The following is a 72,089-nucleotide window of genomic DNA, read 5'->3' as shown; positions in this document are numbered from 1 at the left end:
TCTCCTGGTTCAGTATCCTGCTTTTCCCTAGTTTGTCCACCATCTTCTCAAAACCTCCAGAATGCCTACCACCGCAGTCCATTTCTTGGTGTTGCAGTGGATCCATACCTTCCACATTGCCTGCAATCCTGGCATTTATGGAACCCTCATGTTACTCAAGAGACATTTGTGGTGAGCAATTATGGCACTAGAAAAACTTAGTATTGGTATTGTTTCAGATAGAGGACCTCAGTTCATTTCACAACTCTTGCCATGCTTTGGGAGCTTCTGTGAGTCCAGGTTTCCACCCTCAAAACTGACTGCAAGGGCAAATAAGGATTTTAAACCTGCACTAGAGTTTTAATTTTCTGGACCGACTTTGGGCCAGGATAGTTCCCCCCTCCACTTGGCCAGGGTTGGGCCAGTTTTGAGGTCAGATAAAGCAGGAGCAGCAGAGAGCAGGCAGAGCACATAACTGGAGAGCGGCTCTGAAAGTGAAACCTGCCACTGTGATTACAATCTTGTTTTTGCATGGCACAGATAGTTGTGTCAGCAGCAGCAATAGTGGTAGTAGTAGTAGTAGTAGTAGTACTGTATAGCGATTAGAATGCTACAGTACTACCACCAATGGTTTACTGTTTATTTCCATGTTTTCCACATTCTGTGTTTTTTTCTTTTCTTTTTTCTTGTCTGTATACAACGTCTATTGCACGTCTGCCCGTCCTGGGTGAGGGATCCCTCCTCTGTTGCTGAACCTGAGGTTTCTCCAAGGATGTGAGGGTCTAAGGCAAGGCAAGGCAATTTTATTTGTATAGCCCGTTTTTATAAACAGTTTGTCTCAAAGGGCTTTACATGGCTTCATAACAACATCCTCTGTCCTTAGACCCTCACATCCACTGAAGAAAAACTCCATGGAAAACCCTTTTAACAGGGAAAAATTGGACAGAGGATGTTGTTATGATGCCATGTAAAGCCCTTTGAGACAAACTGTCCATAAAAACGGGCTATACAAATAAAATTGCCTTGCCTTGCCTTTACTCACCCTCAATACCTATTCATTTTAAATCTGATTTTCCGGTCCAGTCTTTCTTTAAAAAATATTGTTTTGTTCCCTGAACACTGCCTCCACATTCAATAAACTTGTAATTGTCCTCTACTTGCACATGATCACAAAGACCCGATGCTTTCCTGTGATGTAAACTGGGCTGTTCAGGTTGTATAATGAAAATCTGATAATATGTTCATTCACCAGCCAATTTATAAACCCACTCAGCTATGGTGAACCTAATAATTGGGTGAGGCAGCTAATCTTTACTCTGCCTAAAAACAAGTTGTTAACAACAACATTGAAAATAATTAATTAATTAAAAAACTCCAACAGGATTATATTGTCAGAGTTTGGACAGTAACTCTTTCTACATCAAACTCTCGAAGGAAGAGAAAGATCATTCAACCTAAATCTATGTGGCAATTTATGTGTAGAAACATTTGTATGTTATGCTATGCATTTAGCAGATCATTCCTTCAAACTCCAGATTTCCTGTTATAATCCAATTTTAGAGGATAAATCAAGATTATTTTTCCTCCAGAGCCACAAAAAGTAATGATTGATTAATGTAAAAATATAGTAGATATAGCCTTCAGTGACAACAAAATACTGGTAGCTACTCATACAAGGAGAAGAGTAAAGACAGTGTGACGTACTGCTGCCTTTCCTTGTGTGGATGGACAGTGATGACCTGAGACCTGCCGTCAGCATGGAGCCTGAGCTGGAGGTGGAGCCACGGAGGAAGACGCTTGAGAGGCGGTTGGTATGGCGACGGATACTGCTCTTGCTGGGCAATTTGATGGATGATCCCTCAGCTGACCTGATGGAGGACGAACTGCCAGTGGATGAAGCTGATCTGATCAAAGAAGGAGAGTCCTCCATCAAGACCTGTCCTCCAGAAGACACAGAATCCCTATACAGATCTCAATCCTCAAATAAGCTCAGAAGGAGAATTAAACTCAACGACTGGTGCAAGAGCAGAGGATGAAGTGAACTTTAGCGGAAGGAAAAAAGCTTAAACAGCACTAAACTGTAAGATGTTTTGTACATGTATGTGTCAGTAATCAAAGATCTCTCACTATACTACAGTGCAGTGTATACATACATACATATCTGTCCCCAACAGAGAGCTGTCCAGTCTGACTCAGTTTCCCTCAGTGCATAAGTGAAATAATGAAGTCTTGTTAACCGAGACCAAGCTGCTGTAAGCTTCTTATCATTGGTTCAAAGGTTCTTTGCAGTGACGCCACCACATCCATGTAAAAGGTCTAAACATTTTTGATTAAGGATATTAATGAAAATATTGAACCTTTATGATGTAATGATGAGGATGGTGGTCATAGTATGAAGCTGCCAGTGGTGTAGCAGCATTAATGTTGATATTTTTCACATGCATTTCCTCAGACTGGACTTATTCTTATTTTTCCAATTCATCTAAGAGCATGAAAAGAGAGTTAACACCTCGAAATACAAAAGTTCTATTTCCCAGTTAGTCATCCTATCTCTCACAGAACTCATGTGTTAATCATCCAGCTGTTGACACTCACTGCTGAGAACCATCACTGATCTTCCTCCCCAGCTTCACAAAGCGTCTCCTCGGTGAAGCTGTAGGTAAGCCCGGTGGTCTCGGAGGAAGAGAAGTCAACTCCTTCATCTGGTTCATTCCTGCCTGCTGCTCCACCTGGATGTGCCCGGCGCTCAGAGTTAGTTAGAGTTCCTGTAAATGGAGACAGGGCGCTCCTACGTGTCCCATCTGCAAGTCATACACTCCAAATCGCTTTGCTTCATTCCTGGGATGTTTCATCCAGGACAGGCGAGCGGACAGAGCCGTCCAGCTGCTGCTCGATTTTATGCAGTCCGGAACAGGCGCGGCAGATGTTTACAGCCCCCATCCAGCTGCTGCATGCATGCACACACTGCTCTGCCCAGCTATGCTCCCCGCAGCTCACACTGGGTTTGACAGATCGGATGGGATAAATAACGTTGACTGACAAGTGTGTAGCGACATCTAGGCCGAACTTCCATCACATGTAGGCGTGAGTTTCCAATTCATAACGGACGCGCTCTCCAAATATGAGAGGGCTGCACAGCGCCACTGCGCATACCCCGCCCAACCAAACTACAACTTGTAACTTTTTTTTTGAACTAGTCATTCATTGATTCGACGGGGATCGAGAGAAGGGGGTAAAGGGGGTGGGAGGGGGGCAGAGAAACGGTCCTCTATGAACCGAGTGAACCTCAGGGCCGGACAATGGTGTGTTCAGGACTCCATCTTCTGGCTGCGCACAGATCGCATGTGAGAAAGAGAGACTCCCACTAGCGTTATGTCTGTTGGGATGATGGAAATTTTATGATCACACCCTTTATGAATCACTCCGCAGTGTTTTCATTATAACCTTCGGGTTCATTTATCTAGCAGCTGCATCCAATGTTTTCCTAATTCAAGGAAGATGTTTTCTTCTGTTCGTTATAATTAATGCTAACTCATTATAAGAACATTATAATTACCGTTTTTTTTTTTTTACAATCTGGACCTTATTTCTAGCATAAAATATGATCATTTACTCACCCAGATAACTTTGGTGTCATTAGCTACAAGTGGTTCCGACGAAATTAGATCCAGCTGAGAGCCACATAATACGAGAACACGGGCACGCAATGCAGCCATAGCTAACACATCATCACCGCGAAACTCGTTCATTTCACCAATATTTTGTTATGATACACTAGTGCTAGTCCCTGGGCTGACCTGTTATCAGCATCCAGGGTCTGTAGGTTGACCTACTAACCTCTGACCTGGATATCAACCTACCAAAAAATATAATCCCAATTGGCCAGATGGTGGTGCTGTGGGGTAATTAAGACTCAAAATGCAATTTTGAGAAGGCCACGCCCCTCAAACGTGAGTCCGATTGACTTGTAATTTAACACACAAGTTCAGCTCAATGTGCTCTACAAAAAAACTTCCTGGACCATAGAAGTCCGCCGTGATGGATTTTGTTTTGCTACTTTGTGAAATGTGAAAAACAGTTGAACATTTGAGATTTTAACTCTATCAATACCAAATTTGGTTATGCAGCCATAGGGGACTAAATTCTATATTTCTATTAAATGAGTCAGATCAGCCAAAAAACAGACCAACCAAAACTTGGTAGGTCCCTTCACCTGTGTAGCCTGTCTGAAGCCCATTGGACGGAATTTTCCCAAAACTGGTGTGCATTGTCTGGACCTGGGGGCAATTTATCCAATATCTTGAGTGCCGTGGTGATTGGTGTAAGTGGGCGTGGCCTATTTATCAATATCTGCCATTGTATGCCTTTTCTTAATTTGTCACAAGCTGGAATGACCTAGACACATGAAACGTGGTACCACAACAACAAATGATGTCCAGATACTTCACAAAAAATATGATCCCATTCGGCCAGATGGTGGGGCTATAACACACATCTGTTGCCGTGTCTCCTAATTGATACTGATGCCATGTCCATAGCTTCCACTTGACCACTAGGTGTCAGGCTTTCTCCCTGGAAATACCAGGTGTGACATACTGAACCTCTTACAGATCAGCTTCCATCCTGCTCTTGTCAAAGAACAGTGAAATAAATTAACAATGTAATACATAATTTTGCTGTAGTAGCAGCGATACTGTCCTGTTTTGTCTCATTTACAAATTAAGTGTTTGTTAAATTAAATTATCCTCAGGGATTTTGATAAATTCATTTCTCAGTTTTTTGTCTCCTGTGTAAACCTGTAAGCAGTGAGTGAGCCACAGAGCTGCCCTGGTCCAGCATGGTAAGATAAATGGGTTTACAGGTAATGGGGCGGAGTTTTTCTGTACAGTATCCACTTGCATAATGTGACACTGCTGATGAGGATCCTGCTGTGTACTGTAAATACATCACAGGTCTTCCCTCACATGGCACCAGCTCACTCTGCAGGTCCTCCGCTTCATTTATCTCCACTGCAGCAGAGAGGATATCCAAACTAATTGTGAAGCGTCAATCTGTAGGCCAAGGTCAGCTCTTCCTGGAATGTATGGAGAACAGAAGAGCTTAGGGTGTGGTAATCAGATTCCCCATTGTAAGATCCTCTACAAGAGGAGGAGTGGAGACTTAACGAAACCTCACAGCTGGCTGAGTGCCCGTGCAGCCTATAGGCAAGGCAAGGCAAAACACAGCCTTAGTTGTATTGCACAATTCACACACTGGGGAAATTCATAGTGCTTTACAGAGCAATAGAAAATAAGACATAATAAAAGATAGAGCTTTACAAGAAGAGAAAACAATTTTACAATAAAAATAAATAAATCACCATCAAAATAGCAATATATGAATAATGTGTATGTGGTCTTGTCACACTTTTGAAAATGAAGCCATGCCAATCTCAATGCAACACATTTATTTCCTGTTAGAAATGTGGTTATGCAGTTCAGAGCAGGAGTGCTCTCTGTAATGTGTCCACATGAATGTGTTCATGATGTACTACTGCTTCTGCTAAACAATATCCCATACCCCATATTCTTGTACCATATAACCAAGTAACATAAATATACACATGTGTGGTGTATTTTCTACCTCCTAAGTTGTTAAGTAATTGTGAGACTGGACGTTATAACACAGGCTGGACATCTACTGTTAGAATGATTGAGCCTTGAGTGCATGACAGTTATAGATAGATAAACAGTTCAAGGTACATAAAATACCATTGTCTGAAAAGGAGGTCCAAGGTAACTGGTGATATCAGCTATTGTACCACTCAGTGTGGCAGCTGACTCTTATTGATTAAATACTCATTCCTTATGTTTAGAGAGGTGGAGTTTTAGAACATACTACAGTATATAAGGTCAGAACTTTTGGCTAAGAGCCAGAGGTCTCGTAATTGGCTATAGAGGCTTCTCAAGGATTCGGTTTTTGACACTACATCTTTTTTGTAATAAACTATTTTTTACCATCTACAAAGAAGACGTGTCAGAGTGGTCATCTTTTCATCAGCATCAACATCAAAATATACCACAAGTTGGCGTCACGAACTTTGGACGTGTTGTGACCTTCTGGCTTCAGCTGGCTGCTTGGAGGAGCAAGCTCCCGCATTGCGTGTACACAATTAAAGGGTGAGTTTTTCACAAATCCATGCGCTGGTTTGCTTTTTGGAGCTGCTGTCTGTTAACTAGGTTGCACCGTTAAAGAACCTTTGTGGGTTTAATTTGTTTTGCTGATGATTTGGCCATCTCCTAAATTTCTAAATTTATTTTAGGTATTTTATTACTATTTATTGTTTTCTTGGTAGGTTTGTCGTTATAGTTTAACTATAATTTGAGTTGTTGTGGAGAAGTTAGGACTTTTTCCTGTTTCGGGCAGACATATTTTGAATTGTCCCATTCAAAAAGGGGGGACGTAGTATAACTACATGAGGAATGTCTAAATGGTTTAACCATATATAGTCTAACTATAATGTGAGTAGGTGAAGAGTGAAAGTCTCTAAAAGTCCTTCGTAAAGTAGACATCTGATTGACCTAGTCAAAGTTTTTTTTTAGGCCTAAATAAGAAAGAAAGAGAATTTAAGAGATACCGGTAATCACTACTTGTAAAGTAGTAGAGAATAAAGTTAAAGAATAGTAAAACTATTTTAGAGTAAGGAATGACCTCGAGAAGATAGTGAAACTATCTTTGCGCTGTTAAAAAGAAAGAGTGATCACAAAGTTTGAATGTTTTGTGTTGGGATCCTTGTGTGTGTGTGTATCTAAAAAAAAAAAAAAAAAAAAAAAAAAAAAAAAAAAGTTTTATAAAGAACTATGAGCCTGAGGAGGATGTGCTTATAAACCTTCGAAGGACGTTTGGTTAAATATATAAGCCTTCATAAGGGACCTTTTGGGTAAAAGAAATTATGAGCTTCTGTTCAGAGGACATTTGGATAAATAAATAAAGGAGCCCTAAAAGAAGGATTTTTGTAAAAATAATAGATAGAAAAACTAGGAAAAGAAAAAGAATTGAATGATTAAGAATGATGTGTTTAAATATAAAATGTCATTAAAATGGTTGTTCTTCTTCTCTACATGATTCGAGAGTAAAAGACAAGAGGATTGGAGGCGGATTAGAAAACAACTGGTCTATGTCACGTGGATTGTGGATGGCAGACGACAACGCCTGCGTCTGAATCCAGCTGATAAGGCCAGTGCGATTTGTACACAAACTCTTTTCACACATCTGCTTTTAGATCTTTATGTACACATGATTGATAATACATATTGAAAGACCGTAGAGAAAGAGATTTGACAACTGACTGATCAATTGATTGAGTATTGGTGCTTTGTTTTGGACTTTGCTTTTGGAATCGGTTTATCTGATAAAGGCCAAGGGATTCTAGTTCTTGTAGATTGACTAATGTCTGTGATGGGTTTGAGTTTGGCATTCTGATCTTTGTCTTTAAGAGCCTTTAATCTTTTGGAGTTGGCAAATTCATTTTGGTTTATTATATTATTTGTAAGTATTAGAGTGGCAAAAACAGAATAAATTTATGAATTGATTTGGTAAACTTTTTTAGTAAATCGTGTTAATAAATAAACACAATTTAGATGCTTTTTCAATTAGATTTTGCTCGAGAAAGATATAGAAATGTCGAGGGTGGAAGATCGAAAAGTAGTAACTCCTGTTGAGGTTGTTCAGAAGAACAATCCTTTAGTTAAAGGTATCGTGGAAATGTCAAGAAAGTGGCAAAAGCGTTGGTCAGGAATTGATCGACCATGGCCAGTAGAAGGGACTTTTAATCCCGATGTCATTAAGACCATGCAAGTGCTTGTGTCTACTTATAAGATGGATGAGAAAAAAGGAAGAAAGAATGACAAATGTAAAGAAAAAAGACAAATGGAGTTGGATATGCTCCAGTTGTTTGAAAAAGAGAGTCATAAGTGGGCAAAGGCCAATAAGGAGCAGCAAGAAAAGGTTGAAGAGGAAGTAAAGATGAGTGAGAGAAAGACAGAAAAGCTAATGATAGAAATAGAGGCTCCCTTTTCACATGTGATGCCAACACAGAAGCTCCCACCTTATAAGAAGGATATTTATCCTCAGCTCCCTGTAATTAGTCAAGAGGGTAGCTACTCTATTACAGATGATAAAGAGAGAATAATAGAGACAGGAAGAGCAGAAACAACTTTGAAAATGTATCCCAGTTCTAAAAGTAAAAGTAAAACTGTGCATTTTAAAGCTAAAGATAAAATGAGAGTCAGAAAGATTGATTTTGGCGATGACGATAATGATCAGATTGATCTGGAAGGAGCCATGGGAGGATATGATCCTGCTGTAAGAAGGATATTAGCCAGTGCAGAGAGGAAAGGAGCCAAGATAGGAAAGAAAAGGTATCCCAAAGATCACAGTGAAAGCGAAGTGGAGGACAGCGATGAAGAGTTTGAAGGTGAGAGTCCATCATACATGGAGTATCTAAAAAATAAATTCCTTGCCAAACAGGAAGAAGAAGATAGACAGCAGTGTATAAAACTCATCGCTGATGAAATGGATAGTTGCCTTTCACGCCTATCTACGACATCCACACCAATGGTGAAAGATTTTTTGGAGGACAAGTTAGGGGAATTACAGTCTAAGAAAAATGAACTAGAAGCACAGAGTGCTACGAAACCAGACGCGAGATATTCACTCCGTCATAAGAAAGACAAGAGTTCCAGTTCAATGTATCCAGTAATCATAAGGGGACAAAGTATGGAATATAAACCCTGGCAGAGTACAGACATGTCAGATATCCTTGAGAAACTACCCATTCTCCAGAATGGGGCGCATCCCTGGATATCTAAATTAGAAGAAATTATGATTGGGACGCAACCTGCCATGGGTGATATTAAAAGATTATTAGCAAACATCCTAGGAGTCCCAGCTATGGAAGAGATTTTGCAGCGAGCGGGACTTAGTCGTTATATGGGAACATCTGTAAATGATTCAGAGCTGTTTGCTGCAAACAGAGGCAGGATGTGGAGATCTTTGAAGGACACATTTTATACAAATGTGCATCCTGATAATATTTTGATCGAGCCATTGGGATGCGATGAAAATCCTCGTGCTTATGTGTCAAGAGCGCATCAGATGTGGAGAAACACTACAGGGTATGATCCAGACGACAGGCAAATGGAGCAGTCAATCCTACGGGCGAAAATAGAGAAGGGTTTACCCACACCTGTGAGGAGCAAATTAGCAGAGGTTGTTGGTTTGGGAAGTATGATCAAAAGTGTTTATACAGACCATATTGCACACCAGGTTGAGCTGTATAGGAAGAAGGAGCGTGATTTGAGAGAGCAGGATCAAGAGGCTCTTAGGAAGCTCACACAACTGCAGTTGTCAGACAATAAAAAGAAGGAGAAGAAGCAGGCGGTAGTGATGCAAGAACAGCCTGTTGGAAGTCAACCTCCACCACAATTTTCCCCAGGTCAGGTCGGGTTTCAGGAGCTTTGTCCAGTGCTTCCACCTGCTCAACCACAGTTCTGGAGAGGACGTGGTAGAGGCAATTTAGGACGAGGAAGAAGAAACTTTAATCAGCGGATGCAAGATGTGTGCTATAACTGTGGTCTGGCTGGACATATAGCTAGGAATTGTAGAAGAGCTGGAAATAGTGGAGGAAATTATAGAGGTGGATTCCAAAGTCAACAGATGATACCACAGGGACCGGTGAACCCAAACAGGGGCCCGGAGCCAGGATTTTAGGGATGCCCAGAGAACCCGAAAGGGGGGTGTCAGCTGGTAGTGTCAGGGCCTGAGCAAGATCCAACGATAATGGTGGAAGTAAACAATAAACCATTGGAAGTGATGGTAGATAGTGGAGCTGCTTTCACCTGCATTCGGCCTGAGGACGCTATACACCTCCCTATGTCTGGTAAATTTATTCGGACAATCAGGTTTGAGGAAATAAAACAACTGGTTCCCCTGACCAAACCAATTGAGCTCTGCTATAAAAATCAGAAAACCAAAATACCGATATTGGTATCAGAACATACACCAATTGCTCTTTTAGGTAGAGATGCTTTGTGTCAACTGAATTGTACGATTAAATGTACACCAGACGGCTGTCTGGTGGAAATGCCTAGTGATGCTCTTTATCAATCACTGTTAGCAACTGATGTTGATGCTTCTTCGGTGTTTTGGCTTGGTGATTTCACTCCAGGATTTTTGGAACCTTATAAGTTGTGGGAGAAATTTGTTGTTGCAAACATGCCTAATGCACGATTTCCAGAATATCCATTACATTGTACATTGAAGTATTTTAAAGATACTGTTCCATCATGCTTTGAAGGTTGGTTGGATAAACAGCCTAAACAGGTTGAGCTTAAATCATGCAGTATTGTTTTGGGACCACAAGGGGCAGCAATGATAATTGATGTGAATGATTATATCAATAAGGAATATAGCATTGAAAAGAGTGTGCCACATGTAACTTTGATGGTATCTGAAGATTATGAACAGAAACATGTTGGTGAAATGGTGGCAGAAGCAAGAAAAGCTGTTTTCATACCCACAAAAGAAAATCTTTCTATTTGGAGAAGTGAAGATCAACAGTTTCTTAAGATTATGATCTCAGCACAGGGTCTTGGGCGACCTCAAGTCATACAAACGACACATGAATCCATGTGCAGTGTAAAGTCGGATACAGATACTGTAAAAGAACAAATGTTACAGCAGGTGCCTGAATGTTTGTGGTCCCGACACAGTACAGATATTGGTTTTGTAAAATCGGCTCAACCAGTTAAAATACAGCTTAGACCAGGGACTACACCCCCGTGGAAAAATCAGTATCCATTAAAAGAGGAAGCGGTTCAGGGAATTGAACCACAGATTGAGGGGCTTTTGAAAGCGGATGTTTTAAAGATAACTCATAATCCGATAAGTAATACTCCGTTGTTACCTGTAAGAAAACCAGATGGTTCCTACCGTTTGGTGCATGATTTGAGATTTGTAAATGATGTGGTTGCTGATTTTCCAGCAGAAGTACCAGATCCACACACTTTACTAGCTCAAATCCCTCCTACTGCGACACATTTTACGGTATTGGATTTGTGTGGTGCATTTTTTAGTGTTCCACTTAGTGTAGAAAGCCGAGGTTTGTTTGGATTTACATATAAAGGACAATCTTATGAGTATAAACGATTACCACAGGGTTTCAAACATAGCCCTCACATTTTCAATAAGGTATTGAAAGATGATCTGACAGGGATAGATCAGAAATTGAAAAGTGTAGTGGTACAGTATGTGGATGATATTATCGTTTGCTCACCAGATATGAAAACTTGTCATGAAGATTCTGTTAAACTATTGCAAATACTGGCAGAGAATGGTCATAAAGTTTCTCAGAAGAAGTTACAGTATTGCCAGGAGAAGGTAGTTTATTTGGGACAGACTATAACTCAGGGACATAGGAGTATTTCTGATGTTCATTTAGAAGCCATTCGAAAGGCTCCCAAGCCCAGAACAGTGAGAGAAATGATGACGTTTTTGGGAATTACTGGCTATTCTTCTGCATGGATAGAGGATTATGCTAGTTTAACAGGACCTTTAAGAGCTATGATAAAAGATACTGGAAATGCCAAATTGCATGGCAATCTTTCTTGGACGCAGGATGGCCTCATGGCGTTTGAAACAATTAAACAGAGATTGCAGGAGGCTCCAGCATTGGCACTTCCAGATTACTCTAAGAACTTTTTGTTGTATGTCTCCACTTCAGTTGGCGGCAAATATGCATGTGCAGTTCTTTGTCAAGCAACAGGAACAGGGATAAATCCTCAACCCATTTCATACTATTCAACTGCTTATTCAGAGGTGGAGCTAGGGCTACCACTGTGTTATAGAGCAATGGTGGGAGTTTCCTTGATGTATTATAAAGCTTCATCTGTGACAATGGGATACCCAGTGACAATTCTCACTCATCATAGTCTTAGGAATCTTTTAAACTATGGTAAATACACCTTGACTATGCCTAGGCTTAGAGACTATCATAGGCTTTTGGAACAAGAAGATGTCACTTTGGTAAGATGCGATACCGTTAATCCAGCTGAGAATTTGCCAACCCCAGAAGATGGTGAACCGCATGATTGTGTGCGGGAAGCAGAACGTTATTCAAGGCTCAGATCAGACCTGCAGGCTCTTCCATTACTTAATGCAGACTTAGAATATTGGACTGATGGGTCTTGTTATCGTGTGGGAGATAAATTGAGTGCTGGTTATGCTGTGGTTAAAGCTCAGGGAACAGAGTTTGTAGTTGAGAAGGCAGAAGTGATACCACAGCCAGCATCGGCACAGCTTGCTGAACTTGTGGGATTAACTGAAGCATGCTTGTTAGCGGAAGGAAAGCGAGTGACAATTTATACAGATTCTGCATATGCACATAATGTATGTCATTTGTTTGGGTCAGTATGGAAGAACCGTGGGTTTAAGAAAACAGATGGTTCTCCTATACAACATCATGATCAAATAATGAAACTTTTGCATGCTATGATGAAACCAACGGAAATAGCTATAGCAAAATGTGCAGCACATAAGACAGATACGTCAAGAGTCACGCTGGGCAATAAAGCAGCTGATGAAGCTGCAAAAACTGTAACAGGGGCGACTAAATCAGGCAAAGTTTTTCTGGTTACACATGAAGTGGAGTTGGAAGATAAAGTTACACTCAAGGATGTAAAGTTGATGCAGAATGCGGCCTCTGATTTAGATAAACAGCTATGGATGGATCGAGGTGCCACACAGGATTCCACAGGTCTCTGGAGGAATCATGAAGGACTAGTGATAGCACCTCCTGACCTGTTGGGTCTGATGATCCAGGAAGCACATGGGTTAGCCCATGTTGCAAGGGGGGAGGTAAAGAGGAAAATCACTAAAGAATATGGATTTTGGGCACCATATTTATTGGAACAGATTGATCATGTTATAGGCAAGTGTATCATTTGTCTAAAAAACAATGCTCGTAGAGGTGTGATCATTCCACCAGGCCATATTCCGACTCCAAGGGGTCCGATGCGAGAGTTAGTTATGGATTTTGTGGATATGATAAAGCCAATTGGAGGTAAGAGATATATGTTGGTTGTTGTGGACAGATTTTCCAGGTGGCCGGAAGCTTGTCCAACCAAGCGCAAGGATGCTCAGTCAGTTGCCAAGTTTCTGTGTAGGGAGGTCATAAGCAGGTGGGGACTTCCTGATCGAATATCTTCAGATAACGGGAAGGAGTTTGTGGATAAAACGGTCAAATTGATTTTGCAAAAATTAGGAATCAAACAGCGCCTCGGAGCGGTTTATCATCCTCAAAGTCAGGGAATCTGTGAGAGAATGAATGGTGTTTTGAAAAATCGTATTACGAAAATATGTCAGCACACGGGCTTAAACTGGGTTGCAGCACTTCCATTAGCATTAATGGCATGCCGTTCCAGTGAGCTGCGTGATTTACATATGACTCCTCATGAGCTGGCTACAGGTAGACAAATGCCAGCACCTTGTTTACGTACAAGTGGAAAAGGTCCAAGTTTGGCTCTTTTGGAAGGTGAAATGCAAGCATATGTAAAATATATGACTAATCTTCATAAAAGAATATCTACATATGTCTCTGACAGACAGGAGCAAGAGGAGGTGCGGGAGAGACTTGAGGAACAAAACAGACCAACCGTGCAACCTGGAGATAAGGTGTTTGTGAAGGTTTTTAGGAGAAAATGGTATAATGCACGTCGCGAAGGACCATTTGAGGTAGTTCGCAGCACAGGAACTGCGGTTCAGGTCAAAGGGTCTCCAACTTGGTACCACTTGTCACATTGTGTTAAAGCACCAACAGACGAAACGTTACCTTTGCAGGACCAGGATGTTGAAGGTCTGCAGGAACAAGCTAATGATGAGAATGATGAGCTTGTTGTTCCTCCTGATGATGGTGGGGGAGACCTACCAGTTGACAACCAAGAAGGAGGATTCGAGAAAATTGATTTTCAATATGTCCCAGAGACAACAGGGCCAGAGTGTTCCCTGGATACTAGGGAACAGGAGACTGCAGAGAGTTGTAAGGCAGTTGCAGGAACATCAAGAGATACAGAAAGACAGAGGAGCCCAAGGCCAGTCAGAAAAAGAGTTAAACCAAAACGGTACGACGACTGAAGTAGATGCGGCTTTAGGGAAAGTAGTTCAGCTCCCATGTAGGTGTGATAAAGATAGCTCTGGAAAAGATAATACACTGAGATGGAAGGATAACAAAGGCAAAGACATAATATTACAGGGGCCTGAAATTGACAAGGTGACCCTTGATAAGAGAAAGTATGTCTTGGGAAATGATATGTGGTGGATAAAAGTGAAAGGAGATTGTTCACTTTTATTACGAGATGCTACTTTGGAAGATCAAGGTGAATACACATGTCTTTTTCCAGATTCAGACTTGGAAAATGTTCCATCCCTTGAGCATGGGACTGAGAGATTTGTAATCCATAAGGTTATGTTAACTATAAGAGATCCAAAGATTGATGATGTTTCTACAGTGGTAAATGAAGGTCAGACATTGACCACCGTGTCAGCTTTCACAGAAGTAAATAATATATCAGCAGGACTTACCACTGTAGATCCAAAAATAACGACAAAAGTTGACAGTTTAACAGCAATAACTCCTGTTTTAACGTCAGAAAAGGTGATAGAAGCATCCCATATAATTGATAATGATGAAGTTATGCCAGACACAACTTTGTCTATTAAAGTAATAACAGAATTTGCGATACCTCAAGAGTCTGAAGAAACAACACAGACAACAGAAGTGATGACTTTTGACTCTGAAGATGGAAGTGATGACTGGTTGGACTTTGAAGGAACAAAAGAGGAATCAGTAGGTCAGGTTCGTGCTTTGCAGAAGAGGGAATCAAAATGGAGAGCATATGGGTTTGATGCTGAAGCATTGCAAATTTCAGACCCAGTAGCGGGTAGGAACTTGTGGTTCCAGCAGCTGACACATTCTGTTAGATCAATTAAGAGAATTGAAGGTCCATGTGTGGTGAAAATTCCACCGCCAGGAACATGGCGATCAATTTTAGAACCAGTGCCGGAACAATTGGCTCCTATTTGCCAATTTTATGCTTTGTCTTGGTTACTCTATCAACAAAAATCAGGAGGAGATGCCTTTATGGCTATGTCAGTAAATCTGTTTAAGCCTAAACGAGAATGTTCTTGGTTGCTGAACTTACCTTATTTGAACTTATTTGGTGAAAATGAGGTAGTAACGGCGTCACGACCTGAGGCAATGACGATAACATCTGCTAAGGCAGAAACCTGTTTTTGTTCAAATAACACATACAGTGGACCTGGGATGTTCATGGGGATATCCACGTGCAAAAATTATGTAATGCAATTTGCCAAGAGTAGTCATAGAACCATTGATGATTGGTATGAGGTGACTTTTCATGCTCCGGCTAAAGAAAATAGCAGGACTTTGACTGTGAAGAATCAGACTTTGCCAGTTAATGTGACAATAGGCAATTTTAAAGACCTCTGGTGGGTCTGTGGTGATAAAGCCTATATCTTTCTTCCATATGGGTGGACAGGTTGTTGCTATCTGGCAACCTTGAAACTCCCTTATGAAGTCTATGCTATTCAGTCAAATATTACTTCCGGACATAGGGTAAAAAGGGAAATGGCACAGTTCCATGAAATGGAGGCCTATCACTTCAGAGTAAGTTTGGCAGAAAAGTGGGGCATAGGGCTATTCCCATGGTATGGTGTGACATATCTAGCAGATCATATTGATAATATCACCTATACGCTACAAGGTTTTGCTGATCAATCTATTAAAGGGTTTACAACTTTGACGAATACACAAAAGAGTCATAGATTGACATTGCTAAAACATGATATGGCCCTTGATTACATCTTGGCTAAACAAGGAGGTCTATGTGTGGCTTTGAATTTAACCGGTGATGCCTGTTATACTCTGATTCCTGATAGTTCCGATAATATGACGAGTGTAATAGATGCACTAAAAAGCATCAGGGATGCATTTGGTGCTTCTGAGGGAGCAGGACGTTCAGCAAATACTTGGTTACAGGAACAGTTTGGACCAATGGGAGCAGTGTTGGCCCAAATTATGGTAGCCGTTGTGATAACACTATGTTTATTGTTCTGTTTCTGTACTGTATTGCTGACTTTTGCAAAAGCCATGATTTTGAGATGGGTTGGCGTAGTAATGCCTGGGGATCAAGCTCAGATGTCACTGCTGCCTGCACCCAATAACGACAACGAAGATGGAATAGACTTAGGACAGTTGAGGGACACATACCCATATTAGATGCTGTATTCTATTGTAGGATGTTTATTGCAATCTTTGATTGTATGTCATTTTGCAAGGATACTGGTGTCTTTTCTCTCTCTCCTTATTAGGACAAGTTGGGAAAGGAGAGGTTTATAATTGAAGTGGACTGTCCAAGGATCCTGATGGTCTGGGATGAATCAGATGCCCCAGCATCCTGGATGAACTTGGACTGAAAATCTGAGAAATACTATTTATTGACATTTGACATGATTTTTGTATGAGTTATTATTTTGCTTTTTTTATGTGTTTTTGTACGATGAATATGTAATTTGATTTTCATGATGTTATGTATTGTTTTTACAGGTGAATGTGTTGGAACCTCAGGTGTTTTCTTTTTGCGGTAGAGAAATGGTAGGCAGGGACCTGATTAAATGAGGCGAGGGGTTGACCCGCTCATTTAATTAGAACTTTAATTTATTTATAATTTCCTGAGGTATTCATATGTTCCCTGAAGTTGTTTTTCTTTAAAATCATGTTTTGTGAATTATTCTCTGACTTGTTTGGAGTGCCGAAGAGTGGTCGCCATGGGTAGTTGGGGCCGTAGGAGAATTTCCTGTCTTGTTTTAAGATAACCGCCTGACAGGTTTTCGCTCCTACACTCCGTCAATAGTCATTTCATTATCTTTATATTTTAAGTAATTGGGTGTTGCTTTTTGTTATGTCGAGACTTTTTGGCCTCGAAGGGGGGAATATGTGGTGTATTTTCTACCTCCTAAGTTGTTAAGTAATTGTGAGACTGGACGTTATAACACAGGCTGGACATCTACTGTTAGAATGATTGAGCCTTGAGTGCATGACAGTTATAGATAGATAAACAGTTCAAGGTACATAAAATACCATTGTCTGAAAAGGAGGTCCAAGGTAACTGGTGATATCAGCTATTGTACCACTCAGTGTGGCAGCTGACTCTTATTGATTAAATACTCATTCCTTATGTTTAGAGAGGTGGAGTTTTAGAACATACTACAGTATATAAGGTCAGAACTTTTGGCTAAGAGCCAGAGGTCTCGTAATTGGCTATAGAGGCTTCTCAAGGATTCGGTTTTTGACACTACATCTTTTTTGTAATAAACTATTTTTTACCATCTACAAAGAAGACGTGTCAGAGTGGTCATCTTTTCATCAGCATCGACATCAAAATATACCACACATGTACACACAAAACATAAACATATCACATTTTGGTATTCCCACAGGTTACGTAAATACTCTGTTTCATACCTACAGGTAACATTGACTATGGAACTGCTCTCCTTTACTGTGTCTAATCACAAATATAACAGTTAAGTAATGCACCAACTCAAAGAACATATAAACCATGAAAATAACCATTGGTTATCCCCATTTCATCCCAATATGAATAACTGTATAAAATGGTCCTACTACTCTGACTACTGTTTTTAACCAGTATTTTTGAAGTGTTTTACTGTATTACTCTCTCCACCAAAAGAACAACAAAAGCTTTCAAACACGAGTCCACCAACTCAGAAATACTTCAATGAAATCCAAACACTGAGTATCACGTCTATGACTGCATGGTCAGAGAAATACAATGTTAACTTCAGTCAGTGCTGCTAAGGTTTGCAGATGTTCCCATAAACAGGAGACAGATCACATCTACCCGTTTATAAAGCACCCAAAGCAATGTAAAACACTGTAGGCTACATACATTTCTTATTTAGTCCCATCCCATGCGTTTCATTGGTCTGAGTTGACTTTTGCACACCGCAGTATGTAATCTTGGTATTTTAAGTTTTATCTCACAGAGATTACAGAACATTTTGAAGCTTGGTATCTGAGAGCTCTTTATCTCGGTCAGATACGACCTTACAGAAACACAGGCTCCACCAGAAGAACAGAGGAAGGAAATGGTAAGCGAGGATATTCACATGTAAGCTGCATTAGTCAGCAATCTGACAATGTATCAGTGAAGCAGTTCATTTGAGGTGTCAGTTCACACAAAACAAAAAGTTTTTTGGTCAGGTTATTTGACCGCATCATAGGACAGTGCTTTTTGTCTTATGTCATCATAGAAAACACCAAACACATAAAGGAACACTCATGAAATATTTCTGTGACAAATGAAACAATCCCACCTACAGTATAATTATCTCACAGGCTGCTGCTTGGACTTATACACTCGACCTACCAATGACTGTTCAGCCAAACATCAGAGTTGTATTGTGAAGTTTGCAGATGACACAGCCATGGTGATTAATTTCCCACAATGACAAGTTTGAGTATAGACTCGTTGGACTGGTGCGTGTTTGTTACACTTTATTGTGCTTCTCATGTGAAAACATGTTTAGAAATGAACCTTAAACCATAAAACTTCATTCGTAAAATATCAGAGTTGTTATAAACTTGAATTTCCAAATTAGAGTAAAAACAACCCTTCCAGTTAGTTGTAGAATGGACTTTAAGATTTTATGAAAGCTCACAGTGGACTGGCTGCAAGGTAGCAAATTTGAAGTGACTTCTTAAAACCCACTGTTACAGACTTGCCTATGTGATGTCCTCTAATTACTTTCTTTCTATTTCTATCTCTTGTTTGTTTTAGTTCCCTGGAACAGTTGTCTGACACTGGCATATCCCAGCAGGAAATCAGTCCTGACTAAATCCCAATGCAGAGCAGTTACTGTAATATACAGACATGCTCCAACCTGTAGATGCACTTTGCTGCTATGTGATCCGCACAGTGAACCTGAGAGGATTCAATCAGCTGTTAAAGTGTTATGGTATTCAAACTTGAGGAACTCAGCATCTGCATGTGGGTCATTCATTGTACCTCAGACAGTGATTGTTTGTTCTCCATTTTTTCCTTGGGAGGTTTTCCTCAGTCAATGTGAGGGTCTAAGGGCAGAGGATGTTGTAATGATGTTAAAAGCCCTTTGAGACAAACTGTTTGTAAAATGGGCTATACAAATAAAATGCCTTGCCTTGTGTTGATCTCTCCCCAGCTGGAACAGTCCTCTGTTTTAAAAACCTGGGAGTGAAGTAGACAGATGAGTGTTTAGCTACTTATAGTTACAGTTACAGACTTTAAAGATGAAGATGTGTGAGTGTTGAGAACTCTCAAATTTAACATTGTTTAACCTGGTTTAATCATCCAGATTGCATTGTGATTTGTTGTGTGATTAGCCTACCGGTATTTCATTTTTATAAATTATTTGTTAAGGTGGTCTGAAACCTCACCTGTTACTGATGTTAATGTATTCACCTCATTCTAATTAACAGACTAGTGCATGGGGTGGTTGTAACCTTTATTATTAGGCTAATTTGCACATTTTTGCAATATGGCCTATGTTGTTTAACAATGGAAATAGATGGCAACATTAATAGGCTATTAATATTTTAGAAAGATTTTCTAAAATAATAGGCTACTGGGCCTAATGAAGGCAATGAAAAAGAGTAGGGAATATATAGAAAGTGAGAAATAAAATAAAAACACTGTAGAACGACAGGGAGGAGTCCGGAAGTCCGGATGGGTTGGATGAAGTGACATAAAAATGTTTAAGATATTAATATTGACACCACCACGTTTACCTGTGAAGTGACTGTGACTCAGCATGACAGGGTTATATGTTATGTTAGTTGAGTCATGTTACGTGTATCATGAGAGAGAGGAAGAGAGGAAGAGGGAGAGGGAGGGGGCGGGTCCAATCAGCCTCAGTCCTGCCTCCTTCACTATAATCTATAATCCTCCGCAGGCTCCGGGTGACTGCTCCTGCGCTTCGCCCCAGAACAGAGAGGAAGAAGCGGACTCTTTTCCCCCCCGAGTAGGTCGGTCGGTCCTCGCTGTCCCGAGCGTGAGGGGGAGGGCGCCGGCGTCGAAACCAAGGCGACTTCGCTACTACAACTCAGGGCCTATAGCTACTACTACTGCCGGTTGGGCATGTGACTGTAAAAGAGCGTCTTTTCACGGCGAAGTGCTGCTGCTCAGGAGGAGGAAAGCTGCTGTGAACCGGACGGCTCCACCTTCAGAGGAGGGACAGCGCTCCGCCTGCTCCGGGGCTCCCTCCCTCCCGCCGCCGCCACACGGATGGAGTGGCTGTGCGGACCGCAGCTGCCCTTCTGGGTGAGTAGCCTACGAGCTTGCCCCCCCTCGTCGACGATATGTCATACTTTGTGTTTGTGTGTGTGTGGGTCACACGATACTACAACTGTCCCCGTGTGAACTTCGCGTGCTGCTCTGACAAAAAAAATGTGCAAAAAAAGTTGTGACACCTTCTTCTGGCTCCTGCTGCTGCTGCTACGTTCACGGTTCACCGTAAATACGCCGCTTCGTCCCAGGTTCGTTGTGTAAAAAGACAACACACAGCAAGGTTAGTTCCAGGTGCATTTACATCCAGTTATGTAGTTTTATAAAAAACAATGAGATGTTTACACAAAGAGAATATGTGAAACTGAAGTGAATGTATAGGCTACATGTCCGTGAACTCACCTCAGTCAGCAGCTGCTCCTCTTCACGGTGACAGACACGAGCAAGTTCATGTTTGAATGGAGGAGCAGTCACCATGCAAAACCACAGGACACAATTAGCTACTCTTTATCTCTGTACTACTGTTTATAGTTTTTACCCTCACTTTAACTCCTTTCTTGAAACCTCCTGTGCTAAACACAAAACTCATTAGTCAGACGACTATCACTAAACTCACAACTCTTATAAAACCAAAATTTGAGCAACTGTAATAGACCATGATCTCGTTGATGACAGGACAGTGAGTCGGCTGTTGTATGTATGTAGCTATATGCAAATACAGTGCATGTATGAACAAGAACTTAGATTATAGTTGTGCATTTTTCTTCCCCCTGAAATGACTTGGTCTTGATCTTCCTCCTCCTCCACCTCTCAGATCATTCTTTCTTAAAAACCTTCAACCTGTAACGACCTGGGACCTTTAATGCTTGTGTCACCACTTCATCAGCAAAAAAGTATTAACAGTTTTGAGTTGTTGAGTTCAGAGTTTGAACCTTTACTGTTATGCACCAGGAGTGCATGACGGTGCACAATGTGTTTCTCAAATGAAATTGTGTTTAGACATTTTCAATAGGAAATCTGGAACGTGTTTCAGTAGCCTAACTTTGTTCAGGCCACCGAGGATTTGGTTCAAACACTGGGATTTAGTGTTTTGGCATTTCAGAAAAGCTGTAACACAACACACACACCCTCTATAAGTGTGAGCATCATGAATATCACAGGAGACTACGGCACAACACACAAACACATTAAATCCCAGTGGGATTATTATGGAGGCTTTTATTTTTCCACAGCAGTGTTGATGGCAGCAGCACTGTTAATACAAGCATAAATAATGATTTCACAATGTATAATTATTAGCTACATGTGTTACTTATTTCATACACAAATGAATGAAGGATGGTAATATGTAATATAGATTGTCCTTTTTAAAGGGTACATATGGGCATGCTCATTTTTGAAATAATAATGTGGAAACCTGAAGTGTCTGTTTTTGGTGCTGTTTGGGGTTAGTTGTGTGTTTTTCCACAACAATTAAACACAACAGCAGCACCTGAAGCAGACCCAGACGTGTTTTATCTTGAACCCGGACGGTGATGATTATTTGACATTTGAGTCAATGTGGAAGTCATGTGTATGATGAATAGCCTACAGTGCTGTCTTAGTGCAGCACTGATAAAGCCTCCTCAGTTTTCACTTTTTCATATGATGATATGAAACTCAGAGAAACATGAAGTTGTGTGTGTCGTTATGGTGAATTTGAAGCTCTGTTCTGGATCCCACTGTCTCCTGAGCCAGATGTGTCTGCCTTGCTCTGTTTTTAGCAGCTTGACTCTCCTCCAGAGTCTGTCTCCATCAGGAGAGTGTAAGATGAGGTGAGAGCAATGTGACTGGATCCGACCAGTAAACTACATCAGGGTCTAGGCCTGCCACACAAACCGGCCTTGCAGGTTGGCTTGTCATGATACCAGAATTTCAGTAGTCGATACCAATAGTAAATATACATGATTCTTGATACTTATTCGATACCACAAATACTCATGGTATCAAAAGAAGCAGGTTTTTGGTGAAATACAAAACCTTTGTCAGCATTGTCTAGAGATTCTGCCTGACAGGTTGTGCACCAACTGGACTTAGGGCCCAGGTTTCTGTCTGAGGTCCATGCAGCCGTCTGTATCAGCCCTCAGAGTTGTACTGCATCATCTCTTACTATATATACATACATACATACATACCGGTATATACAGTTTACGCTGCTCTTTGACTTTGACTGTCGAAAAAAGGGAATAATAATCAACATCTGAATGGAATCAGTTAGGGGTGTAATGGTACACACAAGTCACGGTTCGGTACGGGTTCGGTACAACAGACACTAATTGAATGTAAAACTAAAATCTGTCTGTTGTGTTCTGTATTAGGAGTGTTGTAATACCATTCATGGAGGAAAAAAACTTGCACTTGACAACTGGCAACTATTATTAAAAAAAACAACAAGAAACTAACATCAATGTTGGTTTACACAGTTAATTTAGACTAGATGCCAGTTGCTTTGGTGATGTTTGTGGTGTCTGTGTTCATGTCAATAGGCTTTAAAACAGTGGGGATAAGTTGTTGCACACAACTTGTCTTTTTCCTTGCACCAGTGATTGACATCAAATGTGTTTGATGCATTTCTAGCAATGCGCCGCACATCTGTGAAATATCACACTTTGTCCGGTCAACCAGTCGCGAGCGGTGACATGAATGAGGCAGGCAGCTCCTCTAACTTCACACTCTCATCACTTCTTTTCTTCGTCTGTTATGACGGTTGCTGGCAGCTTTGAGGCTCATTACCAAGAGTGAGGACTTTTTTTATTCATCGTGTGACTGTGTGCACCGAACCGTGACACACCCCCAGAATCAATAAGAATCTAAGTTCCTGCAGGGTGCCTTGTAACCGTGGTCCCCAGCCCCATCGGGCTCGGACTCCCTAATTCACAGGATGTAACATGTCCTAAAAATCTGCATCCATTTCATGGGTTGCAAATAAACACAACCAATTACACAAACATGCTACAAAGCACGCACAACTACAGGAAAGTTTCCTGTGAGTGATGAACCAGGCTGGGACAGACCTGTTGTTCGAGGCTTTGTGAGGTTTGTGGTTTACATGTATTATTGATGTAATAGCAATGCATGTGGTGAAAACACTTCCTCTGTGTTGTAAGCATACATAGGCTGAAATAACCTATGCTAACTGTCACTGTGTTGAAGTCATATAATAGTTACAATGCTTTTGTTTTGAAAGCTGTCAATGCAAAACAGTCCTTATTAAAGTTTCAACAGATCCCCCCCCCCCCCGGATCAATGGTTTGCTCCACTGCCTGCTGTTCTGCTCCTGGACTCGCACTGGCTTTTTTACTGATAGTACTCTCAGGAAAAGGAGACAGAGGACAGAGCAGGACATGGAGAGACATACAGCAGGGGACAGCCAGACCAGGACTCTCAGGTTAAGCCTGTTAAAGATCAGCTGCCTGACCTGAGGCTCAGATATGCAGCTGTGGAGCCTGTACCGCCGGCTCCAAGTCTCTGGAACCCATGTGACACGTTCACGCATTGATGGAGATATTTCATGAATTTGTCTCATTTCTGAAGTTGCAGTAAACTGAGCCTTCAGGGCCACTGTAGGTTCATCACTTTTGACCTTCATTTTTATCTGTTCATCAAATTTAGACCAGTGCAGCTTTAAATGTGTCATAACAAAGTCTGAAGCTGGAGAGATTGTCATCAGTGTTACATGACAAGCTTCCACTGCTGCAGCATTGTACCTCTGGAGCTGTGTATGTATGTGTGTGTGTGTGTGTGTGTGTGTGTGGGGTATGGGTGTACACACCAGCAGCTCTGCAGCAGTGTGTTGGCTCATGAAGGGTTAAGTCTGGAGCAGCCTGACATTACTCTGAGGCCTGGTTGTTTTCCAGGTCGGCTGAGGTGACCTGCACTGTTTGCTGCTGTTTACGTCCACTTCAAACAAACTCCAGCCAGTTGTAGGCTAATCCCCCAGAATTCAACAGGGCCTGCTCACTGAGTCAGGTTCAACACCGAGGCTTGGCCACAGACTTAGTTTGTAGCCTCAGTGGTTGTGAAAGGTGAGAAACGCAGAGGCAGACAAAGCCCACAGCTCCATTATTTGAGTCAAACATGATGGCCATACAAGAGAAAGTTGTTGAGGCAGATCTTAAAGTGTATCAGTCAAGTCAGGCCGAGCTTAGACAGTTAGGCTGCCGCTACACACAGTGTTTTCAAGATGGACGCTCCATGCTCCAGACGTGGCTGTAGAGAGCTGGGTTTACATGGAGCCAAATTTTCCCATTAGAATCGGTTCAGAGTCCAAACCGAATGAAAATGCTCTATATAAACAGCTCAATCAGAATAAACAAGTCCAGAGTGAATGGAATTTAATTTGGTTGCAGAGAGGTAGAATAAACCTTTTCTTAAACCGAAGGAAATGAAAATGATATCATGTAGAGCAGAATGTTGGTTCCGTTCTTTCTGCGAATGCATAGTGACGTTTCCTCACTTGCAAATGCTTGAATGAAACAACTACTGTTCTAATCAGACCATAGATCTCCATCTCTGATCAGTCGCAGGATGTTTTGATTACAAGAGTTCCCAAAAGGCCTGAAAATTAAAATTCAACCACACCCAATGTGTCTCATTAGCATTAATTCTTGGCCTGAACCCAGCCAGACCAAAACGAAGAGGAAAAATTACCAGAGTCATTTGTAGATATAATTTCGGCCCGAACACGTCTGAACCAGCTTCGTCCTGTGTAAACAGTTGACCAGAAAGACTCGATAGGAATGAGTTCAATCAGAAAGAGGAAAAAGTCTCCATGTAAACCCACCAAGAGAGTAGTGCAGTTTTGTAAGTGGAAAAAATCAACCTGTTCTCTAAATGTAGAAATATGTTGTTGAGGTGAAACTCTTTGAAGCTTTCCTGTTTCAAATATTAAAGCAAAGGAGGTCCGAACAGGAGCAGTGGATCTGAAGATCTCATACAACATGAGTCATGACCTTATGTTGCACAAGATGAAACAGACTGCATCATTAAAAGCTGCTGATATTTAATTGGATGTAAATGACTGCTGAGGAGAGCCAGGTCAGCTGCCTTTGTTCTCTGAGGCGTCTGTGAGCAGCATAGTGGAACATCTTCACTGTGGGTCGTCAGCTGCAATCCAAGACACTGGAGTTACAGTGGAGATCTGGCCTCATCTCCCACCTCCAGTTCTAACCATACATACAGTTGTTACTAGGGGTGGGAGAAATAATCGATTCACATAAGTATTGATATTTTATTAAAACTTAAAAAAAATATATATATATATTGTGCAATGTGCATTTGTTAGCCTTTTTTACATACAGAGAGTCCAGGTTTTGAAAAGGGTTTAAGTTCACTTTATAATGGAGTATGTTAATTTATAGGCTCCAGATAAATGTTAAAATGTAGCAGTTTACCTCAGTCTATATCTCATTTTGTCAGAAAGGTTTCAGAAGCCTGTTTTTTCTATACTCTTTTATTTTTGCCTCTTTTATGCAGTCCAGGCTTTTGAAAAGAGAGTAAGCATATATATTGCTGCTGAATAAATCTTAAAAACTGACTTACATGTGATGTGTATTTTTGGGAGAAATATGGTTCCTGGAATAGTCTGTAGACAATCATTCAACTGTTTCACTAGTGTTAAAAATGCAGACTAAAAATCGGCAATATCGTAGAATTGCGATTCAAATCGACTTGGCATCCAAAAAATCGTAGAAGAATCGAATCGGGAGAAAAGCATATCTTCCCAGCCCTAGTTGTTACAGTATTGTGACACACACAGAAGCAAACATGTAGTAGGCCCATGATGTATGGATGGATGGATGGACGGATGGATGGATATGATTTGCATGAACAGGGTGGCGGGCCGGGCTTAGAGCGGACAGCCAGTACAGCAGCAGGCTGGTGTAAAGCCTGTCTATCAGGAGCATTATAAAGCAGCTGGGTGCGTCAGCGGCAGCTTGAATTACAGCTGTGAATGGAGAGAAAGAGCAGGAGGAGGGACAGAGTGTAATCTGGGAACTACTGTACAAGAAAGAGGAAGTAGTGGTGATTTAGGAAGTCGTACATGAGAAGACCAGGGCGTGTGTGGGGGGGATCTCCAGCGCTTCACAATAGTTGTGTTAGTCGAGGTGTGTTATCATTAACTGAGCTGTGTGTGCAGAGATGTGACTTGAAAGATATTTGTTCAGCTTTTACTGACTTTATTATGAAGGAGTATGACATGCAGCAAAGGCCAGCCAATTGTTTGTTTTTCTTTTTAATGAACTTTTAAACACACATTACCAGACAGTTACAAGACGGTTAGACATGTACAAAACCGTATGGGACAAAGGGCGATTACAGAACAAACAAACAAACTGAGACAAGACAAACCAGAGATTGGAGGGTGGAGTTGCAGGAGGGGGTGTTGAGCAGGCATATTGGAAATAAAAACAGAGAATAGGGAGGTTAAAGAAGAAGGGATAAGAAAGGGAGGGGGGAGGGTGAATGATGTAAAGTAGTGTTTCAGGGGATCAGCTCTGGACAGGGCAGCCAGTTGTGTGGTTAAGAGTAATGCCTACATGCTGGACATTGTTTGAGCCCCTGTCTCAGAGTGTATTAGTGTTCCTGTAAGAGTGGAGTGCGTTTCCTGATCTGAACTGTTGACGCAGCAGAAAATCAGGAATTGAGAAGTTGTGAAACGGTAGTTGTGACCCCAGGATGTCGGGACGCTGCCTTGTGATGCCTTGTGAACTGGTGACTGAGGAGGACCTACCAACTTCTCAAAAAAGGAAAGTTGAATTTTAGAAAGAGTGAAAAGTTTGCCAGACCCGTGTATGTGTATATAGGCTAGTTGTTGCGTGTTGGCTTTGATTTATCACCTTCAGTCTGCACAGTCTCACTCACTTCCTGTCTGCGTTTTTATCACGCTCTTCAAAGTTCGCCCTATAAACATGCATTTTTTTCACACTGACGGGCTCAGATAGTTACAAATGAGTGTCCGACAACATGCTACGTAGAAAGGAGAAACGAACTTATGTCTCTTCCTTTAGCACGTCTCTTCTTTGACTGGCAGTAGTCATCCCGGTCAAAGTGGTCACAGCAGACCCTGTGGTCGGCATGGCGACGGCGCAGTGCATCGACAGGAGTGTCGGCATCCATTTGTAGCACAGCCAGTCCTAACTTGTGAAAGCTCTGTGAAAGCAGCGCGAAGAGTGGCCCAACATTTTGTTGCTACAATTTGTAAATTCTCCGGTCGTTTCTCTTCACCTCAGTCAGGTAACAGTATTCCCCACCTGTGTTTTGCCGCAAGTTATCGCGAGATTTCAGAACGAGATTTCTAGCGTGGTGAGATTTGGACACAGATCACAACAAACAGCGACCTCCAGCTAAAGGTAGAGACTATTACGTTCGTTTATCCTTTATAGTATGTTGTCGGACACTCATTGTAACTATCTGAGCCTGTCAGTGTGAAAAAAATGCACGTTTATAGGGCGAACTTTGACAGGAGCCACTTGCCCGGTTGAAGAGCGTTAGCTGGGCTGCAGGCTGCCTGCCCTGCTCAATACTGGAGCCACCTCAATAATTGTATTATCCATCACTCACATATACAGAAAAACATATGAAAACAGGGCCCAGGTTGAAAAAAAACGAAGTTTCCCTTTAAGTAAAATGCTGAACTCCGTCTGAATCAACATTCCGCATAATCCGCTGAAATGTGCGGTTGAGGAATCTGCTGATCCGCTCTATCTACTGTACATGAATCACACATGTTTCCCACGCCAGTGTGAGCAAACATGACGGCAGGAGTTCCTGTCCTCCTGCCGTCTCTACTGTCGTCATCCTTCCATCCGCACCGGCCTGCTGCAGAAAGAACTGGAAGTGGAAGTGAAGTCAGACCCGGTCCAGGTTCATCTGATCCCAGTGCAGACACAGATGGAGCGTTTTTTAAAACCAGACTCTTTTGATATCTCAACAGCACCTTCTCTTTAGCTGTGTCTCCGGTCTGGGGGGAGGATGAGGTCATTCATAGTGGTGTAGGAAAATGTTGATACACTTAAATACTGTGATAATGTTCTGTCAATAGTTTACATGGTGACGGACGTTGGTTTTGTGTTTAATCTTTGTGTGATGGTGATCCCTTTGTTAAGATTGCAGAAATAAAAGTGCTATTTTTTTCTAACTTAAGCAGATGTTAATTTACTCTGTTCAGTTTACACAGAAAAGTATTTATTGATACAGGAACTGAGAAATGAGTCAAATGACCTGTATTTGTTTGTGCATATAATATTTTGTGCTCCTTATACTAAGAGATGTTTTTATTTATTTTTAAATACACTATCATAGCCTTGCTTACAGTATCCACATATACTGCAACATCTCATATCATCCATATGGACTGTATCTCCACATTCTGTCCAATACACAGCTCTAGTCCTCTGAAGATGTTATAGAGCAGAAAGGCCAAACTGATAGCAGCTGCTGCTTTGAAACGCAGCACTAAGATTCAACAGTGACTCTGTCAGTGATTGCTTTCATTACTGGCAGGCAGTGAACTTTATGTATGTTGGAAAAGAAAAACACAATTGAAGCGGGACATTCAGTCTTCAGATGCAGCCTCTGAGGGATGTGGTCCATGAACTGTCACGCAGCTTTTGACAGAAGGATGGACTGATTTTAGAATTCAAAGATCAAGGTCATTGTGACCTCACAAAAACATTTTTGGCTACAGCAAGATGTTGATGACATGATGATACAACTGTCTTCACAAATAAAGCGAGTTGTATGGAAAGGTCGGGTTCACTGTGATGTCAGGATGTGCAGCAGCTCTGTTGGAGCTGAAGGTCACAGTGTTTGAAGAAATGCTGACCTAAACTGAATTTATCTGAGGTGGTGATGAGACAATGTGGGATTGAAGTTCAGTGTGCTGAATGAGTCAGGAAAACAGACAAACAAAATCTGGCTGTGTTGATCTGTAACTCCAGTGTGTGTGTGTGTGTGTGTGTGTGTGTGTGTGTGTGGTTATTTCACTGAGTCACACTGTTTTGTTTTCTCATCTTCTCTGTTCACACCAGCAGGTCCCTGCTGATGCCAAGTTGCACTAACCAACCATTCAGAGATGAATTGATTAGATTAGTGTTTTCATGACCATGGTCGTAAAATGCAGAATAAAAATCATTTTGCTCATCCCAGCTGCAGCTGCAGCTCGGCTGCTGTGTGTTCGCTCAGGGACCTCTGACTGAAAAACAGACACACACTGACCCCCATCTGACATTGTGGATGACCAACACTAATCTAATCTAATGATATGATGATGTAATAGTAACACTTACAGGTTAGATTCATTCAACACTTAATTCTATATGTACATCTTCCTGACAATACTCACATACTTGACATCTTAAAGGGATAGTTCAACATTTTGGCAAATTGGCCCATTGCCATAATCCCTATAGTTGTAGGAGTAGGTTCGTTACCTTTATTTGTCGGTGCAAATTATTTTTAGAACGGCGGAGCAGAGCCGTGAGCTGCTCAGAGCTACACTACGGAGGCTAATGGGTTTTCTTGGTTTCCCTCATCAAACTCATCAAATACACAATCCAACAACTCCAAAACGCTCTGCTGGACAAGTTGTGACCTGCACATTCATCACGCTATGAGATAATAATGGAACGTTACGGGACAGAGTTGTTTTAGAGGAGTTTGATGAGGGAAACCAAGAAATCCCATTAGTTTCCGTAGCATAGCTCAGAGCAGCTCAGCTCGGCTGTTCTAAAAATAGCTTACACCGACAATTAAAGGTAACAAACTTACTGCTATGACTATAGGGGTTATGGCAATGGGCCAATTTGCCAAAAGGATAGGACTGTGATGAAGATTTTTCTCCATTGAAAGTACGCTTTCAATTCAGTTCAGTTTTATTTGTATTGCACCAAATCATCAGGCAATTTGCAGGGTGGGGTAATAGTGTATTAATGAGAGAGATCCAGCAGTTCCCACAAAGAGGAACACTTGTGACAGGGGAGGGAAGAGGAGAAAGAGAGAGGGAGGATAGAGCAAGAGTGAGACCATAACCAGCTATATAAACTATGTTAATGGTGTTGTCATATGTGCTGCTCCAGACAGAACTGATACGTCCTGAGAGCTGAGGGCTCAGCCTCCTATCTCAGCAACTGGCAGGAGAACAAATTCATTTAAAGAAGTGGAGAGTTCTGTTGGATGGTCAGTGGTGTCACCGTGATTGGCCTTGTAGGTAAAGGAGAGGATTTGCAGAACACAGGAGAGGAGAGGTGTGATCTCTTTCCCCAGGTCCTGTCTGTGATTGTGCTGCAGCATTTTCAGTCAGCTGGAGGTTTTTCTCTGACAGCATGTTTCTCATTTCCCTAATGTTGGCAGAGACTTGTTGTATGTGTGATGTAAAGGTCATGTCCTGAAAATGGCACTGGAGGCCACCGAGAATACTTATATCATCAGCTAATGTGTTTCTAAGGTGTTTAGGGAGAAGTTCAATAATTGAACGTTAGTTAATTTCAATGTTTGAGTTAATTAGTAAATTGCTGGTCTTTCAGGTATTAATGCCTTGAAGACAACTGGTTAGTCTGAGCTGGCTCTATAGCAGAGTGTCATCTGCATAACAGTTTTGCCATGTTTGATGAGTATCCAGAGCCAGTAACTGGTTCACTGCCGACTGCCGAGCCAGACACAGATTTGAAACCAGTTTTGTATTAGCTGTTGTAAAACCAGCAGCTGCTGATTGGATCTGACGCAGGTTGCGTGAACAGTGATCGTTGTCTCATGGAGCTCTGATGATGATGATAACAAGCGTTGGGACTTGCTGATGTCTCTCCGACTCTGTTCTTTCAGGTTTTTGCCCGGTTGAGTGGAGCCTCCTCCTTTTCTTCGTCCTCCTCCTCCTCCTCCTCCTACCATTTGTCCTGGCTGCACCCCACCCTGTTAATCTCTGCTTTTGTTGGAGTCTCAGGTTTCAGGTCTTAAGTGGACTGATAACTGCACTGAAAGTCTGTGAAATGGAATAAAGGGTTTGTAATCTGCGAGGGCTTCTACAGGCTCAGAGCTCCTGAGGTCACACAGAAAGCAGGTTTGAAGTGGAAGCTACCCACAGGTTGGATGGAGTCATTTTGACAAGCAGAGACGTTTAGTAGCAGCCACAGAGATTTTTATTTATTTATTTATTTTTGTAATGGATGTATTTCGAAAGAACGTGTCTAAAATTATGGGGAAAAAAATAAATAATAATATATACAGTGTGTATATATATATATTTTTAAAAAATTTAATAATCTGTGCAATGTAATATGATATGTGATATTATCACTGTTATACTCCTGTTTCATGTGGAGTTTTTGAATGACTTTCAAATAAGCCTCTAACTTATACTAATGTAACAAGCCATATTGCTTTATCCAGGCTGTCAGGAAGAGTGATGGAGTTCATCATCTTACACACACACACACACACACACACACACACACCAGCACTTACCCCTCACCTATTTCCCATCACACACCTCTTCAACAGGTGGGTGTGGTGATGTATGGAGAGGCTGGCAGCTGTGTTTATCTTGCTCCATCTGTGGGTGGGCCTTGTCAGTTTGTGCAGGGGAACACTAAAAAACTGCTGAGTCATGTTTACTGAAACTTCCTCCTCCGCTGTCCTCAATCAGTTAAATAATGAATCACACACTTTTATCTTTTGGTATGATGAATGGGAAAAAAACAATTTCAAACAAACTTTTCATTCAAGCTGCTGACATCAGCTTGAGCTGGTCCAGTGTGTGGTGACGGTCAAAATATTCCAACGCATAGTTAGTTTTCAATGACTGACAGCATCATGAGTCATGACACATATTAACTTATATTAACTAGAAAAACTCTGTCTCTATGACGACAGCTCCTTTGACGGTCACATCGGCTTCTCTGCTTCGATGGACAGTTTCGACTGGTGAAGCTGAAAAACTGAAAGTTTGCAGTTGTTATGTTTCTGAGGTTTCCTCCCCCTCAGGGCAATGGTCTCAAAGTGTTTACAGACTTCAGTTCAAGGATAAACATCTGGTGTGTGTGTGTGTGTTTGTGTTTGTGGGTGGAGGTTGTGTAAACGCATTGTTTAGACTCTGCTGTCAGCGGCAGGGCTTGATGCTACGTGTCTGGTCAGTGTGCAGGGCTGCAGGCTCAGATAGAGCTGCATGGACCTCTCTGATAACAAGTGTAATGTTATTCAGTCAACCGAAGCTCCGCTCCACTTCCTGTGTGTGTGTCTCTGCAGGTAGCCAATCAGACGTTCTACGCAGACCGGCCCGACCTCCCCGAGTGTTTCCAGCTGACGGTCCTGTCATGGCTGCCGTGCATCTTCCTGTGGGCCGTCTTCCCCATCTACTTGTTTTATCTGAAGAAGAACAACAAAGGTTACATCATGGTGTCCATTCTCAACCGGTTCAAAACGGTGAGACTTCATTCACTCATTCATTTACTCAGCAATTTTGTGGACTTGCACGTTTGTCTAGTCTCCAGGACCAACTCAAGGCTGTTTGTCACATTCACCCATCCACTCACATTAGTTAGTTATAGTTAGTTGCTTTTTATTGTCTCCCTTAGGAGAAATTAGTTTTGGACACAAGAGAATATCACAATACAAAACACACACAAAGGAGAGAAGCAAAAAAAAAAAGGTCACCGACCTTCTGGTTAGTGAACAACCCGTTCTTCTGCTACAAAACAGAGCACACCTGTGACACATCAAAACGTGCAGCTAAGTAACATCAGATAATAGCGGAGATGTGGTGAACTGTAATTACCATAGGACTAAACAGCAGGTGAACGTTTGTGTTCTGAATTATTAAATTGTCATGTTGAGTTGAATAAATGAAGCTATTGGAAACATCACTTCAAAGGAGAAACTCCACTGCAGTCGGAGGTGAAGCTAAGCTCCAGTTAAGCAGCACAAGCTGTGGTAGCGTAACACACTGGCTCTGTCATGTTGCTGTCTGAATGGAGGATGTCAGTAACCTCAGTTTGTCCATTCCATGTGGGTTTTGGAGCTTTCTCACATGACTTAAAGACTCACAAAAATCAAGGTTCAGGTTTTTTTTTTCTTTTCTTTTCTTTCACACATTGTAACATTGTTTATGATAAATAACGTTATCCACCGCCACTCCATGGATTGATTTCTCTGCGACTTCATTAAAAACAACTGCACATGGCCAGGAGGAGGGTTAGCAACACAGAGGAGGAGAGACTGGACTGACATAGTTCCCCTTTAAGATCTACAGTATGTAACTGACTGTCAGTTAGTTAAATAAAATCTTTTCTCTATCCCTTTTCTCAGCTGGCTGTCAGCATGTGCCTGCATGGTGGTGATGGCAGTATGTGCTACAGTAGTTTAAAATATGATCAACTCATCTGTGGTCAGGTTCACTCTCCTGCTATGATCTGCAACCAACGAACACTTTAAATGTACATAATGCAGATTTACTAGCTGAAACAATCTCCAGTTTTCTCTGTTATCCATGTGGTTTGATCAGTACTTTATAATAATGATGTTGAAGGTGCTCCAGACCAGCAGTGGACAGGACTTCCCTTCCTTTCCTGTGTTTTTCATGTGTCCTCTGTCTCTCTGTCTCCCAGGTGTTCGGCCTGTTGTTGTGGGTCGTGTGTTGGACGGATCTCTTCTACACATTCCACGAGCTGCGGCAGGGACATAACCAGCCGCCCATCTACTTCATCACCCCGCTGGTTCTGGGCATGACCATGGTGAGAGCTTTTTAAACTGTCCATCATCAGTCCACAACGAGACAGTGTGTGACTCTGCGGTTTCATCTCACACTCATCAGCAGCTCTCCGAGGTCCAAAGACTGAGTTTGTGGTCGACACGTTCACCAGTCATACCTGCAACTAATACATGATTTTGAATAACTGTTTGAAAGCAGCATTGTCCCTCCGTGCAAATTTTACTCTGGAATTATACAAACAAATTTTACATGCAAATACAGAGATGTCATCACAGGACACGGCCAACAAATCTGCATTGTAAAAAACAAACCCTGTTAGTAAAGCCCTATTCGCACGGGATTAGTATTACCTGGGGACCTCTGGTGATTTGTAAATTACCCCCCCATGTCTGTGTTTCTTGCGGTGCATTGGCATGGGATAAATGAAGTCTGTATTTTACTCGAATTTACTGACATTACTGACATTTACGGCCCGGATGTGACGTCAAAACCGCGCGCACGTCGCAATCCATTGTCGCGTGTGCAGTGCGAAAGCGAGATGGCGGCAAGGAAACCCTGCAACGGATAGCTGTGTGGGGCGAGCCATGGTTCGAATGGGTCTCCAGCACCGATACGAGCCCGTGTTTGCAAAAATAATGCCGCTCATAATTTCCACCGCAACCTCCAGTTGCCCGTACAGTATGGTTTCAACCCGGGGAAGAAGTAGAAAAGGCGCGCAATAAAAACAACAAAAACAAAAAATGCCCCTCAATTACTGAGATGCAGATTCGCACGGGACTAGTTTTACCACGGGACGTCGGTCTTTGGTGAAATATATAGGTAATTTGCGGAATTTTTACTTCACAAATTACTGACATGGCACATTCGCATGGGATTAAGATCACAGACGTCCTCCGCAATTATTACAAATTACCAGAGGTCCCCAGGTAATACTAATCCCGTGCGAATAGGGCTTAAGACAAGTTTAATTCTGTTGACAAACTAGTTGTAAAATGATTTTTATGAAAGCGGAGCTCCTTCTTGGATCTATGTTGGAAAAGCTGAGGTGAAATGTCTCCGTCGACCAAATCTCTTCAGTTTGTGATGAACAAACAAATATATATATATATATAAATATATATATATATATAAACTACTCAGTCTTACAAGTAACAAATTCAGCTTTGTTTGTTTGTTCATTTCACAAACAAATTCATCTTCCTCTTTCCAAAATTTGCACATGTAAATGAAAATTCTAGCTCACTGTGTGTTCTCTGTGTTTGTGACCTGGAGGCTACAGGTCTCCACATCACTGCTTCTGGTTTTTATACTGGTTCCAGACTGACTGTGATGAGTTGGGACAAACTTGGCTGCTTGAGCAGATAAAAGCTCTTCTCCACAGTGAAGTGAATTAGCAACAAGACTCTGTTTACACAGGAGGCTTCAGGCTTCAATGACACTACACACTGTTACGCAAAACTACACCTGGACAACACATGTCATGCACACACAGTCTGTGATCTGAAGCAGTTTATGTTTCCTGGGCCTCACTCACAAACACATTAATGTTGATGATGAGAGAGGCACTGTTCTTGTGGAGAGAGAGACTCTTCAGACGGCATTTTACAACAAAACGTCGACACTGAGTGGTCATGAAAACTGATCCTGTTTGAGAACTGGGAGGAATCTGTTTCTTGTGTAGTTCTTTGAAGATGAAACACACACACACACACACACACACAAGAAAGCTGTAGAGATGGTAAACAGGAATATCAGGTATTGTGTGGTGGACTATATGATGTCACAGTAATTGTCTATAAATTCAATGTATGTAGTACTGCACGCTCTTCTTCTTCAGCTGTTGGTGCTTTAATGTAGGTTTGGGCCAGTATTTAATTCTATGTAATACCACAGTATGTGCCTGAATATGCATCATTTTTCATAATTATTATTATTACATTTAACAAAAACAATTAATATAGTTAATTTATTTTTTGCGTTTTGTCCATTGCATTGTATGATATTCCAATACTGGACTGGGGGTGGGGCAGAACTATATTGAGATATTAAATTTTAGATATCAGGCCAGGAATTTCATCATTTATCTCTGGTGACACAACAATTTTTAGAACACAAAGGTCACTGAGTGATGCCTAAATACATAACTTGATTTGTGTATGAGAAAAAAAACCTTTCATCATGTTTCAATTTACCAGAATATATAATCATTCAATCAATCTAATCAATTCGGAGAAACCTTCAACAGTCAACGTAATAACAGTCATTTGGGTCAAATTCACTCAATCATTTGCACAGTAAAGTTATTACTGTTCTGGGATCAGTCCATGGCTGTTGTGTTTCTAGCCATCCCAGGACATGAGAACATGGTGCAGTCCTGCTGCAGGCAAACCATGGACGGCACCAGGACATTTTCAGATCTTTCCTCACATTTTACATAAGTCCACATTTGTGTTGCCTGAGGAAATTACCCAAAGGGTTACCTTGGTAACCACAGGATTCCTAAATACCGTTACTTTCACAAAAATTTGATGTTGGAACCTTATTGGCAGATGTGAGTAAAAACAAAGGTAAATGCACAGATACTGGTCCATTTAACTAACGTAACATTGAATTGGTAGGAATTTAAATGTTAGTGTGTCATTTTTAATAAAAAAAAAAAAAGCAAAACAAAACAAAAAACGATTAAAATAAATGCAAACATTTGGTATAGATGACAATTTATGACCTGAATATTTCAAACATTTCCCCTGCGGATTAATAATTGGTCATATATTAATAGATACTTTGAAATATTTTGTGTAAACAATGAGTAATGTAATTATATTTTGACTATATTTGATTTTACACATTCATAGTGTTGTAAAATTAATTAATGCATAATAATCGTGATAATCGTAGTACCGTGATTATTTCTCTGACAATAATCGTACCAAGAAAATTTATAATCGTGACATCCCTAACCAGGACTGTAAAAAAAGATCAACCACCAACATAAAACAGGAGGAGCTAGCACTAATGTTAGCAAGAAATGTTAGTAAAAGACAAGATCTATCATATGATGACATGATGATAACTTCCAAATCCACTTTCATCAGGTGTGATTGTTATTTTCTTTACAAGGTCAAGGTAATGAACAATGTGAAATCAGTTCTGTCCCATTCCTCTTGAAACCATTGTGACCCTGTCCCACTCGGTCACCGAGCAGGTGAGGACAGGTTTCGTCTGTCAGGCTTCAGAGGGACGTGGCTACTGGCCCCGGTGACCACGACCAACAAACAACATTTGCTCAGAGTTACTGTGGGATGTCGTATGGATCCAGACTCTGTTTCACACTGGATACAGTCGTCAGTAGTCTTTACTTCCTGTCTGACGTTCCACTGTTTGGTGCCTGTGTTCCCCAGCAGCAGTAACACTAACCATGTTTCCATCCACTTGTCGATCCAATTATCTGAAGATCAAAAAAAGTATTAATGCGAATAATACTGGTTCAAGTGCATTTCCATCTCAGACCTTTAAATCCAATACAAAGTCGTGTGTAATGACGTAATCATGTGCTGTTTTGCGATCATGTTGCTGTATCATCGAATCGTTTTCTTGCAATTTAAGGTGTTACCATTCATTTTTGTACTAAATCACAAAATAGAAGGACATTCATCCTTCATCTTTAACCGATTATCTGAGGTCGGGCCGTGCACAGGCCCAGTGTGACCAGCTGCTGGAGTCGTTGCCTGGAAACCACTGAGCCATACGCACGCCAGCCAAGTTGAGTTGGTAAATAGGGAAGTTCTAGGCTGTAGGCTGGTGTATGCAACATGCCTGTCATCTAAACACCGCTTTCATGCAGATGCAGACGCACCGCATGTTAAATCCTACAGACACCGGAGGTGGTTTGTGAAGGGCAGCGCTTCAAACTGTTCTGGGATGTGGTGACACTTCACATGAAGCCAGTCTGTCCTGTTCACCTGCATCTTTCTTTGTATACTGAGCGGAATTGACATAACATTGACATTGGGGAAAATATATTGTAGCATAAAACAACCAGATTTAAGTTTACTTGTACACTTGAATATCTATGCTATTCCTCAACCACATGCACACAGCGCACTGCTTACTGCAGGGCTATTGAGGGCTATTTTCTTTCCCAACATTCATGTTTTGTTGTTCAGTAAAATAATTAATTGTTCATACAAGAATTAAAACTTGATAAACTTCTACTCACAAATAAATCTGTTCAAAATGTCATGTTTTTAATTGCATTTGTATTGCATGGATGTCTTCTTATGACAAAACAAAATATTTACGTTCATGTTTGGATACGACACAGTTTGTTTAAATTACACCCAATTTCCAATAATTCCCATAAATTCCCATAATTTGGAATATTTCCAAAATTCCCCTGGAAAGTTTCTGGAAATTTACCGGAAATTTACTGGAAATTTCCCGCCCCTTTGCAACCCTATTCATGATGTTTAATCAAATTTGACTGTTTCCATAAGGCATTTTTAATTCGATATTGCTTAATGCGAATAAAAACGTGTGGATGGAAACATGGTCGTTGAGGCTGGGAGTCGGACAGAGCAGCGTGCCGGAGACCTGAGGCCACATCAGGTCACACAGCAGCTGATGAAAGACTGACCCAGTCGGACTATGATTCTGTTGGCTAATGTAACTCCGTCCCCCCCTCCCTCCTCTCTCTCCCTCAGCTGCTGGCCACATTCCTGATCCAGTTTGAAAGGTTACGTGGGGTTCAGTCCTCAGGGGTCCTCTTCATCTTCTGGTTCCTGTCGGTGCTGTGCGCCATCGTGCCTTTCCGCTCCAAGATCCTGCAGGCGTCCAGCCAGGTGAGAGCAACATCACCCTCTCCTCACCCGATCGCCCGTCATCTCATCTCCTCCCTCGTTGTTATCCTGCTTCTCCTGCTCAGTCTTCTCCATGTTTGAGAACGCTTGATCAGTCAAGTCCGCCTCCAGCCCTCCTCCTCCCCCCTCCCTCCTCCCCCTTTTCTTGCCGTCTCAGTAGTTAGTATGCAGCTCAAAGTGGAGTAGATGTTTTGGAGGGTCAGCCCAGGACGCCACTAAGCAGAGAGTGAAGAGGGAATAGTGGGCCTGTTGTTCAGAGCAGACTTATCTCACCTCCAGCTCTGCGTGGCTCTGTAACAGAGCCACAGCACACTCCAAACAAAACCTGCTGGCGGTGAGGAGAGATGGGCGGACAGATTGTAGGGAAACAAACACGGGCAAAAGACAAGGAGCCACAGTACACACTGATGATCATATGCATGGCGATTGATAAATAAATAGCCAGCCGTGACCTAGGTATTTACTGAGTTAGGTGCTGAGAGTCCTGGCTTTTCAGACCTGCCGAGCTATAATCTACTGGAATTACAAGACTCCCAGATAAGTCGCCTTTTCTGCAGGGAGCCAACTGGTCAGTGACCTACTAAACTCTTGTATAAAGGCAGAAAATAAGTTTATTTTTAGTGCTTTCATAAGAGGAACTGGTTTTTAAGGTTAAGGCTAAGGTGTGTCTAACCATCAAAGCTTTCAGATTTCCAAACCACTCCTTCTTATTCCCATTCCTATAAAGTCATTTCTTGTGGCTGCTGTGGTGTTAATGGTAACACCAAGGGCAGTAGGACATGAGGAAGACAGACTGGTAGATGCACACAGACAAACAATGTGTGAGGCTGTGGACTGAGCAGCCCTGTGCCGGGGTCACAGCAGGCCACCGCAGCCCCGTTCTGCTATAATCAGGCCGGTCCAGACAATAGGTCCACATACAAATATGACTAAAGGAAAAGTGAAGTGATGCCACAATTCATAATCGTTATCAGCTGATTTAGATGATTGTGTGCAGCTGAGGACGGAAGAAAAGTGTGTGTGTGTGTCTTGAGGACTCAAATGAATGGATGGGAGTTGACCTTCAGTCCAGTTTCATGCATGGAAATACAGTTTCAAGTTATTGGGAATCTGCAGTGAACTGTTTATCAAAATATATCTTATATCAGAACGGCTAAGTGCAGTATCCACATCAAGGGAGCTGCAGTCGTTTTGATAAAGGTGTCACAGAATCAGGATTTAGGATTCATTTATTTAGCACAAGTTAAAAAAAAACAGTGCAATGAGGGAACGAAGCCTGGAGGGCTCGTACAAAGTTCCACTCCCATCGTATAAGAATTACATGAAACTCAAGATAACCAATTAGAAATACAACATAGAAAAATTCAAGATAAACAATAAAATGTACAGTGCAACATAGAAAAACTATAAAACGTAAACAACAAAAGAAAGGAAGATGGATGCATAATTAACATTAAAGCAGAAGTAAGCGGGATATTTGTGTTAATGTAAGTCTTAAATAGTTATATCTTCCGACGACAATCACTTACATAGAGTGTTTGGTCTGAAACACGGGTCTCTCAGTCACTCTGCTCTGCTGTAAGCCGAGGAGAAAACTTTTCTTGTATCCTACAACTTTTATCCAATGAGGAGAGAGAACGGCATAAAGGGGCGGTCCTCTCTGTGTGTGCAGCCAAGGGATGCACGTGAATGTGGTGACGTAGGGACGAGGGCGGGGACTGCTAACTCCATCTGCTGACAGGAAGTTAGTTCTGCTTTAACAGGAAAATAACACTGAAGGTTATGACACAAGGTGTTTTTTCAGTAACTTTCTAAAGGATGTGAAAGATGATGTTGTAAATGAGATGATGAGATGATGTAGATGATGTAAATCCTCTCTGGCCTTAGCAAATGCCGACATGTTTGTTTACAGTGTGTGGGGTGAGCGCGATGAGAGGAAGGAGGCGGAAGTCACTACGGTAACCCACCCGGCCCAGTTAGAGTAAAAAATCGATTTTACGATTTCACGTTTAGAACATCGTCCTAACTAAATAATCGCGATTACGATTTTAAAACGATTAATCGAACAGACCTGGTTGATATAAAGTGTTTCAGTCTACTACTGCCCATTCCACCACCATGCATTATTTAAATCTTGATGTCTGGTTGTCTTTCAGGCATTTGTGTAGGAAAATCTCTGTACTCTGCCTGGTTGTCCTTCCTGTAAACACACTTCTTTTGTTCATTTCAGAGTGAAGTGACAGACAAGCTGCGATTCTCCACCTTCTACATGTACTTCAGCCTGGTGCTGTGTGAGCTGATCCTCTGCTGCTTCAGTGAGAAACCTCCTCTCTTCTCCAGCGTCGTCACAGACCCCGTGAGTCCAACCTCCACTGTCCGGTGTAACCTCACAGTGTATTATGTTGCAGAGCGCTGTGAGGCCACCTCCATGCCTGTCAAAGCAGGTCACCATCACTCATGCAGAGTCATGTACTAGTTGTTGCTCCTCCTCGTCCTGGTTTAACCTCTCTGCCGCGTTCTCACTGTCTCCTCAGAACCCCTGCCCTGAGACCACTGCAGGTTTTCTCTCCACCATGACATTTTGGTGGTTCACAAGGTGGGTGTGTGCTTCTTCAAAACTGCTCCCAACTACACACATGCATACTTTTTTATACATACAGTACAGTATGGGGATTTGCTTTGGCTATGCAGACCTTATAAAACACAGTAAGGGCGGGTTCACACCTAAAGGTCCGTTATCTGATTACGCAAGGATAATACATTGTTGCGCTTTTTCAATTGGTCCGGTTTGCCTTCACACCTTCACGCCTTTTTTTTCTTTCTTTTTTTTTTTAATAGTGGCTCATCTGTGTACATTGTCCTCTGACCTTTGTTCACGGGACTGCGCTGCATTAGCCTACCCTAGTCCACAGTTCTTGTTATTGTTAACGGTCAAACGGTTAATGTGCGTCCCTACACAACTTTCTTTCTTTTGCCATTCAAGAGGGACCAGTGAGGTCAGTGGACATAAAATAGTTGTCTCATCATAACAGCAGCTCTTGTTTATAGAGCGAGAATAAACCGCTCTAGAGTTCATTTGATAAGTTCTATTGAAGTGACAAATATCTGATATCTGCGTTTACACCTGCTTTGCTTGCACGAAACGACCCGCATGCGTGACGCGGTTGGCTACCAAAGTGCCCAGCTGCAGGTTAACAACACACACTGTCATCAATATGCGCTATTGAGGCATCATTGATGACATATTACTCACATTGCCAGGGAATATCCGATCTGTCTGTTTAGACTGCAGATGCATTGGCGGATATCCAATGTATATGTGATTTATTTGCACATATATCAGGGGCCTGAATCCAATCTGACAATATCCGATTCCATTTGTTTTTTCCCGTCAACATGTTCATGAGAGGAAAAAATCGGCATTGGGCCACAGATTTAAAACTCCAATGGGAAGGTTTTTTGGTTGGTGAAACTACAAATATATTTTCTTGTGCCTCAGTTATGACACATGTGAGACACCATGTTTCAGAGCATCTGTCTCATGATGTCTGTTGAGGATTGTCATTTTTTCTAATGGATGTTTTTTTCCTCATGCTAGAAAAAAAATCCAATCCACTGGTGCATAATCACAATCACCAAAATTCAGTAATTCTTATTATTAGTTCTCCATGAGATAAGAGCAGGTCTGAGGTACAGGGAGGCAGATGCAGCCTGGACAATGTACCGGATTGAATTAAAGTGCAGTTTCTCTCTCTCTCTCTCAGTATGGCCATTAAAGGCTACAAGGTTTCCCTCGAGGCCAAAGATCTGTGGTCCCTGAACCAGCGCGACAGCTCCAAGGTGATGGTGCCGAAGCTCCTCAGAGAGTGGGACAAAGAGCAGCTCAAAGCCAAGAGGTATGTACCTGTTTTGGAGCACAGCCCAGTGTTGTCACTCATAAAAGCTGTTTACATTCAAAGACAGAGCGTCATTGTTGGAAGTATATGGACTACACAGCTGTTCGTGCCAGAGGTACATCTCTCTTCACTGGTCAACAAGCTCCTGTATAGTTGATCATAGCGTGTGTGTGTGTTTATGCGTGTGTGCTGGTTATAAATGCAAATGTTGTTGTGGTCATGGAAAAAGCAGTCAGATATGGCCTTGACATTTGACACTTGTCCATGCCATAACCCATTCTTTCTTTGTTTTTTCCCCCTGTCGGTTCCTAATAAACACTCAACACTCTTTAAAAACACAAATGGACAAGTAATTTCCCGTCACAAAAAGGAGGAAGTGGTGTAATTTTCAGGGATTATTTTCAACTGTGGAAAAATACAGTTGATGTCTATGTGATGGTCCATCCTTAGAGTGACTGCTGATAACCCATAAACTGTTAAAGGGATAGTTCCAACATTTTAGCAAATTCACCCATTGTCATAACCCTATAGTCATAGGAGTAGTTTAATTACCTTTATTTATTGGTGCATGTTGTTCTGAGATCGGAAGGGCAGGGACGTGAGCTGAGAAAATGCACCAAGGCTCCTGTAGATGCAGATGTAACCCTGCACACACACACTGTACCCCTCCGGTGTGAGGCTTCAAACACATGACGACCAGAGACGGACTCATGTCATAAACCGCTCCACTCGTTCACCACCACTTAAATTGCCATCAGCTCCACTTTCACTCATTTCCTCCCTGTTTTCCAACTTTCACTCCATCCTTCCTCCCTTTAGCTGCAGCTGCAGCTCAAACAAACTACACTCACGGCAGGAGGTGGTGCATCAGATGGCAGACTGACAGACTGCTGTTGCAGTTATTTCTTCCGTGTGATATCGAGGAAATTATAGCCAGTAATCGTAATTGCGATCCCAATTGGAGATTGGTGGTTTTTAAACCTTTGGCACTGAGCTGAATTTCTGTAGTTTCAGCTGTCACTGATTCTTTCGCTGCTGGAATCTGACTCCTCAGGCTGCTGTCAGATGACACTTAAGTTTGTACAACTTCCCTTTCACTGAAAACCTGAGGCCTTGAACTCAGCTTTAAGGAGAGAGACCTCTCTCTCTCAACCTGAACGAGTTGGACAAGTTTAAGATACACAGGCTGGGTGACGCCGTAAGACTCATTGTCCTCAGGGACATTGTTACTGGCGGTTTTGTGCTTCTGTGGTTCAGAGCTGAAACCAACATTCTGTTAATCAATAATGAACACAGCTTAATGAATAATGTGGATAATAGAAGATTAGCAGACATATCAGAGTGAATCGCAAAGTCAGCATCTCTTCAGAAATGAATTTGAATAATGCACTGGCAGCAGGCTGCTGATAGCTCTGTGCAGTACATTGTAGTTTTGGTTGATTTTCTTGATTGTAAATGGTTTTTCCTTTGATGGTGGAGAAAATATTTTACACCAAGGGTCAACGGAAGAAACCAGATCACGGATGAGTCAGCGCGGTTTTATGAGAGTTATGTTCTTTGATTTCTCAAGTACACTTAACACCATCCAGGCCCTCATTGTTAAAGACGAGCTCAAAGGGACGGGGGTGGATCTCTGCTCCATGTGCTGGAACGTTGATTAGCTAACAAGACGACCACAGTGCATCATCGAAGGAAGGAACTGTGTCTCAGAGACAGTGATGAGCAGCACAGGGGACTGCTCTCTGTTTCTGTTCACTCTGACTTAAAATACAGCTCTGAGCCCTGCTGCATCCAGAAAGACCCAGATAACACAGCTGTGGTGATGTGTATCAGGAACAGGAAGATGAGTACAGGGATCTGACAGCAGGAGCAAGAACCGACTCCTTCTAAATACCTCCAGTCCAAGACCAAGGAGGAGATCACTGACTTCCAGAGGTCACGGCCCAGCCACTTGTCTGTTAACATATGAGTGAAGGACACTGAGGTGGTGGACACTTCAAGGTACCAAGCAGTGTATATACTACAAGTGTTGTATCAGTCAGTGGAAGCAGAGAGGAGGTCTGACTGGACAAACTGGTCTGTGACTGGCAGGAGGCTGGACTCACTCAGGACTGTTGTTAAGAGACACATCCAATGTAAAGATGGAGAACATCTTAGACCACACCAACCACCATCTCTACAATGGCAGGCCAGAGATGCAGCTACAGCAGCAATCAGTGTCTCATCTCATTGCTCTGCAGGACTGAGAACCAAATGTTTAGTTTGCATTAGGCAGCTTCTTGTAAACACATCTACTGGAAGTGGTGAAGAGTTTAGGTGATGGGTATCTGTAGATTTGTCACTTCCTGACAAATATTGATTGCAACAGCTTTTAATTGTGATAAACTGGTAATAGGCTCTTTATTCTAAGTCCATTATTATTTTATTCATCTCATCTTGACTAAACGTTTCTCAAGTTAATCATCAATAGACAGTTGGCAGTTGGTACAGGCCAAGCCCCTAGTCCACAATCAGCCAGGTATTCACTGGAGTCAGGTCAAACGCGGAGGCTTGTCCACACACTTTATTTGTTGTAGAAGGTGTGATATCAAGCTCTTTTATCTGTGGCTGAGCCCAGATCAGCTCAGACCATTGTTGCTGAATGAATGAATGGATGACTTACCCTTTTAAGTTCACACTCTACTCCTCCTCTTAAAGTGATAGTTCAACATTTTGGCAAATGGGCCTGTTGCCATAATCCCTTTAGTTTTAGCACTAGGCTCATCACCTTTAATTGTCGTTGCAAGCTGTTTTTAGATCGGCGGGGCAGAGACGTGAGCTGCTCAGCTAACGCAATGCCTTTCCCTCATCAAACTCATCAAATACACAATCCAACAACTCCAAAACGCTCTCTTGGACAAGTTGTGACCTGCACATTCACCACGCTATGAGATAATAATAAAGAACATTACGAGACAGAGTTTGCATAAATAAGCAATTAAAGGTGATGAGGGACAGGGGACTACTGTATACTGTTACCTGAGCAGCTCACATCTCTGCCCCGACAATTTAAAAACAACATACACTGTCAATTAAAGGTAATTAACCTACTTCTAAGACTAAGGATTATGGCATTATGCCAATTTGCCAAAATGTTGAACAATCCCTTTAACTTGCTGCTGATATAAGGATGTGTCTGATCCAAGATGTACAAGATCATTACAGATAATTGATTAATCAATTAATTGTTTCTGCTCTGAAGTGTTGCAGATCTAACAAGTCTTTTATTGTGTCACATGACATGCTGTTGTGATGCACCAACAAAGTGTGTGTTGTTGATATGATTGCAGTCCTCCCAGCAGTGTTATATGATGCTATTTTGGTTGTTTATGTTATTAGGATGAGTAATAGCAGTTGAAGAGTTTGGCTGACATGATGAGAGTTCCCTGTTTTCACCTCTCGTCGTTGTCTCGCCTTTGGCTCCACAGTGAACAGAGTCTTTCCAATCAGGCTGTGTACTCGAAGCCCCCGCCGTCCACCACCAACCACATAGCCGGAGGAGGGGATGACACCAGCCCGGAGGAAGTGGAAGTGCTGCTGTCCAATCAGAAAGCAGCGCCCCGTCAGCCGTCCTTCCTGTGTGCCCTGATCAAAGCTTTTGGGCCGTACTTTCTGATCGGCTCGGCCTTCAAGCTGCTGCAGGACATCATAACCTTTGTCAACCCTCAGCTGCTCAGGTAAACAAATGTGTTATATTATTATTGTGTGCTTTATTTGCAAGTTTTAAAAAGCAACACACTCCCATTGTTCCATTGTTTTCACATCCTGTTTCAGCCTTTTTGCATGCATATTTTTGCATGCTGGTTTGATTAATGCACAGTGTGGTACTGCTCTTAGTTTTTATGCCTCAGAGGCGGAGACATCATACTTTCAACATACTTTGTTTATTCCATTTATTCTTATAAACACAATATCTCAGAGAACATCTGCAAACTTGGCACAAGCATTCACATGGACCCAAGAGTAGAATTTGGTGCTCAAAAGGTCACGCTGATCTTTTAGACTTAACTTACAAATTCATCCACTAATTATGGCAAAACCAGCTTTCTATGGCTGTGATGTTACATATATCAGGGTTGCTAGGAAACAGGAGCCATGTTTTGCCACTGAGCGTTATGGTTAGTTGTTAGTTAGATGTTGTTTTCTTTGCAAATTTTTGCCAATTCACTGTTCGGCTCTGCCACTGGCAGCTTGCTACATTTACATTTTTAAGGTGGAATATTTTCTTGCGTATGTTTTGAGTAACATGCCATAACACAAGCTGTTCTCATACATATGTCTCATTCTCTCAGTGACTACTTGAGGAAAGTAAAATTTAGCTCAAACGCCCATTTGAAATTGATTCATTTACTAATTATGACACGGTCAAACTCAAATGTCTATGAAGATAAAATAATGAGATGGTGACCTCATTTTATCCAGAGCTTGGCTGATAAAATGGCGCTGAGAAATATTAATATTAATATGAACATTTTAGTTCAGTTTATGTTGTTTTTTAAAACATCTCAGTCTGTGATGGGTCAGTGTGTGGAGCTTTTTCCATGTTTCCTTGATCAGTTTAACATCTCTTACAGTGATGCTGAGAGATTTCTCCTAGAGCGCAAAAACAGAAAACAGTTTATATCATCATTTCACTCACTTCTTGGTTCTTCTGTTACATACCATTTACCAGACATCTCTCATAGATGGGAAAAGACTTGAACAATATTGAGGATGATTGGCAGGCAACTATAGACCTGGTCAGGTCCACATCTACATACTACAAGATACTTAACAGGCGGCATATTACTCATGTTATTTTAAACAAAATGTACCCCTCCATTTCTCCTCTGTGTTCCAAGTGCAACTTACAGTAGAAAGGGAGACAAGGGAGACATTTCCATTACTTTTGGGAATGTAAACTGATTTCCAGATTCTGGACACGTACAGTATTTCAAAGGTAGTCAGTGAGATATTTAGAATAAAATATGAAGAAAGACCATGGGGTCTTCCTCCTAGGCTGTCCCTCTAGGGACCTGCATCTCTCTGCATCACATTATTAACTCTTTGAAAAACTCCTTCTACTGTAGTTGCTCGAAAGTATACTATACTGCAGAACTGGATCAAAACTCTTCCACCTAGTGTCACCCTTTGGTACAGGGAGATCTTTAATATCCTCCCTCATGAAAGGTTGGAAGCTGTTGTAAAGGGTAAGGATGAGTTATTCCTTAAAGTTTGGACGCCCTTCCTAGATTATATACCTGCCTTAAACTCATGGTAACATACTGCAGACTGGAAACAAACTAGAACTGTATTTTTTATTTTTGCTTATTATTATTTTTGATCATTATATCATTATTATCATTGTATTGGTCAATTAAACTATTTTGCATCTCTTCTTGTCTAACTCTGTATAGCATGTGCTGTCTGATTGGTCAGAGTGGGGGGGGGGTCTTGTTTCTGTGTTTTGTATTGTTTGTGGTTAGAAACAATAAAATGTGTTTAAAAAAGAAAAATCTGTGAGAACATGTGATCTGCCCTGGCCTGTATGTTTGCCCTTTGGCCATGAGTAGGAAAAGATTGGGGCCTCTGTTGATGCTGCAGATGTTTTACTTCCCTCTCTTTGCTTTTACAGGATGTTGATCTTATTCACCAAACAGACGAACGTTCCTGACTGGTGGGGGTACACGCTGGCCTTCCTCATGTTCTTCACGGCCTTCCTGCAGACCCTCATCCTCCACCATCACTTTCAGTACTGCTTTGTTACAGGCATGAACGTCCGTACAGCCATCATAGGAGCTCTCTATAGGAAGGTACAGAGGATCATAGTGTCTGTCTGCACACACTCCTCCTGCACTATTGAGTACAGCTGAGTGTTTTTTTTTTTGACTGTCTTTGTAATGCAGGCGCTGGTGATAACCAACGCGGCCAAGCGTTCCTCTACAGTGGGAGAGATCGTCAACCTGATGTCTGTGGACGCTCAGAGGTTCATGGACCTCACCACCTTCCTCAACATGCTGTGGTCTGCTCCTCTGCAGATCATGCTGGCTCTTTACTTCCTGTGGCAGGTCTGTGTTCAAAGTACAGGAAGTGTCCCTGTCTCTGAGTCTCTGTGGAACAAAAGGCATGGCATTTCCCTCTGGGTCTGACAAGCCAGTATGAGTGTGTGTGCCACACCCACACATAATGTAAACTGTCAGACTCTTACATGCTGATGGAACCACGGTCTCATTGTTGGCCAATCACATCTTCAAGTGTTTGTTTCCATCTTTCAACAATAGTTAACTTAGGTTGTTTTGTTTTGTTTATTTAGATCCCCATTAGCTTTTGCCACGCAGCAGCTACTCTTCCTGGGGTCTTTTCATCTTAATAAATGACAAATACAAACCATTAACACACAACACATACTTGATACATTAAAACAAAAATACAAATAGAAAACACATACTTACGGTAATACATACACGTACAAAACAAAACATCCAAGACGAACACTTAACATACATTACCCGCTCCTACATTGAATCACTACACAACAAGGATGCCAAGACCCAATTTACAAATATAGGCTACTAATGGTCAAAATTGTGATCAAAATAATAATCTCTTAGTTTCATTTTAAAACTAACCATATTTCTTTGTTGTATAATTCGGAAGGGCATTCCACTCCTTCATAGCTCTATATAATACTGTACCTTGAGAGAGTGCCCTGGGTAAAATAAAATAACCTGAGTAATTTTTTTTTTTTTTAAACTAAAAGATAATTTTCTATACAAAATGTATGGCATTTTAGTTGTTATAATATTTCTAAGAAAAACCATCAACAAATATGACAATCTGTGCTCAACATCCATGTTCTTGGTCTAGACACCAGTAAAAACAGTGGACCACATGTGTCCACATTGCTTCTGCTGTGGGGATGCAAATGAGTCCTGACCACATTTAAGGATTGTGCCCACCTCTGACGTCTCATAGTTTTACACCTTTACTTCCTTTTGCCCTCTCTTCCCCTCACACTCACAACAGACCTGTCTGTCATCTGCTGGAAACATGTGCATTTATCATTAGAATGTATTGATGTATATGTTCTTGTAAACAACTCTTAACTTGCAACATTAGGAGCAAAGTTACTCATCTACAGCCTGTGTGTGTTGTGTGTCCAACAGGAAAAGAGTTATCCTCACATTTACTCACTGTGTTTGTGTTTAACAGAACCTTGGGCCGTCAGTTCTAGCTGGAGTTGCTGTCATGATTATGCTGATCCCTTTTAATGCTGTGATCGCCATGAAGACCAGAAGCTACCAGGTATGTACAATTCAGACAGAGTCCTAAATCTATCTATCTATCTATCTATCTATCTATCTATCTATCTATCTATCTATCTATCTATCTATCTATCTATCTATCTATCTATCTATCTATCTATCTATCTATCTATCTATCTATCTATCTATCTATCTATCTATCTATCTATCTATCTATCTATCTATCTATCTATCTATCTATCATAATATATGATAATGAGTTATTCAAAGATAATTTGGTTGCTAATGTTTTTAATCTTTAATGGTCATGATGTCATCCCTCCCAGGTGGAGCAGATGCAGTACAAGGACGAGCGAATCAAGCTGATGAGTGAGATCCTGAATGGCATCAAGGTCCTGAAGCTGTACGCCTGGGAGAACTCTTTCAAGGAGAAGGTCCTGGCCATCAGACAGAAGGAGCTCAACGTGCTGCGCAAGACCGCCTACCTGGGAGCGCTGTCCACCATGGCCTGGACCAGCGCCCCTTTCCTGGTAGGCTCAGACCACAGGACCAGAAGCTTTCCATGACGGTGGTTAAAGCTCCATGATCAGCCATGAATGAAACATGAATGTGCTGCAGATCAGGATGAAGCTGCTGAACTGTCTGCAAAACCATATTCAGAAACCTGTGTGTGTCTCAAACCAGACCAGTCTCACTCGCCTGCAGTGCACTGTGTACACAGAAGGACCGTATGTTGTTCTTCACCCCACACTCACACTTAGTTTATATTTTTAGTTATTGAGTTTCAGCCTGAGCCGATTGTTGATTATTATTATTTTTTGGTCATGTATGTTTTCTTTAGACAGGTCTTTGTGTGTATCTGAGCAGCTGCTGATAGTGACATGACAACTTCTCTACAGACTGATGCAGCCGTTTGTCGTTGTGCTTCCAGGTTGCCCTGACAACGTTTGCTGTGTATGTGACTGTGGATGAGAACAACGTCCTGGATGCAGAGAAGGCCTTTGTGTCGCTGTCGCTCTTCAACATCCTCAGGTTTCCTCTCAACATGCTTCCTCAGGTCATCAGCAGCATGGTGCAGGTGGGAGCTCCTCTTCCTCTTCCTCATCTCTTCATCTCCTACCTCTGGTCTGTTTGGTAAATTGTCACTGAGTGTGTGTGTGCTCTCACTTCTTCTCAGGCCAGTGTCTCACTGAAGCGGATCCAGAATTTCCTCAGTCATGATGAGCTGGATCCGGACTCGGTGGACAGGAAGAACACGACCACAGGTAGAGTCAGGGTGGGGCCACATGTTCTTGTTAGTATTTGTACGGTCATAACCTTCACACAGTCTGTAAAGACGTATAATAAAACATGCTGTGTCATTCAGAGTCATCAGTTTGGTGTGTAGGCTCCTGTTTCCGGGGCGGTAGTGAAGTTGCTGTTTTGTGTTGACTCACAGTTCAGGAATGTCTTTTGTCTTATCACAACATACACACAGTCCACACACACCAACACACTGTCACCTCTTAAAGGAAAGATTTATGGGACCTTTTTTGTTCTTCAGAGTTTTCAGTGACTGTTGTCAATGGGAAGTTTGGCTGGGCAAAGGAGGGTCCCGCGGTTTTGCACAGGTATGTCACAGTGCATGTGCACATGTCACGTGTTGTTTACCTGAGGCTGTTTGAGAAACCTGTCGACCGTGTGTTTGTAGCATGAACGTGATGGTGCCTCAGGGCTCCCTGCTGGCCGTGGTCGGCCACGTCGGCTGTGGGAAGTCGTCCCTGATCTCTGCTCTGCTGGGAGAGATGGAGAAACTGGAGGGAGACGTTTCTGTCCGGGTATGACTTCACCTCCTCTTCTATACAACACACTGACCACTGACCAGCAGGTTCATTTTCTTAGCATCTGTCTAACAATGGATGAGCTGAACAATAATACGTAAGGGGACAAAAGCTCCATGGGACATATCAGAAAATATGACTGCATGCTAGCAGCTCTGTATCGTTTTATCAAGTTTTAGAATACAACATAAGACTCAGTGGGTCTCATTCATGAAACATTAGTAAATCTGTGTGTAGATTTGCACATGAAAGTCCATGCAACTAAAACTCTACTCCGGATTTGTGAACCCTACGGGAATCTTTGATTTGATCGTAAGCACGTGTGTAAGATCATGAAGACCAACCCATCGTAAATTGACAGCGCTGCTCCGGTGATCAGCAATTAGCATAGATCTCCGCCCATGAATAGCCATATAAGGAGACCGTGACCACCACATAAGGAGGTAGGTGCATCCTGTTCACCTGCGGCCATGACGCAAACAAGGAAAGAGAGAAAAAAGAGAGATCGGGGATAGAAGTCATTTTGGGTGAAGTGGAGACCAGAAAAAATATTTGATTCTTTTCTCTTAGTAGTGGTGTGACTGGGACAGGTAGATCAAAGGCCTGGAGGGAAGTAACAGATGTAGTGAATATAATGCCCTCGGTTTAAAGAGCAATTGAAGAAGTAAAGCAAAAATAGTTTGATATGAAACATGAAAAAAAATACACAAACCTCCAACAGCCACAGGAGGAGGAAGCTCTTCACTGTCTCGGCTCACTGCTGCAGAGGAGCATGGCAGCCATGCTGAACGACTGAACCAGTCGTCTTTCACAGCTCCATCCAAACCGGTGCCAAGTGTGCATCAGGCGAGCGTCTAGCAACGTGTAGCAACACACGCTTTGCATGGCATATCAGCTGCACATTTATGGAATGAAAGTTGTTCCAGTTGATATCATATATCAGATTATTGTCATCATAAAATGGAGCCTTGATGGATCCTACGTGCTCGTCCGATCCCTAAAACCTGTCCCTCTCCAAATGTTTTAACGTCAGTGTATTGTGGACATAACAGAGAGCAATACAAATTAGAATTGTAATTTTCAACAGTGATATTTCTGTGCATTTCTGAATTTACAGCACTAGCAGTCAGCAGCAGGTGTAGATTTTGTCAGGAAAAGATCATGGCTACTAAAAGATTGATGAATGAACAGTTCGTGCTGCTCATGTTTCATGAATGAGACCCAGTGTGTGTAGCAGATAAAACACACAGAAAAACTGTAAAGACTCTCACACTGAGCTGCAACGAAGTGATTGCACATAATTACGTACTTGTACAGCCTTACCTGGGATCCTGTTTGAAAACACAAGACGGCACAGGGGCTCAGAGCAAATAAACCTCAGAGCAGCAGGATGAGAAATATCAGTGCTATGAGAGAGACGGGACCAGCTGGAAAACACCTGATGGTGAAACAACCTCTAACATTCAGGTTGTCTTAGAAACGATAGCCAGCTTTTACAGCATGTGCAAACAGGTGAATTAATGTCCCAGCAGCATTGACATGTTCTGTGGGATCTGTCTTCAGGGATCGATAGCGTACGTGCCTCAGCAGGCCTGGATACAGAACGCCACGCTGCGGGACAACATCCTGTTTGGGAAACCCTACAATGAGCAGAAGTACAGCTGCGTGCTGGAAGCCTGTGCCCTGACCCCTGACCTCGAGGTGCTGCCTGGAGGAGACATGACCGAGATAGGAGAGAAGGTACAGAAGATGAGCGTCACCTCTTGGTTTAGTTTTCTCCCAGCAGCTCCTCATGCCATTTGTATCTTCAAAGATCTGGTGGTCAGCTGTGAGTTTGCTCCTCTGTCTCCACCCCGTAGGGCATCAATCTGTCGGGTGGCCAAAGACAGCGGGTCAGTCTGGCTCGAGCTCTGTACAGCGATGCTGAAGTCTACCTGCTGGACGACCCGCTGTCCGCTGTGGACGCCCACGTCGCCAAACACATCTTTGACAACCTGATTGGTCCAGAAGGCGTTCTAAAGGGGAAGGTGAGACTGCTGAAACACTATACATGCTAAACTTGGCATGTGTAGTTTACTTTAAGTTCATTTCATCAAGTAAACTTGAGTAAGTAAGTTTAAGTATATTTTCCAAGTTTACTTCATCTATTAATATCAGTGCATTAGTGGTGTACTATTTTAATGCTCTTGGTTCTTCGTAGGTCCATTTTTAGTTTACAAAAGTATACATTGAAGCATACGTTAGGTGTGAGAGTAGTAATCTTTGAGTAGACAATCTTAGTTTTATATCATACTACAAGCATCCTGATGTGCTGGTTATGCACTTCAAGACCCCCTTTTTTTAATAAACTCCTTAGAATTGGTCTGATCTGAAATTTACCAGAGAGGAAATTGTACTTCATCATGACAGCTGGTTGAGATTTGGTGTATTTGGCGTGTTTGTGTTTTTTAAACTTATTTTTGCTGTGTTCCTCCAGACACGTATTCTGGTGACACACGGCATCAGCTTCCTGCCTCAGGTGGACAACATCATGGTGATGGTGGAGGGCCGAGTGTCCGAGATGGGCTCCTACCAGGAGCTGCTCAAACAGAACGGAGCCTTTGCAGAGTTCCTGAGGAACTACGCCCTGGAGGACATCGTGGAGGAGGACGAGGCCATAGGTGGAGCTCTGCTTCCTCCTCAGCTACCATCAGGATGAAGTTGTTGTTTTTTTTTTGAGTTTATAAAACTTTCTTTGTTTCACAGAGATGATTGAAGATGAGGAGTTGTTCCCTGAAGATGCTCTGAGCAACCACACAGACATGGTGGACAGCGAACCAGTGATCAATGAGGCCAAGAGGAAGTTTATAAGGTAACAATTCATTTTGCACTTTCTCTGAATTATTTTTGTTTTAAAAGACTAAAAAGAAGAACTTCATTTAGAGAACCATGACTTTCAAGTTAAATATTTTTTAAAAGAAGTAAAACCAGTTCTCCCTCATGAATTGAACAAAGCTATTGTAACATTGAGTAATGCACAGGGTTGTAAATCACAAGTTCCATCACGATACGATATTTTATAGATATAGATTCTATGGAGCAAGATTAGATATTTGTCGATATCACAAAGTCTGCCACGATACAATTCCTATTTGATTCGATTGAGGGATCAGTGATGGATATGAGATGATATTATCTGATCTCTTCTATTCATATCAAACCACAAAAGCAACTAAATATCATTTTATTCAAATTTAGATGCTGATTTTTTCATTAAATGTAAGCCACAATTATTACAATTAAAGGAAATAAAGATGTGAAATATTTCAGTCTGTGTAATGAATCTATATAATATATGATATATAGATCCATTGCAAAGTTTCACTATTTGAATTGAACTACTGAAATAAATGAACTTTTCCATGATATTCTTATTTATTGAGATGAATGATGAAACCTTTGTAGCCGTAAGGCGAGGCCATTCTATTTGTATAGTGCGTTTTTACAAACAGTTTGTAACCCAATTACAGCTGCCAAATGATCCAAATGATGGGGGTTCTTATGTAAACGAATGAAAGAAAAACTTCACAGTTCACACTGATGTTGTTCCTGCCTCTTTCCCACAGGCAGATCAGCATCATCTCGGCAGAGGGAGAGAACCCCAGGTGTCGCTCGGTGAGGAGACATGGCTGCAGCCAGAGAAAACACTCAGAGCCATCGGATAAGAAGAAACCACAAGAGGTGGAGAAGCTGATCCAGGCAGAGACGGCTGAAACAGGCAGGGTCAGTACACCACATCTGTTTTCCAACCTCCATCAGGTTCAGGTTCCTTTATTTGTACACCTAGGTAAGTTTGGTTTGCAATTGAGAAGAGAAAGCACAAAGCCTACATTCACATAGTCTCAGACATCATATCCATACAGGATTAAAACTGCTCCAGTGCTAATCACAAATGGTAAATAAGTATTAAATACCAATAAAAACATCTAAACTACCAAATAAATAGATGCAAATAATATAGGCTTCAACAAGGTCTTGTGCAAATTTGCAATTTAGCAGCCTATCAGTGTGATGGCAGCTAGAGAGATCACTGATCCTGCAGGTTTCAGATTCAGCACTGAACATGACAATGTGAGTGGAAACCTCTGGGTCTAATGGGATCTTCAAACTAAAAACTTATTTTACTTTGTAACTGTGACCTTCCTCTCCATCTATCCACCTTTTTCCGAACATCAAAAACGTAAGCCGGTTTTGCTCTTCCGATGTGGAATTGGTAGTCACTGTAAATGCATGGATTTTTTTTTTTTTTTTTTCAATGAAAATCTGTAAAATGCATGGATCATCACACCAGCTTTTAACAATGGATATCACACAAATGGACATCCGCGTTAAAAGCCAGCGTTAATAGATCCATGTGTTTACTGTAACTATGACAACGACTGAAAACCATGGAAACGTAACATACAATTCCACCAAAGCCGTCAAAACCGGCTTCTGGTTTTGACCACAGATCACGTTCAGAAACTTGTGGATACTGCAACACTACAATCCCACATCAATGATACGAATACAGTTGCAGTTGTCATGACTGCGCTCTCCCTCCCCGCCAGGTGAAATCTAAAGTGTACCTGGAGTACGCGAAAGCAGTCGGTCCCCTGCTGTCAGTGCTCATCTGCTTCCTGTACGGCTGCCAGAGCGCCGCCGCCATCGGAGCCAACATCTGGCTCAGCAAGTGGACCGACGACGCCTCAGACAGAAATCAGACCAAGGAGAACGTTCATATGAGGGTGGGGGTGTACGCAGCACTGGGCATCGCACAGGGTAAGAGACCGTTGCGTCTTTTTATGGATTTCTTCTTGTTGTGTAGGATGTTTTGGCCGCTTCTCCAGGTTTAACCACGGTGCCGAGGTTAATACGAGCTCTGGACTCGGTGTGGTGCACATGCTGCCTGTCTTGTTTCCATACAGTGAGCTCAGTGGAGACCAGGAGAAGCAGCTGCATATCTGATAATTAATGTTTTGTCGTTGTGACGCGTGTGACTCGTGTTCCTTTTCAGTGAGCTGCTCATGTTTTACTTTCAGGACAGATCTGTTGGCCATCTCTGTCTTCCCAATCCCGTAATAAATAAACCTTCCTCTCTGATATCTCTCCTCCTCCTCCTCCTCTTCCTCCTCCTGTGGTTCACCTCCATCCCAGGTATCTTGGTCATGATCTCCTCCTTCACTCTAGCCATGGGAAACATCGGCGCAGCGCGGAAGCTGCACTTTAACCTGCTGTCCAACAAACTTCACACGCCCCAGTCTTTCTTTGACACCACGCCTATAGGACGCGTCCTCAACCGCTTCTCCAAGGACATCTACGTGATCGACGAGGCTCTGCCGGCCACCGTGCTCATGTTCCTGGGCACCTTCTTCGTTTCTCTTTCCACCATGATCGTTATTGTTGCCAGCACGCCGTTCTTTGCCATCGTCATAGGGCCGCTGGCTGTCATATACGTGTTTGTCCAGGTACTCCCAGGAGAAATGTGCTCATGTGCCAGACTTCCTCCGTGCTCCTCTTTCCTTTGTCACTCTTCCTGTTCCTGGAATGGCATGTAGCTTGCAGCTTGTTAACCCTTCAGTTTGGCCTTCTGTTTCTCCACAGCCTGTGGTGGTGTACTGTACGTGACGAGGGTCTGCCGTTGACATTTTCTTTATTTTTCAGTCGTAGCTTCACTTTGCTCTCTCTCCGCAACTGAAGCACTTCCTGTCCCGCAGCCTGCCGCCACACCCTTCCCTAGACTCGCACACATCCACATGGTCACATGGAGCCACACAGCCCTGCTCCAGTCTGCACACAAAACCTTGTTTCAGGGATTACACCAGTCATGTGGTTTAATGTTTCTGAAACATGGATCAGGTCTTTACTGAGCGTTACTCACATTTCTCCAAATTTAATGTAATCCCCTTTGTCTGTTTATTTTTAGTCAATTTAATAGTTTAATTTAATCTCAATCCCACTGATACACAAGTAGATTCTCCTGTATCACACCTGTGTGACTGAAATCCAGTCAAAACTGCATCTAGATGCGGTTTTGACTGGATTTCAGTTGTCAGTCTCAATGTTATTGTGTCTGTGGTTTCATGTCACATCATATAAAAGATGCGCAGGTTTTAAATCTTAGGAAAAAGAGAGCCCTGGAGCTGGATCAGTATACTGTAGGATCAGCTGAGAGGAAGCTGGGTTTTTGTGTCTTCAGGATAAATTCATACAGTGGAGTCTAAATGTCTTCAACACCAACACCTCTCTCCAAACTCACCTCCATTTCTTAAAATACAAGTTACAGAAATGAAAATGTGAAGAGACACCTGGTGAGAGATTGAGTCAGGCTGGATGGGCTCTGCTACTTCTCTGGGTGTGTTTCATGCACTGTGGCCCATCACTATTACACCCATATTTGAATTCTTTATTTTGCTGCTACAGTATTTCACATTGGTGGAATCTCACTTTATTGCCAAACTGGACACAGTGCATCTCTGTGTGCACGTGTGTGTGTCACCGGCCAGTCTCACCCTGACTCTCAGTTTGGCTGATGTTTGTTTCATGCAGTGTGAAGTGGAGATGTGTGTGTTGTTCAGATATTTGATCATGAAGGTAAAGGAAATGTTTTTAGTCTAACAGAAGCTCCACCAGGTGGCAGGAGTGAACCATGAGTAATGTGGGCGCCAATTAGTTTTGACCTGTGAACGTTTAATGACAGGATGAGAATGCAGAGCCTCTGAAAACATGAGATAAACTGAACTCTTCACTGTCACTACATGCACTGGTGCTGCAGGCGGTTTTCCTCCCTTCCTGTTGCATGTAAACGTTACTGCAACCGACCACAACACATCGAGGGAGAACACTCTGACGTTACATTGACGTACACTTTCGCTTGAGGAAGTGGAAGGGATGAAACCTACTGGAGCTACAGTATTAGGTGGCTCACTTTGGACTGTTACAGCCAGTTTGATGGGCTGGTCAATAAGAAGCCATTGGCAGGTTTATCTTTTTTAACTCCTGCAATTCCTTTTTTTTTTTAAGTCACTCCTCGCAGCCCACTGGGATTTGTCGGTCTGAGCCTGGTTGATAAAGAGGAAGTCTGTACAGACACAGACAGTCCTCTCTACTTTTGAATGATGTTTTGAGCAACCACGTGTCAATTTAGTAGTGTAGCAAAAGTCTGAAAAGTGATCCTAAAGACACGTCTTTGTGTTCAAGCGTCAAAGTTCAGTGTGAGTTTGAAGGTCAATTCCGGGCAAATTCAACTCGGGGCTGTATTTTCCTAACATTTTAGGTCTAAAAGAAGGAATCTGAAGATTTTCAGTTTAATTGCTCCTGTTTTGCGGTAGTTGTGTCTGTCCCCGCATCGCCACGGCAGCAATGAATGGGAGCGGATGCAAGTTCCGCTGTTTAGGCTGTTTACATCCCTCAAAGCCATAATTTTTTTTCCACAGACAGCGTCAGATGGCGACTCAAACATGCACCGAGAAGTTTATTTACGTCAAGCAGGCCGACATGTTTGTAAAACTAGATCTAATTCAAAGTCTCATGCGAGACCCAATTGACGCACTCGGTGTGTTTATGTGCAGACGGAAGCTCCCATTTGTGTCATAAACACAGGAATATCAACTCTTGACTTGCTTGAAGTAAATAAACTTCTTTGGTGCATGTTTGAGTAGCCATCTGACGCTGTCTGTGCAGCTTTGAGGGCTGTAAACAGCCTAAGCAGCGGAACTTCCATCCGCTCCCATTCATCGCTGCCGTGGCGATGCGGGGACAGACACAACTACAGCAAAACAGGAGCAATTAAACTGAAAATCTTCAGATTCCTTCTTTTAGACCTAAAATGTTAGGAAAATACAGCCCTGAGTTGAATTTGCCGGGAATTGTCCTTTAACTGTGAAACAGCAGACATGACGAGTAGCTGCTAATCCTTTTAACGCAGGTGTTGTGTTGTCACGCTTGACCCCTCCACTCCCCCCACCCCCTCCCCTCTCTCGCAGGTGTGCTCTTGTTGGTTAACTGCCTGTTGTGCCGCGCCTACAGTGTGCTGCGGGCGGCCAAGCTCACACACTACAACCTGCTCCAGGGGGTCCTGCGAGCTCCGCAGGCCTTCTTCGAGAGCACCCCCACTGGGCGGTTGTTGAACCGCTTCAGCAAAGACATCGATGCTATAGACTCCCACATCCCAGAAAATATTGACATATGGATGCGCACTTTCTGGTACACACTGAATGTGCTGCTCATATGCTCTATCCTCACCCCAATGTTCCTCATAGTCATAGCCCCATTAATGGTGTTCTATTGGTGGGTTCAGGTAAATTGGAAACAAGTCTGCTAACTCATTAATACAACATGCATGTCTGAGAGTGTTGTGGAGTGTGTGCTGCTTGACTGTTGCATGTGGTTGGAGTGGTGATCACGGCTGTAGAGGGGTAGCTGCAGTAGAGGTAGAGGTAGCTGTTGAGTCTGTAGTGATGAGTGGTGCTCGGTAGGATTCAGAAATGACTAGTCAGGGTTCTAACCCCGAGCTTCTTGGATCACTAACTTTCTACTGGATTTTCGGCTTATTTGTGTTATGTGAAAAATACTCAAATTTCATGAATTTTTACTTAAGCAATGCCAAATTGTATGGCCTTAGAGGAGTGAGATGCTTATTTTTAATTGTATATGAGCAAGATGGGTCAAATAATATTGGCCACTGTCTTCATGACAGACAGAGCTTGGATTTTTTGAGCCCAGCCCATAGGAGGTACCAGAAATACACCAGGGAAGTGTGTTCCTCAGAAAACTGGTGGATAGAATTTCACCACATTAGTTATACATGTTCTGGGGCATCTGTCAGCCAGTATCTACTGTAAAGTGCCATTTTGATTGATGAGTGGGTGTGGTTTGTCAGTCAATATATGCCATTCTAAGCCTTTGCTCAGTTTGCAGTGAGCTTGAATGAGCCAGATACATAAAAAATCTCATCATAGCTTCATACAAAACATGACATCAGTTGGCCATATGGTTAAAGGCTGTCTTTGCCATAACATAAGTCCAGTCCAGTAGCCTTCAAATTTAATTTACAGCAACAAAGTCCATCTGTCCATTGTTTTTACCCCTGGAGCCAATCCCAGCTGATATAGCCTGGACTGACATATAGAGACAAACAACTCAGTGTGAGTCTCCTTCCTCCTACTGCACCTAGTGTGCACCAGTCAACCTAATGTGCATGTTTTTGAGCTGTGGGAGGAAGCCAGAGACCCGCGCAGACACACGGAGGACAGGCAAACTCCACAGACAGAACCTAGGTCCATCTGTCTGTACCACCGTGCCGGCCCATTTTTTAGCCAGTCTGCCTTATTGGTTAAAAGTGGGCAGCCTCTGTCTGTTGAGAACAAAGGGGTTAGAGCCCTCAAAATGCTACTAACAGCTATAATGTAATTATTATTTGATTCGATAACACTTAATTTGATCATTTTTGGTTAACGGTGATTTTGAAAACTACTTGGAGGCAGAGCTTCTTTGGAGACAGAAATAAATTCAGTTGTTAGACAGTCTTTTATTCATATCAAGTCAGAAGAGACCTGCAGTGATGTGAGTGGAGCTTCCATCACTCCTCAGCTCAAAATCTGCAGCCACAGTTGCAGGTTGTTTCAGTCTCTGAGCAGCTCTGACCTCTGACCTCTCAGGGCTTGACAGCAGCAGTTTTCATGGTGGTGTTTGTAGCGTTGAATCTGATACTGATACTCAGTCAAATTCAAATCCCCACACTAATTTTTCTAATGTGATCAATATGGTTTAAAGATGATGCTGATGCTTGGTGAAGAGCTGGTGAGTGTAGGTGAAGAAAAGGGTCGTGGGATCTTGACCTCTAGGTGCTACAGCTCTGGTTAAGGGGAACTCCACTCATCTTTCTCCTGGAGCTCGGCTCCCTCATCTAGAGTGCTGTGGTTGTGTTATGTAGTCTGTGAGGCTGGGGGAGTTTTCAGCCTTAGTCACAGTTTTTGAAAGGCTCCAGTGTTTTTAGAGCTTTCTGAGAGGAAGTAAAAGTCAGATTCTGTCAGCGCCTAGTTTTGACAATCTGTGTCTTTGTGGTAGAGTTTGCTTTTAGACCATATCACATTTCTAAGCCTCCTCCTCCTCCATCATTTTCATAAGCGTGATTTTAGTATCTCATTGGTTCTCTCAATGCACAGAAGCTGTTTTTTTCCTGCAAGAACTGAGATTATAAATGTCTGTTCTTCTGGAGTGCTTCAACATGGTACAACCCCAACTACTACCACAGGACAGAAAACAGTTTGTCATAATCACAGATCTGCTGTCTGCAGGAGCCTACACATGCATAGGATTCAATCCCAGCCCACACTGGTCGCGGTGGGCTAACACCCATCAAGGACCAGAGTCTACCACAGAGCCAACATAGAGACAGTCAGCCACGTGTGGGCACTTCTTAGAGTAACCTAATATGCATGTGTTTGAAGGAAGAGTGTCCACTCAGGTCCCGTGGTGGTGTGTGTAGTGCCGAAACAAATCCAACCAGATTCACACCTGACAGAGTCATGCTTTCCTCTGCATCAGTGATCAGACTCACATCACACTGCCCTTCAGGGTTCCAGACTAACTTTTGTACGAGGAGCACAGTGGCCCCTAACTTTAAATTTTAGGCGTGCAAGCTGAAAATTTAAGGGCGTAAATCGACTTGAAAGGCAAATATTTACATTTTCTTTTTATTCATGATCCTTGTAGCAACCCAAAATGTAATAACAGCCAATAATGTAATAACTTTGGCCATTTTAAATGTAGTAAAGCCAACAGCATAATAACTTGTCAATAATGTAATATTAATTATTACATTATTGGCCTTGTATTATAAACCCCTTTGAAAGTGGAATAACTGGTTTCATTATATATGTATCACTAAAGATAACGCAGAAATTCAAATGTTTCACAACTGTGACATCATCTTCCCTGAAAATAAAACAAACATGTAGTGATACATACAGTATATTATTACATTATCGACTCCAGTTATTACAATGTCAAAAGTTGTTTTTTTTAAATAATAGGCCAATAACGTAATAACCAGCAAATAATGTAGTAATTTATTCCATTGTCCAAAAAAAAGTTATTACATTACTGACTTAAAGCAGAAGTAAGCGATCCGGTCGTTTTGGCTAATGCTGCGTTCCAGGCAGGCTTTTGAAACCGTAAATTACAGCTTCAAGTCACGACTTACGACTTTGTAGCGTTCCAGGCAACCCGCAACTCGCGTTTCTCCGACCTGATGCCTGTGAAAGTCACTATAACGGCCACTCGTGTTTTTCCGACCCGTGAACTCGTACCAGATCGAACTGGTACGACTTCACAGGTCGAAAAAACACGAGTTACGAGTTGCCTTGAACGCACCATAACGTCTTGTCAGCCGATGGAGTTAGCAGCCCCCGCCCTCGTCATGGATCTATTGGTCCTCGTCCCTACGTCACCACATTCAGGCGCATCCCTTGGCTGCACACACAGCCCTTCATGCCGTTCTCTCTCCTCATTGGATAAAACTTGTAGGATACAAGAAAAGTTTTCTCCTCGGCTCAGAGCAGAGCAGAGTGACTGACAGACCCGTGTTTCGGTCCAAACACTCTATGTAAGTGATTGCTGTCGGAAGATATAACTATTTAAGACTTATATTAACACAAAAATATCGCTTACTTCTGCTTTAAACATTTAATTACGTTGCAATCCTCACACACATCGGCCTGCCACCTGTAATGACAGATTCCAGATTGTTTGAGTCGCCCCCTCCATGTTTCACACTGGCTGCACATGTGCGAGTAGATGAAAAATGTACTTGCGCACTCTGGAGCCGTGCCTTTCAATACTCGATTGGTATTCGTGCAACTAAGCAAACAACTGCACCAGCATGGTGTGTACAGACCAGTGTTAGGGTTGGAGATTGTTTGTGATATGGAGGTAAAGGTCTTGTCTAAACAAAGATTGTATTAGCGTGGACACGGCATTAGCTTGTTGGACAGATTACTGTCTTATGTCTGTGCTTCATGGTATTTTCACTTCCACACTCCCCCACATGTGTGAAAGTGGCTAAATTCCTGGAGTGCCCCTTTACCAGAGTGGGTAGAGAGCAGTCGAACAGTGGAGTTCAGTCACACACCTTCAGGACTGGAGCACTAAACACACTGCACGCTGCTCATTCCAGAGCAGAGATCCATGAGGCGTTCAGGGTCTGTGTTCACTACTTTGACACTAACCTGACTTCCTAGTGACGAATATTAACATGCTAACACATCTCATATCATTCCTATAGCTTTTGTCATGTCATCCACCCTGCATGGCCAGTGTCTTTCCTGCATCATTTGTCTATACTCACATGCACATACTGTTGGTACTCAGGGAAATGGATCTGCTGCTTCAAGCTTTAACATTTTCAAAATACCTCAATATTGTAAATCTGACATACGATTTCATGAAAAACAAAACACCTGCAGTCTAAACGTGGAGGAAGTTGTTATGAAATACTGCCTTACAATGTTTTTTTAATGATTATACCTAATTTTAACTTTGTAAGTCTGTGCAGTGTAAGACATTCCTGAGGTGAATGCAGGTGAGCTGATTTGCACGTAGGCATGGAAATCGCCACCTGTGAGCAGCTTATGTAACATTCGCTGGCTCCCTGTCAAGCATCATAAGAGAGGAATATCAAACAAACCCTGCAGGTGCTTTGTTCAAACAGGCTCTTTCTGACTCTGAGTGCTTGCGACTCTGTATGTGTGTGGGCTCGTCTGTGTGCATCTTAATGATTTTTTGAATATCTGAACATCTGTGTAATGTTGTGTCTTCTTCGTTTAAATTGTTTGTTTTTTCTTCCCCCCCCCCCCCCTCAACATCTGTAGAGATTTTACGTTGCCACGTCTCGGCAGCTAAAGCGCCTGGAGTCGGTCAGCCGCTCTCCCATATACTCCCATTTCTCTGAGACCGTCACTGGCTCGAGTGTAATCCGAGCCTATAGCAGACACTCTGCCTTTGTTTTGCTGAGTGATATGAAAGTGGATGAGAACCAAAAGAGTTACTACCCGGGTATAGTGTCGAACAGGTACGTGTGCTGTTTCAGCTCAGCAGAACAGCTGCTGTGTTCCAGTGATGCTCTCTTCTTCCTTTGTCTCTTTGGACAGTCCCTGGTGTAATGATGAAAGAGGAAGAGCTTGACATTTTTGGGAAACATCATCTTCACTATTTCAAACTGCCAGTCATTTCAAACCAGTGGCTGAGTAAAGAGGGTGAAAGAAAACGAGAACATTTCCACACTGGGACACAGCTGCTGACACCACACTCAACAACCACACAGCAGATTTTCACAGCCTCACACCACAGTGCATACACTCACATTCTGCAGGTGAATGTGATCTATACAGTAGCTGTACTTGAAGGGATAGTTCAACATTTTTTGCAAATTGGCCCATTGCCATAATCGCTATAGTCAATAGCAGTAGGTTCGTTACCTTTATTTGTCGGTGCAAGCTGTTTTTAGAACGGCGGAGCAGAGCCGCAAGCTGCTCAGAGCTACACTACGGAGGCTCATGGTTTCCCTCATCAAACTCATCAAATACACAATCCAACAACTCCAAAACTCTCTGGTGGACAAGTTGTGACCTGCACATTCACCACGCTATGAGATAATAATGTAACGTTATGAGACAGAGTTGTTTTCAAGGTAAATTCATGCAAAACCGCTGATGCACGTTGCCTTCAGGGACAGTTTTTCAGCAAGCAGACTCTGTATTTACCTTGAAAACAACTCTGTCTGGTAACGTTCTGTTATTATCTCATAGCGTGGTGAATGTGCAGGTCACAACTTGTCCACCAGAGCGTTTTGGAGTTGTTGGATTGTGTATTTGATGAGTTTGATGAGGGAAACCAAGAAATCCCATTAGCCTCCATAGCGTAGCTCTGAGCAGCTCGCGGCTCTGCTCCGCCGTTCTAAAAATAGCTTGCACCGACAATTAAAGGTAACGAACCTACTGCTATGACTATGGGGGTTATGGCAATGGGCCAATTTGCCAAAATGTTGAACTATCCCTTTAAGACTTTACTTTACTTGACTTGTTTTTTGAGGTCTTTTCCACAGCAGACATTTTTGTTATTGCAGGAAAAGAACAGAAACCATTACTGGCTGAGTGATGATTCTGTTCTGTGTGTCTCAGTATCAAGGCCATCTGCTATGTTATTGTCCCTTTGCTGGAGAGAAGAGCCTGTAATAATTCATTCAGACATTTCACGTAAAGGCCAAATCAACAGATGTCAGTGAAAGGCCACGGTTAGAAACGTGTCACTCAGTGCTAATTAATCTTATTCAGCATGTTTGTTCTCCTGTGATTGAGAGCATGTAGAAGCAGTCTGTGCTGGTGTCAGACCTCTCGTCACCTGTAGCTGCTCTGACTCTTCACGCAGGTGGCTCGGGGTGCGTATTGAGTTCATTGGGAACTGCATCGTTCTGTTTGCTGCTCTGTTTGCTGTGAATGGGAAGGACAATCTGAACCCCGGGCTGGTGGGTCTGTCCGTGTCCTACGCTCTACAGGTATGGCACGCACACACACAGTTTCATCTGCATACATTAAACAATTTAATGCTGTACATAGCAAAAGATTGAGCTGCTGAAGTGGGGTTCATTTACTCTGTTTGTATGATAACATGACTGTAAAATGTAACAGGTGTGTTTAAGCCATCAGCCCTGTTCCCAGGTGTGACATGTATCTGCCAAACGCCTCTGATAGGATGAGCAGCAGACAGAAACACAAAGTTTGTCACTAGCAAATGAACATTGAGTTTCTCTGAATTCAAAGAAATTCCTTTTAAAACCCCTGAAAACCCTGAAGCTCAGTTTTTCTGCATTACAGGACGTATACATTGATGTTAGGATTAGTGATGCCTATAGAACATTTCATATATATCTCTATATGAAAATAACCAGTTGACATAAGATGTTTTTTCATTTTTGCTTTTATTATTTTATTATTAGTTGCGGTTGTTAGAGTGAAGATGGACATTCAGAGTATTGAGAATAACAACCCTCAGGTTGAATTATCAGTGCAACCCACTACCACTTTACATCACATTTTCATAAACCATCTTCTAATCATCACTTCCTGTCCTGATCCACTCACAGACTGTTCTGCTTTCCTGGTTTTCACAGCGCCTCAGTTTTATTGTAAACATTCAGAAAATGTGTTTTAGATCACTATTTTTTTTTCTGAAGGAGGAAACCAGACCCTTCACCAATTATGTATCTTTCTTATCAGTTATGCTAACCAGGTCCCCATGAAATGCATTCCTTCACAACAGAACAGTAACCCAGATAACATCCATGATGATGTAAAAACATGGGATGGGGCCCTGAAAGAGTCTCAGGCCCGGCAACCTGGGAATGTCCTCAGTTTTGTTGTTATATTTACAGCCTGTTGTGCTACCTAAATACTGTTTACTTTTGATTATTTCAACTGTTTATCAACTATTTGCTTTTTGCTAACTTTTTCAAATATGATGTACTACTGTGTATTATTATATAACTACTGATACAAATCCCCCTTTAAAGGATCTGTGTAAAGCCTGTATTGGTTTTGTAGGTGACCATGTCTTTGAACTGGATGGTGCGAATGACTTCAGATCTGGAGAGCAACATAGTAGCAGTGGAGAGAGTGAAGGAGTACTCTGAGACCAAGACGGAGGTATGTTAAGAAGAATGGTTCCTCTTTTTCTAAAAGCCACAGAAATTCCTTTGCAAACTTTGCATGTTTTTGCTCTCAAACTTAAAACAGTGTGTTGGCCCTGAGCTGCTGTAAAAATTAGGAATTTACTTACAATCTGAAAAAGTTGTCCTGCTGCCAAGTCTTGTTCTTAAAAACATGACCTATAAACAATAACTAGATCCAGAAATATCAGACTCCCTGATGCCAGCATGGGCCCCTTGTTACCTAAGGTAAACAGGGCTCTTGTACTGTGCACCGTGTACTTTCTCAGCTCATTCACAGTGAGTGCCATTTTATAGCTGCTGTAGTTGTTAATGAAAGCTGCTTTTTTCAGAGTGAGTGTGAAACGCCAAAGCAGGTTAATGAGGTGTTCACAAAGTTTTCAATGTCTTTCTTCCAGGCCCCCTGGGAGGTGGAGGACAAGAAGCCGCCTCCCGAATGGCCCATGGAGGGCAGCGTGCAATTCCAAAACTACAGCGTCAGGTACCGAGAAGGACTGGACCTGGTGCTGAAGAACTTGACATTGAGCGTCAAGGGAGGAGAGAAGGTCAGCGGTGTGGTGGTGTGGAGAGATGCCCGACTGAAGGATCACAGGCCGAGACACTGATGGGGTCCGTGTGTTTTTGTCGTGCACAGATCGGTATTGTGGGTCGAACAGGAGCAGGAAAGTCCTCCATGACACTTTGCCTGTTCAGACTGCTGGAGGCGGCAGCAGGAGAGATCACCATCGACCAGGTGAAGATAGCTGAGATCGGTCTGCATGACCTGCGCTCCAAACTCACCATCATTCCACAGGTAACAACACACACACATACACATTCCTTAAAAGGTGTGGGAGACTCACATGCAAATGTACATGCATTGAATGTATTAAAAATATCTGGAACCTATTGGAAATTAAAACATTTAAATGCATATATGTGTAAAAAGTCTGTAAATGTAAAAGACAGGGTGTTTCTGGGTGCTCTGCCACATTGGGACTAAACTGTGTAATTAGGTGACGTCATTTCTTTACTTGCAATTCACTGTTTCCTGCAGACCTCCGCGTATGCCTCCACGGTATAAAGTTGGTAAACTACAACTGCGAACAGCATCGTGTCAAGCGACTAAGTAAATAAACTAACAATGTTTATTTTAGTGTAACTTTAGTATATTTATTTGACAGCATTAGCGCGTTCATTCAGCAAAATGACTATTACTCTAACACTAGTTTGGGTCCACCGCGCTTCTCTTCTTCCGTATCCAAGCCAAAGCTGTCGAGGACGCACATGCAGCGTCATTTGACGTCACAGTACCAGGAGTGCACGGGAAAACGGACCCTGAATTGCAGCGCATTATGCAGCACACAGCCTGTTCAAGGCAATGGAGAGATACGTGGGTGGGCTCATAACTCATTAGCAGTAAAAAAAAAAAAATAAAATAAAAACTTAAAATGCATCCTGCCCCAAGTTCCTTTAAGCTCTACTTAAGCACTTATTTTACATCATGTATTTGTGTTGTCTATGTTTATTTATAATGTTATGAATGAGTGAATGTCTGGTTGTTGTTTTTATGAGTTACTGGACAATTTCGATTTTTCCTTCGGAGGATGAATAACGATCTATGTTATTATGTATTTATACATTAATACAGACATATTTTAATTCCATGAATATTTAGTAATGCAACTGACATCATTGCTTACTGATATAAAGATAAAATAAGACAAACTGCTTCCTGATCCTGGGGGACAGGATGAGCCATGACAGAGTCCCTGTCTCTTAGAAGCTTGTCCAATCAGGTAACAAGAGCCTCAGCATATGGCAGCTGCTGTCAAGTAAGAAAAGACCCAAATGAACACGAAGCAGAGCGAACAGAGAGTGACACCCAGGCTGATGATGAGACTGTGAGGCTTCAGACAGACGCTGGTATCAAAAGTCTTTTGAAGACATGTGTTCATCTGGTCTGGTGTGTGTCTGTTCTCTGTCTCAGGAGCCTGTGCTGTTCTCGGGGACTCTGAGGATGAACCTGGACCCCTTTGACCAGTGTAGCGAGGAAGAGGTGTGGAAAGCTCTGGAACATTCTCACCTCCACAAGTTCGTCAGCAACCAGCCGGCCAAGCTGGAGCTGGAGTGTGCAGAGGGAGGAGAGAACCTCAGGTGGGTCTGTGGGACGAGGACAGACAGTCCTGGTTTGAGGTGGTGGGGCGCAGACTGAGTGGCAGGATGTGACGTGCTGTGTGCTGCTCTGTCTTCAGTGTGGGTCAGAGGCAGCTGGTGTGTTTGGCTCGGGCTCTGCTGAGGAAGACCAGGATCCTGGTCCTGGATGAAGCTACTGCTGCTATCGACCTGGAGACGGACGATCTCATTCAGTCCACCATCAGGACTCAGTTTGAAGACTGCACCGTCTTCACCATCGCACACAGACTCAACACAGTCATGGATTACACAAGGTGAGATCTGTGTATACCTGCTATTAAAACTCTAGGTAACACTTTACTTGACGCCTATCTCTATAACACATTATAACCATACTTATAATGAGGTATAATGCAGTTATAACACTGTATAACTATAGTTATAAAGACTCATAAATGATCATAATGCTTCATAACAATAATCATAACACACTATAAGGCATTTTATCTTGACTTATAAGGTCAGGTATTATCATACGTTATAATTGTTAGTAACTGGCTGACGATGCCCGCATCGATAATGCATTATAAATATAGTTATAATGTGTTTATAATTGGCTTATAAACTTGTATAACTATCTTTATAAACACTCATAAATCACATAAGACTTTATAACAATAAGCATAACACATTATAGAGCATTATAAGTCTATTATAATACTAAGACCTTATAAGCCATTATAAAATGCTCTATAATGTGTTATGCTTATTGTTATAAAGCCTTATGATAATTTACGAGTGTTCATAATGATAGTTATACACGTTTATAAGCCAATTATAACACATTATAACTACATTAATAATGCATTATCGATGTGGTCATTGTCAGTGAGTTACTAACAATTATAACCTATTATAATACCTGACCTTATAAGTCATGATAAAATGATTTATAGTGTGTTATGATAATTGTTATAAAGCATTATGATCATTTATGAGTGTTTATAACTATAGTTATACAGTGCTATGACTGCATTATAACTCATTATAAGTATGGTTATAATGTGTTATAGAGATAGGCGTCAAGTGAAGTGTTACCAAACTCTATATAAACATGTGATTTACTTTCACAACCTCTAAGATGTTGACAGCAGACTAACAGTGCATTATAGGTCCATGTTTCCAGTACTCATCTTCTGTCAATACACACACAACACGTGAAAGGCTCTGCCGGGTGTGTCCTGTTCTGTCTGTGCACCTGAGTTGTGTCCTCTGTCCCCCTGCAGAGTCCTGGTGTTGGACAAGGGAGAGGTGGCAGAGTTCGATACTCCGACAAACCTCATATCAAAGAGAGGAATCTTCTACAGCATGGCTAAAGATGCAGGACTGGTACAATAAACCGCCCGTTTGTCCCAACGTTGCAAACGAAGCCTCGACAATCAGTTTGTATTTCAGAGCTGGCAGTGGAACTGAATGTTACCTCCATGTGCAGTCGGTATATTTACAAGGTTAAATCTGAACTCCTTTTGGTCAAGCTTGGAACAGTCAACCGTTGCTAGCAGTTGTTCGTACGTTACAACATGTGAGTGACTGTGGTGTCCTACAAGGCAAACAGTCCTTTTGCATTGAAAAAGGACTAAACAAGCCATATGTGCAAGTGCTGGTTGAACCAAGCCAGCTCTTTAGTGCCTTCTGCCAGTGGGACGAAGAAGCCAGTGAATGTTTCATTTTCTAATCAGCTTCAAAATAAACAACAAAAAGGAGGAGTTTTTTTATTTTATTTTTTCTACCAGAGAAAACTGTGCCACTGTACTTTCCTCAGACAAAAATAACATACACTTTATGATAAACCCACTTATTTTTGTACCGTACCTTTATTTAAGCCGCTTTTTCAAGATTTTTCTCAAGGAGTTTGCTCAGTTTAACATGTGATTCTTCTGTGAACCAAATTTGTAAACACTTGAATTCTGTACCACCAAAATATTAAATATGATAATGCTTTTATTAAAAAAAAGAAAGGAAACTGTGTGTGCTGTCATGTCTACCAAAGAGATGAGGTGAGGTGAAGTTGCATTGTGGGAACTGTTGGATCTGAGTATTCGGAGTATTACAGCTAGACCATCAATAGACGTACAGTACAGTCAAACTTCACTTCTCATGGACTGAGTTAATAACACTTATTCAGAGATGGACAGAGTACTCGACCCCAGTACTTGAGTAAGAGTACAAATACTACTCACTGTTGAATCTATTCA

General features: G+C 42.1%; 3 protein-coding genes across 5 annotated transcripts in view; 2 read left to right on the top strand and 1 right to left on the bottom strand.

Moving 5' to 3' along the window:
* Window positions 1-2,933, bottom strand: part of radil2b (Ras association and DIL domains 2b) — a 26,869-nt gene extending 23,936 nt beyond the window's left edge. For both annotated transcript variants that reach the window (XM_085761187.1, XM_085761186.1), the window contains exons 1-2: window positions 2,575-2,933; window positions 1,684-1,883 (exon numbers count right to left, since the gene is read on the bottom strand). In XM_085761187.1, coding sequence (XP_085617313.1) covers window positions 1,684-1,883; window positions 2,575-2,690 — 316 coding nt within the window. In that variant the 5' untranslated portion in view covers window positions 2,691-2,933. The remainder of the gene's footprint in view (window positions 1-1,683; window positions 1,884-2,574) is intronic.
* Window positions 2,934-7,968: 5,035 nt separating this feature from the next.
* Window positions 7,969-10,411, top strand: LOC146967558 (uncharacterized). The gene has a single exon (XM_085761255.1). It carries the CDS (start codon window positions 7,984-7,986, stop codon window positions 9,727-9,729), a length of 1,746 nt encoding a protein of 581 aa, XP_085617381.1. The 5' UTR covers window positions 7,969-7,983; the 3' UTR covers window positions 9,730-10,411.
* Window positions 10,412-20,010: 9,599 nt separating this feature from the next.
* Window positions 20,011-71,857, top strand: abcc3 (ATP-binding cassette, sub-family C (CFTR/MRP), member 3). 2 transcript variants are annotated; one of them, XM_085761818.1, is made up of 31 exons: window positions 20,011-20,414; window positions 32,658-32,834; window positions 34,016-34,141; window positions 38,823-38,960; window positions 41,209-41,334; window positions 41,513-41,574; window positions 42,743-42,874; window positions 46,342-46,590; window positions 48,528-48,705; window positions 48,799-48,960; window positions 50,105-50,197; window positions 50,484-50,687; window positions 51,089-51,235; window positions 51,335-51,422; window positions 51,701-51,767; window positions 51,848-51,974; window positions 53,541-53,717; window positions 53,837-54,004; window positions 54,454-54,637; window positions 54,723-54,828; window positions 55,583-55,739; window positions 56,567-56,777; window positions 59,981-60,294; window positions 64,868-65,067; window positions 66,423-66,549; window positions 67,595-67,696; window positions 68,118-68,264; window positions 68,354-68,512; window positions 69,689-69,855; window positions 69,954-70,148; window positions 71,121-71,857. In XM_085761818.1, the coding sequence occupies exons 1-31, from the start codon at window positions 20,379-20,381 to the stop codon at window positions 71,230-71,232; spliced, it is 4,638 nt and encodes a 1,545-aa protein (XP_085617944.1). In that variant the 5' UTR covers window positions 20,011-20,378; the 3' UTR covers window positions 71,233-71,857. The 2 variants fall into 2 exon arrangements, with proteins under 2 accessions (XP_085617944.1, XP_085617945.1); XM_085761819.1 differs by lacking the exon at window positions 59,981-60,294 and adding an exon at window positions 57,153-57,463.
* Window positions 71,858-72,089: the final 232 nt, after the last annotated feature.

Source organism: Trachurus japonicus, chromosome 19, assembly GCF_045865225.1.
Source record: "Trachurus japonicus isolate A0001 chromosome 19, Traja_1.0".
NCBI lineage: Eukaryota > Metazoa > Chordata > Actinopteri > Carangiformes > Carangidae > Trachurus > Trachurus japonicus.
This window is presented reverse-complemented; position numbering and strand designations above follow the sequence as displayed.

Coding starts and splice junctions, on each gene's coding strand:
- LOC146967558 (XM_085761255.1), top strand. CDS start 7,984: ATGAGTGAGAGAAAGACAGAAAAGCTAATGATAGAAATAGAGGCTCCC.
- abcc3 (XM_085761818.1), top strand. CDS start 20,379: ATGGAGTGGCTGTGCGGACCGCAGCTGCCCTTCTGG. Junction 20,415..32,657: donor GACCGCAGCTGCCCTTCTGG/GTGAGTAGCCTA, acceptor GTGTCTCTGCAG/GTAGCCAATCAGACGTTCTA. Junction 48,706..48,798: donor TAGGAGCTCTCTATAGGAAG/GTACAGAGGATC, acceptor TTTGTAATGCAG/GCGCTGGTGATAACCAACGC.